This window comes from Castanea sativa, chromosome 11 (assembly GCF_040712315.1).
Source record: "Castanea sativa cultivar Marrone di Chiusa Pesio chromosome 11, ASM4071231v1".
Taxonomy (NCBI): domain Eukaryota; kingdom Viridiplantae; phylum Streptophyta; class Magnoliopsida; order Fagales; family Fagaceae; genus Castanea; species Castanea sativa.
The window spans coordinates 34,805,216-34,877,304 of record NC_134023.1 but is presented as its reverse complement, the minus strand read 5'-3'; the positions used below and the strand labels follow the sequence as shown (position 1 = coordinate 34,877,304).

The 72,089-nt window shown below is 34.3% G+C and overlaps 1 protein-coding gene and 1 pseudogene across 1 annotated transcript; one reads left to right on the top strand and one right to left on the bottom strand.

Annotated features, from left to right (window-relative positions):
• The first annotated feature begins 28,198 nt into the window (after window positions 1-28,198).
• On the top strand, window positions 28,199-44,908 carry LOC142617143 (TMV resistance protein N-like; annotated as a pseudogene).
• Window positions 44,909-46,936: 2,028 nt separating this feature from the next.
• LOC142616638 (SUN domain-containing protein 1) lies at window positions 46,937-55,502 on the bottom strand. Its single transcript, XM_075789450.1, has 3 exons — window positions 54,155-55,502; window positions 47,751-48,046; window positions 46,937-47,361 (listed from the first exon to the last, which is right to left on the bottom strand). The coding sequence occupies exons 1-3, from the start codon at window positions 55,247-55,249 to the stop codon at window positions 47,358-47,360; spliced, it is 1,395 nt and encodes a 464-aa protein (XP_075645565.1). The 5' UTR covers window positions 55,250-55,502; the 3' UTR covers window positions 46,937-47,357.
• Window positions 55,503-72,089: the final 16,587 nt, after the last annotated feature.

The following is a 72,089-nucleotide window of genomic DNA, read 5'->3' as shown; positions in this document are numbered from 1 at the left end:
TCTATATTATATGATTTCATTTGTACAATTTGAAAAATAAATAATAAAAAACAATATTTTTCAGGGTGAAAGGTAGAAAAAGTTTATTGAAAATTTACAAACGTGAAGAAGAATTGAGGCCACTTGGAACATGACATCAACAATCGTCTCCCCGTTAACAATTCCTATGGAATAAAATAAAAGTACAGTACGTAAAACAGTGAAAGTGTTAGAGCATCCACATCAGCGGATGCAAAATCATGTAAAATAGAAAAAGACATCACTTTTACACATTCTACCTCAAAAATGCTCAAATATATACTTTTGGGCCTCTTATCCTTGCAATTACCTTTTCAAAATTCAAATATAATTTTTTTTTTAAGTGCAAGGTAGAAAAACTTCATTAAAATCTATAATAAGTTGTACAAACACGATGAAGCTACTTGGAACATGGCTCCACCAACTATCTCCCAACAAAAACAGAGCATTGACCCCTCACGTTGAATGTAAATTTTTTTTATTTTTTTCAATGTGAACAATAGAAAAACTTTATTGAAATCTAGAAGAAATTGTATAAACATGAAGAAGAATTGAACCAACTTGGAACATTACTCCAACAATTGTATCCACGTTAACAATTCCTCCGATATAAAATAAAAGTAAAGTGTGTGAATCGGTGAAAGTGTTAGAACTTTTTAAACAGGTGTTGTAGTTGAAAAACACTCTATATTATATGATTTCATTTGTACAATTTGAAAAATAAATAATAAAAAACAATATTTTTCAGGGTGAAAGGTAGAAAAAGTTTATTGAAAATTTACAAACGTGAAGAAGAATTGAGGCCACTTGGAACATGACATCAACAATCGTCTCCCCGTTAACAATTCCTATGGAATAAAATAAAAGTACAGTACGTAAAACAGTGAAAGTGTTAGAGCATCCACATCAGCGGATGCAAAATCATGTAAAATAGAAAAAGACATCACTTTTACACATTCTACCTCAAAAATGCTCAAATATATACTTTTGGGCCTCTTATCCTTGCAATTACCTTTTCAAAATTCAAATATAATTTTTTTTTTAAGTGCAAGGTAGAAAAACTTCATTAAAATCTATAATAAGTTGTACAAACACGATGAAGCTACTTGGAACATGGCTCCACCAACTATCTCCCAACAAAAACAGAGCATTGACCCCTCACGTTGAATGTAAATTTTTTTTATTTTTTTCAATGTGAACAATAGAAAAACTTTATTGAAATCTAGAAGAAATTGTATAAACATGAAGAAGAATTGAACCAACTTGGAACATTACTCCAACAATTGTATCCACGTTAACAATTCCTCCGATATAAAATAAAAGTAAAGTGTGTGAATCGGTGAAAGTGTTAGAACTTTTTAAACAGGTGTTGTAGTTGAAAAACACTCTATATTATATGATTTCATTTGTACAATTTGAAAAATAAATAATAAAAAACAATATTTTTCAGGGTGAAAGGTAGAAAAAGTTTATTGAAAATTTACAAACGTAAAGAAGAATTGAGGCCACTTGGAACATGACATCAACAATCGTCTCCCCGTTAACAATTCCTATGGAATAAAATAAAAGTGCAGTACGTAAAACAGTGAAAGTGTTAGAGCATCCACATCAGCGGATGCAAAATCATGTAAAATAGAAAAAGACATCACTTTTACACATTCTACCTCAAAAATGCTCAAATATATACTTTTGGGCCTCTTATCCTTGCAATTACCTTTTCAAAATTCAAATATAATTTTTTTTTTAAGTGCAAGGTAGAAAAACTTCATTAAAATCTATAATAAGTTGTACAAACACGATGAAGCTACTTGGAACATAGCTCCACCAACTATCTCCCAACAAAAACAGAGCATTGACCCCGCACGTTGAATGTAAATTTTTTTATTTTTTTCAATGTGAACAATAGAAAAACTTTATTGAAATCTAGAAGAAATTGTATAAACATGAAGAAGAATTGAACCAACTTGGAACATTACTCCAACAATTGTATCCACGTTAACAATTCCTCCGATATAAAATAAAAGTAAAGTGTGTGAATCGGTGAAAGTGTTAGAACTTTTTAAACAGGTGTTGTAGTTGAAAAACACTCTATATTATATGATTTCATTTGTACAATTTGAAAAATAAATAATAAAAAACAATATTTTTCAGGGTGAAACGTAGAAAAAGTTTATTGACAATTTACAAACGTGAAGAAGAATTGAGGCCACTTGGAACATGACATCAACAATCGTCTCCTCGTTGACAATTCCTATGTAATAAAATAATAGTACAGTATGTAAAACAGTGAAAGTGTTAGAGCATCCACACCAGCGGATGCAAAATCATGTAAAATAGAAAAAGACACCACTTTTACACATTTTACCTAAAAAATGCTCAAATATATACTTTTGGGCCCCTTATACTTGCAATTACCTCCCACCAACTATATCCCACCAACTATCTCCCAACAAAAACTGAGTATTGACCCCTCACGTTGAATGTAATTTTTTTTATTTTTTTCGAAATGAACAGTAGAAAAACTTTATTGAAATCTATAAGAAATTGTATAAACATGAAGAAAAATTTAACTAACTTGGAACATTACTCCAACTATTGTCTCCACGTTAACAATTCCTTCGATATAAAATAAAAGTAAAGTGTGTGAAATGGTGAAAGTATTAGAACTTTTTAAACAGGTGTTGTAGTTGAAAAACACTTTATATTATATGATTTCATTTGTACAATTTGAAAAATAAAAAATAAAATACAATTTTTTTCAGTGTGAAAGGTAGAAAAAGTTTATAGAAAATTAACAAGCGTGAAGAAGAATTAAGGCCACATGGAACGTGACATCAATAATCGTCTCCCCGTTATCAATTCCTATGGAATAAAATAAAAGTAAAGTGTGTGAAACTATGTAAGTGTTAGAACATCCACATCAGTGGATGCAAAATCATGCAAAATAGAAAAAGGAACCACTTTTACACAATTTACCTTAAAAATGCTCCAATATATACTTTTGGGCCCCTTATCCCTACAATTACCTTTTCCAAATTCAAAGTATAACTTTTTTTTTATTGTGAAAGGTAGAAAAACTTCATTAAAATCTATTAGAAATTGTACAAACACGATGAAGCTACTTGGAACATGACTCCACCAACTATCTCCCAACAAAAACTAAGTATTGACCCCTCACGTTAAACGTAAATTTTTTTTATTTTTTTGAATGTGAAAGGTAGAAAAACTTTATTGAAATCTATAAGAAATTGTACAAACATGAAGAAGAATTGAAGCAAGTTGGAACATGACTCCAACAATTGTCTCCCCATTAACAATTCCTCTGAAATAAAATAAAAGTAAATTGTGTGAAACAGTGAAAGTGTTAAAACTTTTTAAACGGGTGTTGTAGTTTAACAACACTTTATATTATATGATTTCATTTGTGCAATTTGGAAAATAAAGAATAAAAAACAATTTTTCTCAGTGTGAATGGTTGAAAAATTTTATTGAAATTGTACAAACGTGAAGAAGAATTGAGGCTACTTGGAACGTGACTCTAACAATTATCTCCCCGTTAACAATTCCTATGAAATAAAATAAATGTAAAGTGTCTGGAACAATGAAAGTGTTAGATCATCCACATCAGTCAATGCAAAATCATGTAAAATATAAAAAGACACCACTTTTACACATTTTACCTCAAAAATGCTCCAATCTACTTTGGGGCCCCATATCCTTACAATTACCTTTTCAAAATTCAAAGTTTAACTTTTTTTTAAATGTGAAAGATAGAAAAACATCATTAAAATCTATAATAAATTGTACAAACACGATAAAGCTACATAGAACATGACTCTACCAACTATCTCCCACCACCAATCTCCCAACAAAAACTGAGTATTGACCCCTCACGTTAAATGTAAATTTTTTTATTTTTTTCAATGTCACCTGTAGAAAAACTTTATTGAAATCTAAAGAAATTGTATAAACATGAAGAAGAATTGAACCAAGTTGGAACATTACTCCAACAATTGTCTCCACGTTAACAATTCCTCTGATATAAAATAAAAGGAAACTGTGTGAAACGGTGAAAGTGTTAGAACTTTTTAAACAGGTGTTGTAGTTGAAAAACACTTTATATTATATGATTTCATTTGTACAATTTGAAAAATAAATAATAAAAAACAATATTTTTCAGTGTGAAAGGTAGAAAAAGTTTATTGAAAATTTACAAGCGTGAAGAAGAATTGAGGCCACTTGGAACATGACATCAACAATCGTCTCCCCGTTAACAATTCCTATGGAATAAAATAAAAGTACAGTACGTAAAACAGTGAAAGTGTTAGAGCATCCACATCAGCGGATGCAAAATCATGTAAAATAGAAAAAGACACCACTTTTACACATTTTACCTCGAACATGCACAAATATATACTTTTGAGCCTCTTATCCTTGTAATTACCTTTTCAAAATTCAAATATAACATTTTTTTAAAAGTGAAAGGTAGAAAAACTTCATTAAAATCTATAAAAAATTGTACAAACACGATGAAGCTACTTGGAACATGACTCCACAAACTATCTCCCAACAAAAACTTAGTATTGACCCCTCACGTTTAATGTAAATTTTTTTATTTTTTTCAAAGTGAACACTAGAAAAAAATTATTGACATCTATAAGAAATTGTATAAACAGAAGAAGAATAGAACCAACTTGCACATTACTCCAACAATTGTCTCCACGTTAACAATTCCTCTGATATAAAATAAAACTAAAGTGTGTGAAACGGTGAAAGTGTTAGAACTTCTTAAACAAGTGTTGTAGTTGAAAAACACTCTATATTATATGATTTCATTTGTCCAATTTGAAAAATAAATAATAAAAAACAATATTTTTCAGGGTGAAAGGTCGAAAAAGTTTATTGAAAATTTACAAACGTGAAAAAGAATTGAGGCCACTTGGAACAAGACATAAACAATCGTCTCCCCGTTAACAATTCCTATGGAATAAAACAAAAGTACAGTACGTAAAACAGTTAAAGTGTTAGAGCATTCACATCAGCGGATGCAAAATCATGTAAAATAGAAAAAGACACCACTTTTACACATTTCACCTCAAACATGCACAAATATATACTTTTGGGCCTCTTATCCTTGCAATTACCTTTTCAAAATTCAAATATAACTTTTTTTTGAAGTGAAAGGTAGAAAAACTTCATTAAAATCTATAATAAATTGTACAAACATGATGAAGCTACTTGGAACATGACTCCACCAACTATCTCCCAACAAAAACTTAGTATTGACCCCTCACGTTTAATGTAAATTTTTTTATTTTTTTCAAAGTGAACAATAGATAAAAATTATTGACATCTATAAGAAATTGTATAAACAGAAGAAGAATTGAACCAACTTGGACTTTACTCCAACAATTGTCTCCACGTTAACAATTCCTCTGATATAAAATAAAAGTAAACTGTGTGAAACGGTGAAAGTGTTAGAACTTTTTAAACAGGTGTGGTAGTTGAGAAATACTTTATATTATATAATTTCATTTGTACAATTTGAAAAATAAATAATAAAAAACAATATTTTTCAGTGTGAAAGGTAGAAAAACTTTATTGAAAATTTACAAACGTGAAGAAGAATTGAGGCCACTTGGAACATGACATCAACAATCGTCTCCCCGTTGACAATTCCTATGTAATAAAATAATAGTACAGTATGTAAAATAGTGAAAGTGTTAGAGCATCCACACCAGCGGATGCAAAATCATGTAAAATAGAAAAAGACACCACTTTTACACATTTTACCTCAAAAATGCTCAAATATATACTTTTGGGCCTCTTATACTTGCAATTACCTTTTCAAAATTCAAATATCATTTTTATTTAAAGCGCAAGGTAGAAAAACTTCATTAAAATCTATAAGAAATTGTACAAACACGATGAAGCTACTTAGAACATGACTCCACCAACTATATCCCAACAAAAACTGAGCATTGACCCCTCACATTAAATGTAAATTTTTTTATTTTTTTCAATGTGAACAATAGAAAAACTCTATTGAAATCTATAAGAAATTGTGTAAACATGAAGAAGAATTGAACCAACTTGGAACATTACTCCAACAATTGTATCCACGTTAACAATTCCTCTGATATAAAATAAACGTAATGTGTGTGAAACAGTAAAAGTGTTAGAACTTTTTAAACAGGTGTTGTAGTTGAAAAACACTCTATATTATATGATTTCATTTGTACAATTTGAAAAATAAATAATAAAAACAATATTTTTCAGGGTGAAACGTAGTAAAAGTTTATTGAAAATTTACAAACGTGAAGAAGAATTGAGGCCACTTGGAACATGACATCAACAATCGTCTCCCCGTTGACAATTCCTATGTAATAAAATAATAGTACAGTATGTAAAACAGTGAAAGTGTTAGAGCATCCACACCAGCGGATGCAAAATCATGTAAAATAGAAAAAGACACCACTTTTACACATTTTACCTCAAAAATGCTCAAATATATACTTTTGGGCCTCTTATACTTGCAATTACCTCCCACCAACTATCTCCCACCAACTATCTCCCAACAAAAACTGAGTATTGACCCCCCACGTTGAATGTAATTTTTTTTATTTTTTTCAATATGAATAGTAGAAAAACTTTATTGAAATCTATAAGAAATTGTATAAACATGAAGAAAAATTTAACTAACTTGGAACATTACCCCAACTATTGTCTCCACGTTAACAATTCGTCCGATATAAAATAAAAGTAAAGTGTGTGAAACGGTGAAAGTGTTAGAACTTTTTTAACTGGTGTTGTAGTTGAAAAACACTTTATATTATATAATTTCAATTGTACAATTTGAAAAATAAATAATAAAAAACAATATTTTTCAGTGTGAAAGGTAGAAAAAGCTTATTGAAAATTTACAAACGTGAAGAATAATTGAGGCAACTTGGAACATGACATCAACAATCGTTTTCCCGTTAAGAATTCCTATGGAATTAAATAAAAGTATAGTATGTAAAACAGTGAAACTGTTAGAGCATCCACATCAGCGGATGCAAAATCGTGTAAAATAGAAAAAGACACCACTTTTACACATTTTACCTCAAAAATGCTCAAATATATACTTTTGGGCCTCTTATCCTTGCAATTACCTTTTCAAAATTCAAATATCATTTTTATTTAAAGCGCAAGGTAGAAAAACTTCATTAAAATCTATAATAAATTGTACAAACACGATGAAGCTACTTAGAACATAACTCCACCAACTATATCCCAACAAAAACTGAGCATTGACCCCTCACGTTAAATGTAAATTTTTTTATTTTTTTCAATGTGAACAAGAGAAAAACTCTATTGAAATCTATAAGAAATTTTATAAACATGAAGAAGAATTGAACCAACTTGGAACATTACTCCAACAATTGTATCCACGTTAACAATTCCTCTGATATAAAATAAAAGTAAAGTGTGTGAAACAGTGAAAGTGTTAGAACTTTTTAAACAGGTGTTGTAGTTGAAAAACACTCTATATTATATGATTTCATTTGTACAATTTAAAAATAAATAATAAAAAACAATATTTTTCAGGGTGAAAGGTCGAAAAAGTTTATTGAAAATTTACAAACGTGAAGAAGAATTGAGGCCACTTGGAACATGACATAAACAATCGTCTCCCCGTTAACAATTCCTATGGAATAAAATAAAAGTACAGTACGTAAAACAGTTAAAGTGTTAGAGCATCCACATCAGCAGATGCAAAATCATGTAAAATAGAAAAAGACACGACTTTTACACATTTTACCTCAAACATGCTCAAATATATACTTTTGGGCCTCTTATCCTTGCAATTACCTTTTCAAAATTCAAATATAACTTTTTTTTTAAAGTGAAAGGTATAAAAACTTCATTAAAATCTATAATAAATTGTACAAACACGATGAAGCTACTTGGAACATGACTCCACCAACTATCTCCCAACAAAAACTTAGTATTGACCCCTCACGTTTAATGCAAATTTTTTTATTTTTTTCAAAGTGAACAGTAGAAAAAACTATTGACATCTATAAGAAATTGTATAAACAGAAGAAGAATTGAACCAACTTGGACATTACTCCAACAATTGTCTCCACGTTAACAATTCCTCTGATATAAAATAAAAGTAAACTGTGTGAAACGGTAAAAGTGTTAGAACTTTTTAAACAGGTGTGGTAGTTGAAAAATACTTTATATTATATGATTTCATTTGTACAATTTGCAAAAATAAATAATAAAAAACAATATTTTTCAGTGTGAAAGGTAGAAAAACTTTATTCAAAATTTACAAACGTAAAGAAGAATTGAGGCCACTTGGAACATGACATCAACATTCGATTCCCCGTTAACAATTCCTATGGAATAAAATAAAAGAACAGTACGTAAAACAGGGAAAGTGTTAGAGCATCCACATCAGCGGATGCAAAATCATGTAAAATTGAAAAGGACACCACTTTTACACATTTTACCTCAAAAATGCTCAAATATATACTTTTGGGCCTCTTATCCTTGCAATTACCTTTTCAAAATTCAAATATAATTTTTATTTAAAGCGCAAGGTAGAAAAACTTCAATAAAATCTATAATAAATTGTACAAACACGATGAAGCTACTTAGAACATGACTCCACCAACTATATCCCAACAAAAACTGAGCATTGACCCCTCACGTTAGATGTAAATTTTTTTATTTTTTTCAATGTGAACAATAGAAAAACTTTATTGAAATCTATAGGAAATTGTATAAACATGTAGAAGAATTGAACCAACTTGGAACATTACTCCAACAATTGTATCCACGTTAACAATTCCTCTGATATAAAATAAAAGTAAAGTGTGTGAAACGGTGAAAGTGTTAGAACTTTTTAAACAGGAGTTGTAGTTGAAAAACACTCTATATTATATGATTTCATTTGTACAAGTTGAAAAATAAATAATAAAAAACAATATTTTTCAGGGTGAAACGTAGTAAAAGTTTATTGAAAATTTACAAACGTGAAGAAGAATTGAGGCCACTTGGAACATGACATCAACAATTGTCTCTCCGTTGACAATTCCTATGTAATAAAATAATAGTACTGTATGTAAAACAGTGAAAGTGTTAGAGCATCCACACCAGCGGATGCAAAATCATGTAAAATAGAAAAAGACACCACTTTTACACATTTTACCTCAAAAATGCTCAAATATATACTTTTGGGCCTCTTATACTTGCAATTACCTCCCACCAACTATCTCCCAACAAAAACTGAGTATTGACCCCTCACGTTGAATATAATTTTTTTTATTTTTTTCAATATGAACAGTAGAAAAACTTTATTGAAATCTATAAGAAATTGTATAAACATGAAGAAAAATTTAACTAACTTGGAACATTACTCCAACTATTGTCTCCACGTTAACAATTCGTCCGATATAAAATAAAAGTAAAGTGTGTGAAACGGTGAAAGTGTTAGAACTTTTTTAACTGGTGTTGTAGTTGAAAAACACTTTATATTATATAATTTCAATTGTGCAATTTGAAAAATAAATAATAAAAAACAATATTTTTCAGTATGAAAGGTAGAAAAAGCTTATTGAAAATTTACAAACGTGAAGAAGAATTGAGGCCACTTGGAACATGACATCAACAATCGTTTTCCCGTTAAGAATTCCTATGGAATTAAATAAAAGTATAGTATGTAAAACAGTGAAACTGTTAGAGCATCCACATCAGCGGATGCAAAATCATGTAAAATAGAAAAAGACACCACCTTTACACATTTTACCTCAAAAATGCTCAAATATATACTTTTGGGCCTCTTATCCTTGCAATTACCTCCCACCAACTATCTCCCAACAAAAACTGAGTATTGACCCCTCACGTTGAATGTAATTTTTTTTTATTTTTTTCAATATGAACAGTAGAAAAAATTTATTGAAATCTATAAGAAATTGTATAAACATGAAGTAAAATTTAACTAACTTGGAATATGACTCCAACAATTGTCTCCATGTTAACAATTCCTCTGATATAAAATAAAAGTAAAGTGTGTGAAACGGTGAAAGTGTTAGAATTTTTTAAACAGGTGTTGTAGTTGAAAAACACTCTATATTATATGATTTCATTTGTAAAATTTAAAAATAAATAATAAAAAACAATATTTTTTAGGGTGAAAGGTCGAAAAAGTTTATTGAAAATTTACAAACGTGAAGAAGAATTGAGGCCACTTGGAACATGACATAAACAATCGTCTCCCCGTTAACAATTCCTATGGAATAAAATAAAAGTACAGTACGTAAAACAGTTAAAGTGTTAGAGCGTCCACATCAGCAGATGCAAAATCATGTAAAATAGAAAAAGACACCACTTTTACACATTTTACCTCAAACATGCTCAAATATATACTTTTGGGCCTCTTATCCTTGAAATTACCTTTTCAAAATTCAAATATAACTTTTTTTTAAAGTGAAAGGTAGAAAAACTTCATTAAAATCTATAATAAATTGTACAAACACGATGAAGCTACTTGGAACAAGACTCCACCAACTATCTCCCAACAAAAACTTAGTATTGACCACTCAAGTTTATTGTAAATTTTTTTATTTTTTTCAATGTGAACAGTAGAAAAAAATTATTGAAATCTATAAGAAATTGTATAAACATAAGAAGAATTTAACCAACTTGGACATTACTCCAACAATTGTCTCCACGTTAACAATTCCTCTGATATAAAATAAAAGTAAAGTGTGTGAAACGGTGAAAGTGTTAGAACTTTTTAAACAGGTGTTGTAGTTGAAAAACACTTTATATTATATAATTTTATTTGTACAATTTGAAAAATAAATAATAAAAAACAATATTTTTTAGTGTGAAAGGTAGAAAAAGTTTACTGAAAATTTACAAACGAGAAGAAGAATTGAGGCCACTTGGAACATGACATCAACAATCGTCTCCCCGTTAAGAATTCCTATGGAATTAAATAAAAGTATAGTATGTAAAACAGTGAAAGTGTTAGAGCATCCACATCAGCGGATGCAAAATCATGTAAAATAGAAAAAGACACCACTTTTACACATTGTACCTCAAAAATGCTCCAATATATACTTTTGGGCCCCTTATCCCTACAATTACCTTTTCAAAATTCAAAGTTTAACTTTTTTTTAAAGTGAAAGGTTGAAAATCTTCAATAAAATCTATAATAAATTGTACAAACACAATGAAACTACTTGGAACATGACTCCACCAATATCTCCCAACAAAAACTGAGTATTAACCCCTCACGTTAAATGTAAATTTTTTTTTATTTTTTTCAATGTGAACAGTAGAAAAACTTTATTGAAATCTATAAGAAATTGTGAAAACATCAAGAAGAATTGAAGCAACTTGGAACATGACTTCAACAATTGTCTCCGTGTTAACAATTCCTCTGATATAAAATAAAAGTAAAGTGTGTGAAACGGTGAAAGTGTTAGAACTTTTTAAACAGGTGTTGTAGTTGAAAAACACTTTATATTATATAATTTCATTTGTACAATTTGAAAAATAAATAATAAAAAAAAATATTTTTCTGGGTGAAAGGTAGAAAAAGTTTATTGAAAATTTATAAACGTGAAGAAGAATTGAGGCCACTTGGAACATGACATCAACAATCGTCTCCCCGTTAACAATTCCTATGGAATAAAACAAAAGTATAGTATGTAAAACAGTGAAAGTGTTAGAGCATCCACATCAGCAGATGCAAAATTATGCAAAAAAGAAAAAGGCACCACTTTTACAGATTTTACCTCAAAAATGCTCCAATATATACTTTTGGGCCCCTTATCCCTACAATTACCTTTTCAAAATTCAAAGTTTAACTTTTTTTTAAAGTAAAAGGTTGAAAAACTTCAATAAAATCTATAATAAATTGTACAAACACGATGAAGCTACTTGGAACATGACTCCACCAACTATCTCCCAACAAAAACTGAGTATTAACCCCTCACGTTAAATGTAACTTTTTTTATTTTTTTCAATGTGAATAGTAGAAAAACTTTATTGAAATCTATAAGAAATTGTATAAACATCAAGAAGAATTTAAGCAACTTGGAACATGACTCCAACAATTGTCTCCGTGTTAACAATTCCTCTGATATAAAATAAAAGTAAAGTGTGTGAAACGGTGAAAGTGTTAGAACTTTTTAAACAGGTGTTGTAGTTGAACAACACTTTATATTATATGATTTCAGTTGTACAATGTGAAAAGTAAATAATACAAAACAATTTTTCTCAGTGTGAAAGGTTGAAAAATTTATTGAAATTGACAAACGTGAAGAAGAATTAAGGCCACTTGGAAAATAACTCTAACAATTGTCTCCCCATTAACAATTCATATGAAATAAAATAAAAGTAAAGTGTGTGAAACGGTAAAAGTGTTAGAGCATCCACATCAATGGATGCAAAATCATGTAAAATAGAAAAAGACACCACTTTTACACATCTTACCTCAAAAATGCTCCAATATATACTTTTGGGCTCCTTATCCCTACAATTACCTTTTCAAAATTCAAAGTATAACTTTTTTCTTAATGTGAAAGGTAGAAAAACTTCATTAAAACCTATAATAAATTGTACAAGCACGATGAAGCTACTTGGAGCATGACTTCACCAACTATCTCCCACCAACTATCTCCCAACAAAACTTGAGTATTGACCCCTCAAGTTAAATGTAAATTTTTTATTTTTTTCAATGTGAAAGGTAGAAAAACTTTATTGAAATTTATAAGAAATTGTACAAACATGAAGAAGAATTGAAGCAAGATGGAACATAACTCCAACAATTGCCTCCCCGTTAAAAATTCCTCTGAAATAATATAAAAGTATAGTGTTTGAAACGGTGAAAGTGTTAGAACTTTTTAAAAGGTGTTCAAGTTGAACAACACTTTATATTATCTGATTTCATTTGTACAATTTCAATAGTAAATAATAAAAAACAATTTTTCTTAATGTGAATGGTTGAAAAACTTTACTGAAATCGTACAAACGTGAAGAAGAATTGAGGCCACTTGGAACATGACTCTAACAATTGTCTCCCCGTTAATAATTCCTATGAAATCAAATAAAAGTAAAGTGTGTGAAACAGTGAAAGTGTTAGAGCATCCACATCAGTGGATGCAAAATCATGCAAAATAGAAAAGGAACCACTTTTACACATTTTACCTAAACAATGCTCTAATATATACTTTTGGGCCCCTTATCCCTACAATTACCTTTTCAAAATTCAAAGTGATGGTGTACTGATTTTGCCTATCTCCAAGTCGTCTAAAAAGGTCGTCCGTTGCCCGTTTGGAATTGTAAACACCCTTCGAAACCCACTTGCAGCTACCTCGTCCAGATAGGAAGAGCTCTGGATGAGGTAGGCACCACCAGAAAATAAACACTCGTCCAAAGCGCGGATAACCTCGTTCTGAAGGAGTGACTGTTAGATGAGGCAGCCTCTGCGCCTGTGCCAAAACATACTCGACTAAGGAATTCTAGGACGAGAGTATCATACTTAGAAAAATCTCCGAATATAACGCGGTAATTCCTTATCCCACGCATAACTGCCAGGTATCCGTTGTGGAGACAAAAGCATAACTTCTAAACGGTTATGCAAGTTACGTTTGATTTCTACCTCTCCTTGAATCTAGGAGAAGTTCCAATTTTGGTAACCGCCTATAAGAACACTATATAAAGGTTGTTTCAGACAAGGCCAAGGTATGTTCATTTATTACTCCAAAAAAGTTGGAACTCAGATAACAAAGAGAGAAAAACTAACTTTGCCATCGGAGGGTTTTTGGCCGGCAACCCCGGTCGCCTTTGATTCGCTTTTCTTTCTTTTTCAGGCCGCAGAGAGAACCAGTAGTCCTTTGAAGTCCGAAGCATCCAGCCTACTGATCTTCTTTGCATCATCAGTTGGCGCCGTCTGTGGGAAGGAGTTATTCTATCCCAGACAAAAGGCTAAATGGTTCGAACAAGATCAAGGGCTACCAGCCCAGGCCACCAAGAGAGTAGGGATGCCTCCAACAATCCCCTTCACGATCGCAGATCAGCACCTGTAATGCAACCGCCTTCTATTCAACATATACAATCCATGGCTGCCGCTATGGCAGAACTGACACGTCAGAACCAGGAGTTGAATAGGGAGATCAACCTCCGGAGGCAGCGTCAAGAAGGACACATGGAGGGAAGGGCCCCAAGTCAAGAAGGAGGAGGGGAAAATGTAGAGTCCGAAGATCAAACAAGGGGTACCGCTTCAAGAAGGGTGCCGCACTTGGAAAAAGAAATGGACCAGATGAGAAAAGCCATGGATGAAATGAGGGAAAACATGAGGCGAGCAAACCCAGTAGATGATATGGTCCACCGAACGGACTCCCCTTTCACAGCCTCCATCAACAGTCACCCTTTACCCCCGAAATTCAAAATGCCTTCTTTAGACTCATACGATGGAAATCGCAACCCTTGCGATCACATTGCAACTTTCAAGACGACCATGCACCTGCAGGGGGTCCCAGACGAGATCATGTGCAGAGCTTTTCCCACCACACTCAAGGGACCAGCGCGAGTGTGGTTCAGTAAGATTCCCTCAAACTCAGTGGGATCATTTGAAGAACTGAGTAAGCTGTTTGTCAACAACTTCATTGGAGGACAGCGTCACAAACGTTCCTCCTCTAGCCTGCTGACTATAGAGCAAGGGGACAATGAGAGTTTGCGATCTTTTATCACCCGGTTTAACAGAGAAGCCTTAACGGTGGACGAGATGGATGACAAGCTATTGCTGGCCGCTTTCCACAATGGGGTCAATTCTGACTTGTTCATTCATAAGCTCTACGAGCAGGAACCACAGACTATGGCCGAGCTTGTCCATTCGGCCCAGAATTTTATGAATGCTGCAGACGCTATCATAGCCAAGAAAAGAAAAAGGGCAGAGCGCTCGGAAGTGGGCCACTATCGCTATCCGGACCAGGGACCTCGTCCAAAGAAAGTTCAGGTAAACGAGAGAAAAGATAAGGATGGTAAGAAGGCCAGTTCCTCCATGAGGAATCAGCAATACACGCCCCTGACTATGCCATTAGAGCAGGTTCTTATGCAGATCAAGGATGATCCGTCCTTGAAATGGCCGGACAAAATGAAGGGAGACCCCAACAAGCGTAATAGGAGAAAGTACTGCCGTTTTCACAAGGACCATGGGCATGATACGGACGAGTGCTTTGACTTGAAGCAGCAGATAGAAAATCTCATTAAACAGGAAAAATTGAGGAACTTCCTTGGACGAGACCAGAGAGATGAGAAAATGAAGGTCAAGGTGGAAGAATCATCACGCCCCCCACTAGGAGAAATAAGGGTAATTATAGGAGGAAGCTCGACGGCGCAGTCGTCCAAGTCAAGGAAGACATACCTGAAGGTAGTGCAGAACATCCAACTGTCTGGACGGCCTCCTAGGACGACGGAGGTAGACCAACAGGCTGTTACGTTCACGGACGAGGAGGCAGGACGAATTCACCACGCACACAATGACGCGATAGTCATCACCCTACTCATCTCTGACTACACGACTAGGAGGGTATTGATAGACAATGGCAGCTCTGCAGACATTCTCTACTACCCCGCATTCCAACAAATGAGGCTAGGACGAGATCAGCTTCGACCAGTGAACTCGCCGTTGGTAGGATTCGGAGGAATGAAGGTGCAACCTATAGGCACCATCACGTTGCCAGTGGTCGTCGGAACGTATCCGCAGTAGATAGCCAAGGAGGTAAATTTCCTTGTTGTTGATTGTGTATCGTCATATAATGCAATTATTGGAAGGCCAACTTTGAATAGTTGGAAAGCGGTAACCTCTACCTACCACCTGTCCATCAAATTCCCGACCGAGCACGGAGTAGGCCAGGTACAAGGAGACCAGCTGGCTGCCAGAGAATGCTACTTAGCTATGCTGGCCATGGACGAGCACATGCAGGCGATGAGTATAGACGGAAGAAGGGTCGTGACTGAGCCCACCAAAGCATTAGAGGACGTCCCTTTGGACGATAACCAGCCCGAGAAGTCTACTAGAGTTGGGGCGAGCATGGAAAAGGGGGCAAAGCACGCTTTGATTCGGTTTCTGAAGAAAAACCTCGATGTCTTTGCATGGAGTCATGAGGACATGCCTGGCATTGATCCGAGCGTCATTACCCATAGCCTGAACGTGTGTCCCTATTCGAAACCAGTGCGTCAGAAGAGAAGAGTTTTTGCTCCCGAGCGAGATAATGCCATTAAGGAAGAGGTGTAGAAGTTGGTCGCCGCGAAGTTTATCCGAGAAGTTCATTACCCAGACTGGTTGGCGAATGTAGTCATGGTCAAAAAAGCCAATGGCAAGTGGCAGATGTGCGTGGACTTCACTGATCTAAACGAAGCTTGCCCCAAGGATAGCTACCCATTGCCGCGCATTGACCAGTTAGTGGACTCGACGGCAGGTCATAGGCTACTTAGCTTCATGGACGCTTTCTCAGGGTATAACTAGATTCAGATGAATGAAGCAGATCAGGAGAAGACCTCATTCGTCACGAGCCAAGGGTTGTATTGCTACAAGGTGATGCCCTTCGGTTTGAAGAACGCGGGGGTGACCTACCAAAGGCTGGTTAACCATATGTTCCGCCCTCAAATCGGGCGAAATGTGGAGGTTTATGTGGACGACATGCTGGTGAAGAGCCAAGACGAGGATAAACATCTTGATGACCTTCAAGAGACTTTTGATACGTTGCGACGGTACCACATGAAATTAAATCCAAGCAAGTGTGCTTTCGGAGTTTCATCGGGTAAATTCTTGGGGTTTATGGTGTCGCACAGGGGAATTGAGGCAAATCCGGATAAAATCCAGGCGATACTGAACATGGAGCCACCGAAAAATATCAAGGAAGTCCAGTCTCTTACTGGACGAGTCGCCGCCCTCAACAGGTTTGTATCGAAAGCTACTAACAAATGTTTACCATTCTTTAAAGTCCTTAAGAAGGCTTTTGAATGGACGGACGAGTGTCAAAAGGCCTTCTAGGACTTAAAGACGTATCTAACGACGGCACCACTGCTGAATCCGTCTGTACCTGGGGAAGAGTTATACTTGTACTTGGCAGTATCCCCACACGCAGTAAGCTCAGCGTTAGAAGCCGGTCTATTACACAAGCCACGCGATGAGAGGGGCAGAAGGACGATATCCGATGATGGAGAAACTAGCCTTCGCATTAATCACGGCTTCCAGGAAGCTGAGACATTATTTTCAAGCACACGTCATCAACGTCCTAACAGACCATCCCATAAAAAAGGCGATAAGCAAGTTGGAAGCTGCTGGACGGTTAGTACAGTGGGTCGTTGAGCTCAGCGAGTTTGATGTCAGGTACCGCCCAAGGAGCACGATAAAGGCGCAGGCGTTGGTAGATTTCATTGCAGAATTCACCCCCAGTCAGGACGACCTGAACAAGGATGAAGGAAATGAAATGTGGGTGGTTAATGTAGACGGATCGTCCACACTGTATGCAGGAGGGATTGGAATTGTACTGAAGTCCCCTGAGGGTGACAAGCTGGAGTATGCGGCCCGTCTGCAGTATCCAACTACCAACAATGAGGCTGAGTACGAGGCTTTGCTCAAGGGATTGGAATTGGCCAAGTCCTTAGGGGCGGAGTCGTTAACAATCAGAGGAGACTCTCAACTGGTCATTAACCAAGTAAATGGGATGTGTGATGTCAAGGAAGATCGAATGAAGAAGTACCTCAACAAAGTGAAACGCCTTGCCCGGAAATTTTCAGCCATAAGTTTTATTCAACTTCCCAGGGAGGAGAATGCGGAAGCAGACGCCCTGGCAAAAGCCGCCTCGGCAGGAGTCATAGACGAGTCCGGCGACATCCAGTACATGCCGAGCATAGACATCCCTGACATACAGCAGATATGAGGAGGAGAAAATTGGATGAGTCCGATAATAATTTACCTCAAAGATGGGAGGCTTTCAGAAGACAAGGATGAAGCGAGAAAGTTAAGGGTCAGGTCGGCCAAGTATGTCCTCATAAATGAGGTGTTGTACAAGCAAGGCTTTTCCCAACCCTACTTAAGATGCCTGGCTCCTGACGAGTCAAACTATGTTCTGAGGGAAGTTCATGAAGGATCGTGTGGAAATCATTCAGGGGCAAGGTCCCTTGTCCATAAGATCGTCCGTGCCGGCTACTATTGGCCGACAATGCAGACAGATGCTAAAGCCTATGTCAAGGTATGTGACCAATGCCAGCGTTATAGCAATGTGCCTAGACAGCCGTCAGAATATCAGACCCCAATGACAGCCCCATGGCCCTTCGCACAGTGGGGACTGGATATCCTGGGTCCTTTTCCCATAGGAATTCGGCAAATGAAGTTTTTGGTGGTAGGAATAGATTACTTTACCAAGTGGGTAGAAGCCGAGCCTCTTGCAGTAATCACTCAGCAGAACGTGAAGAATTTTGTATGGAAGAATATCCTATGTAGGTTCGGAGTACCCAGGGTATTAGTATCTGACAACGGACGTCAATTTGATAACGCACCCTTCAGGGACTTTTGCAATCATTTTGGGATCAAGAATCACTATTCTTCACCCTCCCATCCATAGGCAAATGGGCAGGCAGAAGTAGCAAACCGATCCCTGCTAAAAATCATCAAGACTCGGCTTGAGGGGGCAAAAGGGATATGGCCAGACTGCACGAACTCCGACAGGAGAGACCCCCTTTAAACTAGCCTATGGGAGTGAAGCTGTCATACCAGCGGAGGTCCATATGGCAAGTCACCGAGTGATGGAGTACTAGGAGAAAGACAACGGGGACCAACTTCGCCTTGACCTCGATCTTATTGATAAGGTAAGAATGGATGCGGAGCAAAGGACAGCAAGGTATAAAAATCTCATGGCCAAACAGCATGATGCCATGGTAAAACCCAGACGATTCGGTGTGGGGGACCTTGTCCTCAAAAGGGTCTCCTTGGCAACCAGGAACCCAGCTCACGGAAAACTGGGACCCAATTGGGAAGGACCCTACAGGGTAATCAACTGCAAAAGGCAGGGGTCCTATTACCTGGAAGCCCTAGACGGGCGGAAGTTAGAGCATCCTTGGAACGTGGAACATCTGCGAAGGTACTATCAGTGATGAGCAGGGACGAGGGAAGTCAGTGGCAAAATTACAGTTGTGATTTGCATGTTTGCTTATATTTACTTTTGCTTTTACTACTGTTATGGTGTGTTATGAATAAAAGTGCACTAGTTCTTAAACTTTTGCACTACTTACAGACTAGCTTATGAAAGACGAGGCTATGTACTTGAGTATCTTAATAAGGCACTAGCTTATGAGCATGTGCCAAGTTTGTGAACAATGTTCATGTAATAATATGGTTTGGATTTCTTATGTATTTGAATTCCAGTTTCCCTGATAATACCCACGGACGAGGCGAAAGCCTTAGACAAGTAAAATCTCTGGACGAAGGATAACTCGTCTAAGATTTCCTTTGAATGAGGATAAAGCAAAGAGAAAAATGCTAAGGCATACTCGTCCAAGATTTCTTTTAAAAAAAAAAAGGATAAAGCAAAGAGAAAAATGCTAAAGCATGCTCGTCCAAGCTTTCCTTAGCTAGGGCCTACTCGTCTAAGAAGGAAAGTAGGCATTAACACATGCATCCCAACGACGAGCATATGGTCGAGACGATGGTGAACTCGCGAAAATACTAGTAATCGCCTAAAGAGCAGGCAAAATGATCATCATCGTCCTAAGCTAGTCGTCCATAAGGGCATCATGTAAACAATCACCCAACACTTGGGAACATTGCTTAAAAGGCAATTGAATAAGAAAATAATTCACAAACTCGTCCATGGAACAACAATAATGATAAGCGAAGATAAACATTCATTAGACAATAAAGGGTAGACGACCACCGTCCAAAAACCCTTAAGAAATAAGCCTTGAAAGGCACTGTTTATAAACTCGTCAAAAGTACTCCCGACGAGACAAATGTACTCTTATACATTTCTTAAAAAAAAAAAAAAAAAAGAAGAAAGAAAAAAAAGAGACAGGAAGAAAACACTTGAACAAATAATGAAAGTCTTCAAATATCAGGCATCAGGCATCAGGGTTGTCTTCAGCGGGCTTGGTCGAGGCATCGTCTTCAACATTGACATCTTCAGAGCTAGTCTGAAGAAAAGAACTGGTAGCACCTCCTAGTTGAAGGACGATGGGGCTGAAATCAACTTCTGGAAACTTTTCTTTCGCCTCCATGCGAAAATCTTCAAATCCAGCTGCATAGTTGGCGTCCAGAAGGTCAATGAATTGCTTCGAAGCCTAAACTCCTCCACAACTTCGTCCTTAGCCCCCATAAGGGAGTTGCTCAGCTCGTCGATCTTCCTCTGAAAGTGGTCAAGACGGGAGTCTTTTTCCACTATGTCAGCCTTTAGCTCCTCGACGAGGTTGAGCAAACCCTTAGCCTCGTCCTTAGCCTTAGCAGCAGTCTCAGCCCAGCCCTTGCAATCGTCTTTGACCTCTTGGATCCTCCTCTCCAGTAGTAGCCTCATCCTGTCCAGCTCAGTAGCCTGCCTGGACGCAGCTATAAACTTGGACATGGCCTGCACAAACAAATAAGAGTTTTCGTATTAAGCAAAGTCAACAATCATAAGAGTAAAACCAGTGACGAGAATAAATACATATCACTTACCTTGAAAAGATCGTGGACACCTGAGTGTTCAAAATCTTTCAAGGACATGTTGTAGCATGCAGCCACGTCCTCGTCAGACACTGCTTGTTGAAACCTCTCCTAGGCCAAGCCTTTACTCTCAAGAAGGTTGGGCGCAATGTCGACAGGAGGCTGGGACGAGGTAGGGACGCTGGTTTTGGACGGAGGAGGGTGAACAGGCTTAGACGACTCCACATCGAAAATCTGGACGGACGGTGACTGAGGAGGAGGAACAGGGACAGCAGGAGAGACGACCCCAGGCTTGGACGACCTCCTGTGCTTGGCTCTCCGACTGGGGAGGTTTTCAAGATTGATGGCCTTTGACAGGCTCCTCTTGTCGCCAGCAACAGGACGAGCCCTAGTCTCGGTGTCTTGCTTAGGATGCTCATCTGCGACTCCCTTGCCTTTTTTTTCCTTCATTGTAGCCATCCCTAAAATAAATAATAATAATAAGTGAAAAAAAAAAAAGAAAAAAAAAAAAGAGAGGAAGTGCAAGACGAGAACTCACGTCGACGGATTGTAATTTCGTGGGCTAAGGCTTCTGGAGAGGGCTCGGGGCCAAGTCCCCAAGTCGCAAGACGCTGGAGGGTGACCAAGGTATGGAAGTCCCTCTCTGGGTGAAGACGAGCCTTCTGAACGCGTCCTAGATAGAACTTGCTCAGCGACGGCCTTCTAACACCTGCAACAAGGACGAAGAGATTAGCCCAGAAAGATATGTAATAAAGGTGATGCTACGGTAGTGGTGAGCATACCTTCAGGACGAAGGTTCCTTAACTCTCCTGTATATGGGGGAAATGAATCCCTGCTCACATCAACAGGGCGTCCTGCCCAAAAACCTGAGACGAAGAAGAACTCCGTCTTCCAACTCCTATCTGAGGTAACCAAAGATTTTATTATCCTACAGTCTTTTCTCCTGGCCATGAATTGATAAAAGCCACGAGATTGACTAATTTCAGAGGATTTATAGCAAAAAAGGAATTCGTCCACGGTAAGAGGACAATCCCCTTCGAAAACCTCTCTCCACAAAACTTGCATAGAAACAACTAGTTTCCATGCATTAGGATTTAGCTGACATAAACCTATACCTAACCTAGTAAGTAACTCCCTAGCAAAAGCGTTGAGAGGAAGCCTAAGACCCCCTAGGAGATAGGCTTCGTAAACCCCAATGCCAAAGTGAGGTTGGCAACACCACTCATCACGGACGGCCAATATAGGATTTAGCTCGTCTGGAATTTGGTACCAGCTTCGAAGAGATGCTAATTTTCTCTCGTCCGTCCTGGCCAGGACCCCTACAGCACAGCTGTAAACAGTCTCAACCTCGTCCTTCCGAGTGGACGAGGGCGCACTAGAGGGGCCAGCCTTAGACCCTGACATCACTCTCGTCCTAAACTCCTCCTGGAAAACTTCTAAGGGAACCCCAGGAACCCCAGAAACATACTCATCCGTAGTATTGCCACCGCTACTACTGCTATCACTACTAGAACCACTATAGCTAGTTGTGTTGCGATACTCGTCTATCTCCCTATTAACACTATTGCTAGACGAAGAAAAAACCTCGGACATTGTGGAAATGTAAGGGAAGCCTAAAGACGAGCGTAGAGAAAATACCTGGCTCTAGACGACGGAAACTAGGGACGCTGGAATACTCCTAGACGAGGCAACGGACGAGAGATGTCAAACAAGGAAATTTGAAAAATGGAGAGGGTATGGGAGGAAATCCACTATTTATAGGCGTTGAAAAGTAAGGCCTGAAACGAAATATCCAATCAGGGAGAACCACGTGGCAACTTCCTCAAAAACTCAAATCGACATGACGGTTAACCAAGTAAGTGATGACACGTGGCACAATTTGGTGGCCGCTAAAGCCCCACCCTCTACCTTGAGGCACGTGGGATAATATGTTGAAGCGTGTCCAAAAACCGAAGAGCTTTGGACGACCCTTAAACAAGGGGGCAGCTGATGGGGTACTGATTTTGCCTATCTCCAAGTCGTCCATAAAGGTCGTCCGTGGCCCGTTTGGAATTGTAAACACCCTTCGAAACCCACTTACAGCTACCTCGTCCAGATAGGAAGAGCTCTGGACGAGGTAGGCACCACCAGAAAATAGACACTCGTCCAAAGCACGGATAACCTCATCCTGAAGGAGTGACTGTTAGACGAGGCAGCCTCTGGGCCTGTGCCAAAACATACTCGACTAAGGAATTCTAGGACGAGAGTATCATACTTAGAAAAATCTCCGAATATAACGCAGTAATTCCTTATCCCACGCATAACTGCCAGGTATCCGTTGTGGAGACAAAAGCATAACTTCTAAACGGTTATGCAAGTTACGTTTGATTTCTACCTCTCCTTGAATCTAGGAGAAGTTCCAATTTTGGTAACCGCCTATAAGAACACTATATAAAGGCTGTTTCAGACAAGGCCAAGGTATGTTCATTTATTACTCCAAAAAAGTTGGAACTCAGATAACATAGAGAGAAAAACTAACTTTGCCATCGGAGGGTTTTTGGCCAGCAACCCCGGTCGCCTTTGATTCGCTTTTCTTTCTTTTTCAGGCCGCAGAGAGAACCAATAGTCCTTTGAAGTCCGAAGCATCCAGCCTACTGATCTTCTTTGCATCATCACAAAGTATAACTTTTTTCTTAATGTGAAATGTAGAAAAACTTCATTAAAATCTATAATAAATTGTACAAACACGATGAAGCAACTTGGAACATGACTCTACCAACTATCTCCCACCAGCTATCTCCCAACAAAAACTGAGTATTGACCCCTCACGTTAAATGTAAATTTTTTCTTTTCAATGTTAGAGGTAGAAAAACTTTATTCAAATCTATAAGAAATTGTACAAACATGAAGAATAATTGAAGCAACTTGGAACATGACTCCAACAATTGTCTCCTCGTTAACAATGCCTCTGAAATAAAATAAAAGTAAAGTGTGTGAAACGGTGAAAGTGTTAGAACTTTTTATAAAGGTGTTCAAGTTGAACAACACTTTATATTATATGATTTCATTTGTACATTTTGAAAATTAAATAATAAAAAATAATTTTTTTCAATGTGAAAGGTATAAAAACTTTATTGAAATCGTACAAATGTGAAGAAGAATTGAGGCCACTTGGAACATGACTCTAACAATTGTCTCCCCGTTAACAATTCATATGAAATAAAATAAAAGTAAATTATGCGAAACAATAATAGTGTTAGAGCATCCACATCAGTGGATGCAAAATCATGTAAAATAGAAAAAGACACCACTTTTACACATTTTACCTCAAAAATGCTCCAATATATACTTTTGGCCCCTTATCCCTACAATTACCTTTTCAAAATTGAAAGTATAACCTTTTCGTAATGTGAAAGGTAGAAAAACTTCATTAAAATCTATAATAAATTGTACAAACACGATGAAGCTACTTGGAACATAACTCCACCAACTATGTCCCAACAAAAATTGAGTTTATTGACCCCTCACATTAAATGTAAATTTTTTATTTTTTTCAATGTGAAAGGTAGAAAAATTTTATTGAAATCTGTAAGAAATTGTACAAACTTGAAGAAGAATTGAAGCAACTTGGAACATGACTCCAGCAATTGTCTCCCCATTAACAATTCCTCTGAAATAAAATAAAAGTAAAGTGTGTGAAACGGTGAAAGCTTTAGAACTTTTTAAAAAGGTTTTCAAGTTGAACAACACTTTATATTATATGATTTCATCTATACAATTTGAAAATTAAATAATAAAAAATAATTTTTTTTCAATTTGAAAGGCAGAAAAACTTTATTGAAATTGTACAAACGTGAAGAAGAATTGAGGCCACTTAGAACATGATTCTAACAATTGTCTCCCCGTTAACAATTCCTATGAAATAAAATAAAATTAAAGTGTGTGAAATAGTGAAAGTGTTAGAGCATCCACATCAGTGGATGCAAAATCATGTAAAATAGAATAAGACACCACTTTTACACATTTTACCTAAAAAATGCTCCACATCAGTGCTTCTAAAAGTGTGGAAAAATGTGTATATCCCTCCACGAGCTACAGTAACCGTGTAAATATACACAGTTACTGTAGCTCTTCCATTTATTAATTTCTCATTCGTACCTTTTTTTCTCTCTCTCTTCTCCGTGCTCAACAAACTCAGTAACTTCTCCTCTCCTTATCTTCTTATTTTTCCTCAAATTCATACAAGCACACCCACACACAAACACATCCACGCAAACAAATCAACAGAGAAATACACTTGCTAAAAAAAAAAACATAGAGATACACAAACACAGATCGGTGCTTGACTGGATCGGAGCTCATAGGTCTTGCCTGATCAGAGCTAGAGAGATCTCGGATTTGATTGGTTCTTGTGGATCAGAGCTAGGGAGATCTGGTCGATGCTTGTGAATCAAAACTAGGGAGATCGGTGCTTGTGGATCGGTGCTTGATTAGGTCTTGCCTGATCAGAGCTGTGGATTGGTGCTTGTGATCGAGATGGTGTGGATTAGACCAAGAGGGAGAGTTGATCTGATTAAAAAATGAGTATAGGGATGGGTAGAGAGAGCAACAAATCAGAAAAAATGGGTAGAGAGGGAGAGCGCGCACGTATATAAAGGGGGTAGTTGAGAGAAATGATAATAAAAAAATTGAGAAAATTGATTATTTAAATAAAAGAGGTGATAGAATAGATAAACTGATGTGGGTGTTTTGTAAAAATAAATGTGTAAATTAGAAAAAATAGGTTTTTAGTGTAAAAATAGATGTGTAAAATACACTAACTGATGTGGTTGCTATTAGAAGTTTTTAAAAAGGTGTTCAAGTTCAACAACACTTTATATTATATGATTTCATTTGTAAAATTTGAAAAATAAATAATAAAAAACAATTTTTTCAATATGAAAGGTAGAAAAACTTTATTGAAATTGTACAAATACGAAGAAGAATTGAGACGACTTGGAACATGACTCCAGCAATTGTCCCCCCATTAACAATTCCTATAAAATAAAATAAAATTAAAGTGTATGAAACAGTAAAAGTGTTACAACTTTTTAAAAAGGTGTTCAAGTTGAATAACAGTTTATATTATATGATTTCATTTGCAAAAGTTAAAAAATAAATAATAAAAAATAAGTAACTTTCACTCCTAACCGCTAAATAAAATAAGTGAAAAAAAGTTAATATTAAAAAAATAGTATATTAGATACGAGATAATCCAAATTCCTCTTCTCTGTCGGCCCATTTGTCCTGCCCACCAATCACGTGAATATATATATATATATATATATATATATATATATATATATATATATTGTTTTCAAGATGCTGCTTCTCATCTTCTTTTAAATTTTGAATTTTTTTTTTAATTTTAGTAAAAAAAATGTCAGATTTGTATCACTTTTAAGTTTTGTTCTGGCGTGAAAATTAGGGATATTTTGTAGAGTAGTTTGAGATAAAAATTTTGTAATTTGAAATGAGATTTTTGTAATTTTTTAAAATTTATGTGAATAAAAAATATATATAAAAATATATGTAAAATTATTTAAAATATAAAAATGTGAGTTTGAGTATACTTACCAAACAGCCGTATTTTAAAATCTAGATAAGTCTAAATAAAATAAATAAACTCCTACGCTCCTACCTAACCGAACCCACCACAACTAAAAAAAAAAAAAAAAAAAGCAGCTTATCTTGCCAGCACAACCTGGCATTGCTTTTTCCATTAACCAGTCGGGTGGACCGTGGGGTATGACATATGAGACAACCACACTAATCTGTCATAAGTAAAAAAAAAAATTAAAAATATAGACAGCAAAAAGCCAAAAAGGAAACAATTTTTCTATGAACAAATTTTCATTTTTGAGTTCTTTTATTCATTGGCGTAATTACCAAATATAAATAAATCAAAAAGGAGGGTGTCAAATTTCCACACGGTGTTATCGAGGATGGTCGAAGACTCGAAGGTTCATTTGGACTGAGACCTCGCTCATAGATAGACCCAAAATTTATATCAATTTTACGCAAGGCCCATCATTTCAAAGAAATTGTAATATCCCAATTTATATTCAGTTATATATCAATCTAAACTTTTAGAATATAAGATTATTATTCTAAATTCTAATTAGTGTTTAAGTTTGTACTCTACTATTATTTGGATTGTTAACTTAAACAGAAAAATATTTCATGTGATCTTTGCATACATGACACCACACAAAAATATTGATATGTCACTCTTCATTAAATAAATATTAGGTGGCACCACAAGGGTTAAATTTTGTTAAAACGGTTTTATTTTAAAGGATTGAAGAATGAAAAATTGGTATTTTCATGTAGTATATACAAATTTCATGTGAGCCATACATGACATACGTTTCTATCCAAGTTAATAACTCATTTGACATTAGGATGCAAAGTGAAACACAAATTATAATTTAGCGTGGTAATCTTGTAATTCTGAAAGTTTAGGTGGTAAGTATAAATAGAGCTGTAGTTTAGTGTGATAAAATATAATTTTCATCGATTCGAAAGTAAAAGGGCAAAGAAGACTAGACTCAGTTATAGCTAGATATAGATTTATGGCATTGCGCTCTGCATGCAGCAATGGCTTTCCAACGCACTTCATTACTAACTCTACAATCACATTAATTTTCACACATTATTTTACAATCATAAAGGTGACAAGTTATGGATAGTAGATGATAAAGTGATATCATTTTCACACATTATTAAATGCTTTCCTATTTTGGGGGGTCTATTATTTCTTTTATATCTCATTTTACTCAATAAATTAAAATTTTTAACTAAAAAATATATAAGTTTATATAAATGATAAAGTCTATTAATTATGATTCATATGATTTAAAAGATAATTCGTAGATTACCAAAAAGCTAGATGATACATACATACATGCATATATTTACATAGACTTATGACTTATGTTAGACTTACTTTATCTAATTTTTTTTCTTTAGTTAAATATGATAAAATGGCTTTTTAGAAATCAAATTACAAATATTTTTATGTATATATATAATTAATAGGTTATACTTATAAATTTTATAAAATAAAAATGGCACAGTTGAAAAAAAAAAAAATCTGACTTTGCCTCTAAAGGTCCCTTTATTTTTGCTAAATGAGATAATATAATTGATGTCAAAACGTGTTGGAAGATCGTAGTATTTGAGTATTTTATTACGAAACTATTTAGAAGATTCCTTTTTTTTTTTTATTTGAGAAAAAAAAAAGAAAAAAGAAAACTCAAATTATTGGGGATTGTGAAACTTCGTGGAAGTTTGTATTATTTGACTATTTTATTACTCACAATTATAGCCCACAAAATATCCCAAAACTCAAGTGTATTCTTCCCTCTGATCCCTCTCATCTCTGTTGCTCTCTCCCTCTCAATAAAACCCAGCGCTGATCTGCCATCACCCACATCTCTTTTATATATCTTTTATAATTCTCATTTCATCTTTATCCAAAAAAACCCCCCAAAAAAAAAAAAAAATCCCATTTCATCACATCTTTAATTTTTCTTACCTTCTCCTCCCCTTTCTGCATCTGCTCAATCTTTAGTTAACATATCATACCTATGGCTAACCTCACCAATGAAGAAAACTCCTCTTTTTTTACTCGCAGATGGAAATATGATATCTTCTTGAATTTTAGAGGTGAAGATACCCGCAATAAATTTGTTAGCCATTTATATGAAGCTTTGTGTAACGCAGGCTTTTACACCTTCATTGATAATAACCTTCAAAGAGGAGAAATAGTTTCAGAACAACTTTTCAAAACAATTGAAATGTCCAAGATTTCAATTGTCGTACTTTCTGAAAATTATGTATCTTCTACTTGGTGTTTGGATGAACTTGACCATATTCTCAAATGTAAGAAAGATGGCCAGTTCGTGTTGCCGGTTTTTTACGAAGTGGAACCGTCGGAAGTACGTAAACAAGAGCAAAAGTTTGGAGACAACTTAAGTAAACATGAAGAAAAATTCAAGGATAAGGTGCAAAATTGGAAATCAGCTCTAAATGAAATTGGTAATTTGTCTGGATGCCATTACGACGGGTACGTATTTTATAATAGGCTCATTCTTTAATGAATTTAAGAAAGTATTTTATTTTGATAATGTCTTCTACTACTGGGGTAGTTTAATTCACAAATTAAGGTTAATGTTTGAAATATAAAATTTGACAGTTAAAGAGTTTCTCCCATTGTTTTTATAGAAAATTTTCAAAAGATTTTTTCATCATTTTGGTCAAGTATGCAAAGCCTAAATCTGATTTCCTAGAGAAAAAAAAAAATCTCAAATCTTTTTGTTACTATCGATTACATTTTCACATCACTTTGCTAAAATTTGTCTATTTTATGTTTTTCATACTCCATATTTAATCTTACCCTTGGATGTGTTTTGCACTGTTTGGCACATATCTTTTAGTGTTTTGTTGTTTTGTTTCCCTTTGTTAGACTAATTTTTTTGTTTCCATTTTTATTAAGCTCTGGTATAGTAGGTTTGACTAAAACAAACATACCATCATATATGTCCTTATAATATATAGAGTAAGATCAATAAGTATAAAATGAAGAAAAGAAAAAGAAAAAAAAAAAAAAATCTGTTAGTGTGGCAATGGATTAATTAAAGGAAATTATGCTAGCATGAATTTCTTAAATAATCCAATAGAAATACGAGAAGTACAAAGAGAAGAATATATATCTTGATTGGAATGATTTTTCATTTCCTAGAAGTATATTTATTTTGTTTAATAGTTTTCAATTTGTTTCTATTTTACATTTTACCAATTGTTTTGTTTTGTCAATTGTTTCAATTGTTTTATATTTTATATTCCAAATGTTTTTTTTTGTTTTTGTTGATGATGAATTATAGATATCAATTATTCACCTCTTCCAATTGTAATAGCATAAATGATAATCAAAATTCCTGTAATTGTTGTTTGAAATATTATCTTATGCAACATTTTATTCACCACTTGAGTGTGAATCTAAATTTTGGTTCACAGATGATGCAATTAAAAGAAGGGGAAAAAAATAAATAAAAGAGTGGGATACTAGATAAATCAATGCTATGAAGCTATCTCTGTTTATAAATAAAGTTATAAATAATATGTTTTATTTTGAATTGTGATTTTGTTGGACTTCGGGTTCTGAAAGTCTTTATGGTTTTTTTTTAATAGTTTATTTTTGGTGTTTTGGATATTAGGGAGAGAGAGTTTTCTTTCATTTGAAAATTTATTAAATACATTTTATATGTTTTGGATATTAGGAAGAAAAAATTTTGATTTTGAGAAAGTTTGTTTTGAAAAAGAATTTTGATGATACCAAAAATCGTTAATAAGCCACACGGTCCTCACGTACCGTAAGAGGAGTATCGGTGTGGTACCAGCCAAATACCTTAGAGAAAAACTTTTGTTCACAACTCTAGAGTGCCAGAACTAGAATAAATTATGCGTACCTTGATTTGTGAGGGTTTTGGGGTATTTATAGTAATGTGGGGTTGAGATCTATACCTTGGTCAAGAAGTCTTTTCCTTCTAGGAGAGTAACTCATGGATCTTGCGTATCTTCTAGAATTCTTTTCCTTATAGGAGTCTCCTTAATTAGGATTAAGCGTGTAGCGCAAGAATTCTCTTTATATACGCATGCGTGGAGATCATGTAAGGTTATGGATAGGTTTGGCTGAGGTCCATATGTACCTTCAGCTTATCCCGTCAGCTTACAACCTTCAGCTTGACGCCGTCAGCTTACTGCCTTCAGCTTGAGGTCATTAGTTATGAAGAGTGGACTTCAAGAAGGTATTTTCATGAGTAAAGCTGACGACCTCGTCATACCCGTCGCCTTTCACTTTCTCAGGGGCTAATCACAAAATTATCCTTATCAAATTCCATTTTATAGAATTCTATGATGATGCACAAAATTTTCGGTTTTATTTAAAAAATTGATATTTTTTTAATTTTAGCTTTTGAGATATATATATATATATATATATATATATATATTAATTATTTTATCTTTTATATGAGATTTTTATGTGTATTGTGCAGGTTAACAGCTAGTCAATTCAACCATACAAACAATTTTTGACATATATAATTGACACTCCAAAAAAAAATTGTTTTATTTTTCATATGATTTCACCTTAAATTTTTTCAGTGAAAGTGGAAATTGTTTTTCCTGTTTTGCATCTCATGACTTTTCATATGTATTCATCACCAATAATAAAAAAAGTGCACTTTTACCTAAGGGTTTTGCTTTTTATTTCTTTTTCTTTGTTTCCAAAAAAATAAGTGCAGTATTTATTATGTTTTAACATGCCCTATGGCAATCAACTTTTGCATAAAAGTACTAAATGACAGAAACCGATACTACCCAACCTTAGTATCACTGCCTAAGACTTTAATTAAATATTTAGGGGCCTATTATAAATTAATTTGCTTAAATTAAGTGTCCATTTGGAAACAACTTATTTAGTTAAAATTGAAAACTTTTTGTTGAAAGTACGGTAGATAAAGCTAAAAATTAGCTGAAATAATATAGTGGGACCCATAAATGGTATCAAAAAGTATAATGTGACTTATGAATAATAGCAAAAATAAGCTGAATAGTAAAAAAAAATTTGACTTTTTTAGCCAATACCAAACACAACCTAAGTTTTAAAAACATGAAAAGAAGAAAAAATGTCTATAATAAAAGCAATTATGAAACTACATCCTTCTAGCTATGATAGAGTAATTAATTTCCAAGTACATACTTTAAAGGGGCGTTTGGTTCGCCATGATGTTATATTACACCGTAATATTACATTATTATAATATTATATTAATGTAATCTCAATACAAGAATACAACATTACATTATTTAAGAACGTGATTAGATTAAGGTGATGTGATATATTTTGTAATTTTAGATTATGGTAATATTAGAAAAAAATAAAATAAACAAAAAATATTAATGTCACATCATCATAATGTGCATCACATCAATGGCATATCATAGCGAACTAAACGCCCCCTAAGTACTTCCGGCCTGTTCAGCAAAAATGCATGGATATAGCCCATCTTCTGAAACTTAGCTATGTCTTTTTATTCAACGTAATCATAGGAAAAAAGTATCTCACATTGTAAAATGATGAAACTTGTTCCGGTCTCTCACATCCAAAAAAAAGAACTCTATCGAATACTTCAATATCAGCTTTGTTTGGTAGCCAGATTTTAAGAAAAATCTTGTTTGACAACTTGATATTTTTTTTTAACACAAGGTTAAGATGCAAAAAGATCCTTGTCTTTGAGTTAGTTTTAAACTAATCTTTGTGCTATCAATTTTGTATTATTGATTATTGACATTTAAAAGTTATTCAAAGAGAGAGAGAGAGATAATCCCAAGTCCCCATAGTTCCTCTTTCTATGATGTTAGGTTTTGAAAGTGCTAAATTCCTTGTGAAACATTTTTCCTCGTATATGTAAGCTTAGATAAAAACCGTAATAAAGTTTTTAATTGAGCAAGAGATCTCTAGGGGTCATCGTAAACCTTTAGTCCTTCAAGATCAAATACCACAATCTTACACAATTTAAGATTTTCTAAATGGGAAATGCTAACAAATACCTTTAGGGCATTGGTTAATAATTCATTTAAAGAAAGTTTTCATAGGAAAAAAAAAAAAAAAAAAACAATTAATGTTTTAACAGATGGATTGTTAACTAATGCTCTAATGGAACTCATTAGCATGACCATTTCTAAATTTAGGTGCCACAAGATGCATTTGGATGAAAATAATTTACGAGAGATGGGCCTTAATTCATTAAATGAGTCAATATACTAAAAGTCTGTCATCTCATCCTATAATTCATCACTACCGATCCTTCCAATTAATGATATCGTGAACAATTTTCAACTTTCAAAATAAGAAGCAGTAAATCCAAACCAGAGCTTGGAAATTAAAAAATTGATATATCAATTTAAAAAGCAAAAAAACAAAAAGAGAACACCTTTTAGATATTTTCAATTTTCATTTTCTGATTCCAATGACACTTTTTTAATTGAAAAATCACACTGACCTTCCCTCTTGTTTAGATGCACAAACCTCCCTTATTTTTCCTCTGTTATTCACTATAGAAACAAAAGGAACAAAACTCCTCTGTGAGTTGATTTATAGCTGTGAAGGTTGTGCCATTTGAAATTGATTTGTGGGATTTATTTATTTTTCCATTTGGGTTCCTCTGTGTACATTTGGCATAACTCGGAACGTTTTCAATTTTTTTTCCCCTGGTGTGTTCAAAGTTGGAACAAATAATAAATTTTTTGGCATAGGAAGTCTTGTAGATGTAGGAGTAAAGATTAACATTTAATGTTAAACAAGTGTTATTTAAGTGCTAGCATTATCCATTTGCGTAAAATTAGTTATATCGCTTAATACTTGGCCAGGGTGGAGCTACATGCTTAAGTGGGGGCCAAAATCCTCCTAAAAATTTAAATTTTTTTTTTTTTTTTTTTTATACAAGATAGAATTATACTCTAGCCTAATCTAAGTGTATATGTGTGTGAAGGTCCCTCTTGGGGACTTGAACCCTAATCCTTGCCCCCTATACCCCACAAACACTTATACTTGTGGAGTAACCATCGCACCAAGGGTTTGCGGTGGTAAATATTTTTTTACTATATGACAATATTTAACATTTTAAAAATTAGCCTACAAAAATGTGACTTAGCCTTGCCAAATATTTGAGTAAGTCCAATGATGCTCTTAAAAATATTGTTCAGTTGGTCTAGCAGTTACAGAGATTTTTTTTTTCCTTACATTCTTTTTTGTAAAACGTGCTCTTTTGTCTATTAATGTTTTGGATTATTCATGTCATTGAATACTTCATTAGTTCAATTGAAAATTTTTTACTCACTTTGGTAGACAATTTGGTGACTTATATTAAAAATGGAAATATTAAGGATTTATTATGGAGGATACTAATTTATGTGTGTGTATAGATGTTTGTGTTTATGCATGTGTGTAGAAGTTTGTATAGACTAATAAATTAGTATCACAAGTTGCCCCCCAAAAAAATTTATGGCTACACCCCTGCACTTTTGTGCTAAATGAGGCAGTCTATGAGAGTTATATAATATAGAAATTCTTTTATTATTTCAGAAAAAAGAAAGATATTAGTATATACTAGATTAGATGTGTGAGTTGTAGGTTCCAATTAGCTCAACTAATAAATTCTCTGATGGTTGAATAAGAAATTTGGGATTCAATTCTCACCTACACCCAAAAACTAATTGGTGTTTTGATTTGATAATAAAGAGCATCATCATATTTATATTTCCAACTAGTTGAACTTGTGTCTCTTATGTTGCACCATTGGGAGCGGACGATTAGATGTGTGAGCTGCAGTGCATAAATTAAACATCTTAAATTTAGTATATTTTCATATTTATATTTTCAACTAGTTGAACTTATGTCTCTTATGCTTTGTCAATGGCAGTGGTTTGGAAACTAAATTTATCCAGGAGATTATTGAAGAGATTTCAAAATTCAAAATAAAGGGAACACTCTTATTTGTTGCCAAATACCCTGTTGGAGTAAATTCCCGTGCCAAGGAGGTAGAATCTCTTATAGATATTAAGTCAAATGATGTACGTATGGTAGGAATTCATGGTCTTGGGGGAATAGGTAAGACTACAATTGCAAAAGATGTTTATAACAAAATTGTTGATAATTTTGAAGGAAGCTGCTTTATAGAAAGTGTCAGAGAAAATTCAAGGACAAATGATGGCACAATTAAGCTACAAGAGAAAATTCTTTCTAAAATCTTACAAAACCAACATTTGAAGGTGAACAATGTATCTGAAGGAATTAATGTGATAAAGGAAAGGCTTCGTAGTAAAAGGGTTCTTCTGGTTCTTGATGATGCGAATGAATCAAAACAAATAGAAAATTTTCTTGGAAAACATGATTGGTTGGTATCAGGAAGTAGAGTCATTATAACAACAAGAGATGAACACTTGCTAACTACTCTTGGAAAAGTTTGTACAACTAAATTTTACAAGGTCAAGGAATTAGACAATCATGAAGCTCTTGAACTCTTTAGTCAATATGCTTTCCATAAAGTCGAGCCCGATGAAGAATATTCTGAACTTACAAATCAAGCCTTGTATTATGCCAGAAGTCTTCCATTAGCTCTAAGAATAATAGGTTCTAATTTGTGTGGGAAAACAAAACCTGAATGGGAAGATACACTACGTCAATATGAAAAATATCCGAATAGAGAAATTTATCAAATACTTAAGGTAAGTTATGATGGATTGGAAGAAAACGAAAAGAATATATTTCTTGATATTTCATGTTTCTTCAAGGGAAGGCTTAAAGATTTTGTTGAAAATATATTAGACAAGTGCAATTTATATCCAAAGTCTGGTATTCCAATACTTGTTCATAAATCCCTCATAACTATTAATCAATATGGCACATTGTCATTGCATGACTTGATACAACAAATGGGTATGGAAATTGTTCGGGAGGAATCTCCAAATATCCTCAGAAAACGTAGCAGGTTATGCAATTATGAGGATGCTCGTCAAGTACTACTTGGAAATAAGGTATAATTTCTTTTTCTTCTTCTTCTTTTTCTTTCCCAAGGAAGAAGTAATAATTTTTCCCTTTGATATGGTTTCTTTTTAACATTGCACAAAAAAAAAATTATCCAATTAGTTTTGGTAAATTCTAATGTGATATTTGGGTTTCTTAATGTTTTATCCAATTAGGGTTCTGAGGAAATTCGCGGTATAATGCTGCATTCACCTACTCCAGTACAAGTGCGATTACACCCTGAAGCTTTCAAAATGATGGAAAATCTCATATTTCTTATGGTTGATAATGTTGAAATTTCTGAAGAACTTACGTATTTCCCCAGTGGACTAAGGCTTCTTGAATGGCCTAATTATCCTTTTGACTTTCCATCCGACTTTGGTCCTCAACAACTTGTTGCACTCGAGATGCCGAGAAGTTGCATTACATTGCAGACGATGGTTAAGCAGGTATCAATGTTTGTAATTGTATTTATGAATTTTGATTTCTTCAAATATTAATTTAGAATTTCAGGGAGATAATAATTTTTGTTTTTTCCCCCTTACAGGGGTACCTGTATGAAAATATAAAAAGTATCGATTTGAGGCATTGTCAATTCATTAGAAAATTTCCTGGTTTTCGCGCTCCAAACTTAGAGACATTGTACTTGAGTTATTGTGGAAATTTAACTGAGATCCATGACAACATTGGATTACTTGATAAGCTTAAAGTTTGGACACTTATTGATTGCAAAAAGCTCAAAATTCTTCCCAGCAAGCTCAATTTGAAATCTCTTGAATGGTTAAATCTAACAGGCTGCAAAAGGCTTAAAATGTTCCCCCAGATTCATCCAGAAATGAAATGTTCGAAGGACTTAAATGTGCATTTGGGTGGTACTTGTATTAGGAAATTGCCATCATCACTAAGGTATCTCACCAGTGGGCTCTATGCTTTAACCCTACCTGAAGTTGTTCGAAACCAAGATCTCAGCTTTTTGCAATTTGGGTTTAAGAGCTTGATATAACTAGATCTCAGTCATTTTGATAGAAAAATGGTTGATTTAAATATTTGGTTGAAGCCCGATTACTTCCCGGTATTGGAAACTCTAGATCTATCTAACTCCAATATTGTTACCATACCTGAAAGCATTACCAAATTTACTAGATTACAATCTCTTTGGCTATATAATTGCGAGCAGCTTCAGGAAATTCCAAGGCTTCCACAATCTATAAAAGGACTGGATGCAAGGAATTGCTGTTCGTTGGATCTACAATCATCATGGAGATTATTATATCAGGTCTCTTTCTATCTCTCAATTATTGTTACTTTTCTCAATTACTTATGATGAGATTTTCTAAATTTCAATTTCTTGTATTGTATTTGCCAAATGCAAGCAGTTCGGGGAATTTCTAGGGATTTTACCAAGAAGCAATGTATTCTTTGACCATGATTGTCGAATTATAATACCAGGAGATAAGACTCCAATTTGGTTCAAAACGAACCAACATCAGAGTGTTGGAAATTCCATATCATTCTGGGTGGGACCCGAAATTCCAAACTTTGGTGTCTTTATTGCTTTTCAATCGATGAAGCCATATAGATCCGTATGATGTCAGGTGAGAGTTCTCATCAATGATGAGGAAGTCTTAGAGTATGCAGAATACGGTGTTGAAGAAGCAAGCCAAATGGGTGAGAATCTGTGGTTTCGGGGTGTATCTCTTGGGTTATATTGTAAATCAGATCCATCTGGAGAGAATCACATTGAAGTTGTATGTGAATTTATTGATGGTTATCATTATATACCAAGTGATGATAACACTGACTTCATAAAATGGATGGGGGTCCATGTAGAATGCATTTGTTGTTGTTCAGGGTCGCCCATTACAAAGCAGAGACGGGTCTCTTCTCCAATGGATCTAGCATATTTGGGATTTACAGATGGATTTGATTTGGGTTCATCTTCAATGACCCAGATTTTGGATAGCACTCGTGGGTCTTCCTCAGTTTTGGATGACACTGAACAACTACCTTTGCCACCAGTTTCCCCCACTTCTTATTGTTTAGATTTAGATCATGGGGTTTCCAACAGTGGAGGACATTCTAGGCGTGCCAGAATCCGGCTGCGACGGCAAATAAGAATTCGACTCCGTCGGAAAAGCCTAGCAGAAAGCAGAGCTCTCCTCCAACCCCTTCCATGTGGCAAGACTGGGCTAAAGATGAAGCCTCTCTTAACACTTGCTATCTTCGTCATCCTTATTCAATCTCTTCTTCTTCTTCTTCTTCATTTTGCAAACAACACATAATTATGATTTAAGAGAAGATAATATCCTTGAAGACACACTGCCACCATTCTCTACTAATGTGTGCCTCCTTCAGTTACATATATAGGTGCCTCTCTCTCTCTCTCTCTTCACTCATTGGGAAATCATGAATTTAATTGTAATTATAAATTATAAAATAAGTATTAATTTCTTTTATTCATTTTTTGTAATGCAGTTACCTGGACTTGCTACTATTGAGGTAATTGGAGGCCCCAAGATCCCTTTCCACCTTGTAATGCTATTTGCTTAGCTTAACATCAATCAAGTGCCAAGTAAGGTCACCTTCAATGTTTTGGAATAGCTCAATCCCTTTGTTGTTGATAGTAAGGCCCAATTTCTCCCTTTCTTGGTTTTATGTTTGGGTTATGTACCATATCCTTACATATTCAATTTGGCTTTTGTTTTTCATGTTCCATTTTTTGTTTTTTTTTGTTTTTGGTTGCTTTCGTGAATGCATATACTAATATAGAATGTACTAGAATCTATATGACAGTTTTTATAACATATATTTGCAATGTATGCTGAATCTATATATTATTACTTTTTGACCAAAAAACGAAATGCTTGAGTTCAATTTGAATGAAGATTCAAGATGATATTGAGGTTATGTGTAGAAGTCGGGTGAGCTATAAATCAACTTGAAGGAATAGACTTTATAAGATTCTTATTAATTACAATCTTCAGGTTTTGATATATGAACGTGGAGTGAAGGAATAGAGAATCACTGTATTATGTTGCAAAGAAAGCTATCCTGATTTCATTTACCATGATTATTATTATTATTATTATTATTCTTTTTAACAAGAGTTGGTGACTTAGTGCGTAATTGCTTAATTTCCTTAAATGTTTGATTTCATTTAAGAAATAATTGCATTTTCCCTTCTAATTAAAGAATAATAGATAATTCTTTGAGCCATGTTATGAGTAGTATGTAGTGAGATTAATTCATATTTAGAAGAAAATGCTGAACTTTGCAGTTCTGTTGAAAATCAGCTTGAACTACATTTCCTAAAGTGATGGTTGAAATTGATATTGCATTCATATATTATTCCTAACATTCCCTTATTTTGTTTTCTTGATCAAGGAAACATTCCACATGAGATAGGCTATTTAAATGATTAAGGTGAAATCTTATGTGTCGTATGCAGGAGCTAACTTGTGAGTAGGAATCATTAAGTGGTATATAGCATGCATTAAGTGGTTATGTATGAAGGGTTAAAATGTTTTACAAGTCATATGCAAACTTGCTTGGTCTATTGTGGTTTCTTATGTTTGGCTTCAAAGAAATGCTCCTGTATTCAGTGGCAATGTCAAATCTAAGGAGACTATGCTCCTTATGATTAGAAGAGACATTAAGGCCTAGGTCAAGTTTGTGAAGAGGGAAAATTTTGTTACTAAATATTCTTATGTTAATTGGGGTGAATTTCTCTATTTTTGATGATAGCCACAATTGTGGGGTTCTTGTTTGATTATTTGTAAGTTCAGTTTCAGTTGCTATTTAGTTTGCTGTTTGCTCTATTTCTTATGCTATTTGTATGGTCTGTTACTTAAATACGTTCATTCATTAATAAAAAAATTATGCTCATCTATAATTCTCCTTAACCATTTTTGCTTACTTCCTTTCTAATGCCAAACAAACTACAATGAAAGTGTGCATCCAAACATGAATTGCTTGCAGACAAACTATTAATCTTGTAACTAATTCATATAAATAACATTTTTTATTGATTCCATTGCTCCTATGCTTACTATTCTTCTCCAAATTTTTATCTTTTCTAATTTAGTTTTATTGTTGAGAACTTCTAGATTTGGATAGAAAGCATAAGAAAATGCAACTTTTGAGAAATGTCCTGCAACAATTTAGGGTCATATCCTTTTCAAGTTAAAAGCCAGACATGATTGAGATTTTTATGTTCTGTACAATTTTTTGTTTTTTATTTTTCAATTTGTATCTTTTTTTTTCAATGTATTCAATTTTTATGATATAGAATTTAATGTTAAATAGATTTAGGTGTTTCAGGTTCAATTCTTAGAGACCACAATACCTTAGATCTATAAAAGCAATCTGAATCAAGTAATGCTCACTGTGATAAATTCTTGAAAGGTCCTATCAGTCTAAAGGATTATTTTTGTGTTTCTTTTTTGGTTTTAGTTTGTCTTGTTCAAGGGAGTTTAAAACCTCTTAGGCATCACTGTGCAAAAGTTGTTTTGCAGGTCCCCTGCTTTAGTGATGTTCTGGTGAATATTCAGGAATGGGAGGATCAGCACATAGTACATACTCTACTTCTCTTTTTTGGATGGGAACGTACATACTTTGAAAATCTCTTTAACCAATTTTGCCTTCCATTTGATAGCATCTGATAGCTACAAAATCCATACCTCCTTTCCCTTTTTGGTGCCTAAATCAACTTCAACACTTGAGAAGGAGATATGTTGGATTGTAAGGTGAAAAGTAAGCTCCTCTGCTATGGCATGAACTAAAATTTTATTGTTCAGTCAATTATGATTTAGAAATTTAATTCTATTTATAGAAATTAATTGTTTTAAATCTTTGTTTATTTGTATGTTTGACTAAGAATGCAGAGCAGCTATTACAAAGGACTATAGGCTATAGCTATGTTAAGGTCATCAAGATGTTACACTTCTAGAGCTAAAAAGGTTGGTAACTTATTTGCATTACGTTCTGAAAGGCATCTTTTGAAGTACTAAAAATAAGTTAACCTTTTGAATTCAAATATTAAGACAGTAATTTGATTTTTTTTAACCAAAAAGATATTTGGTCTGCTTGACAAGTGCCAACCAAACATGTTAAGAGATTTTCCGTTGTTCCATTATTTTGGACAAGATAAATGAAATTCTAATAATATACGAACCCTGTCTAGTGAGAAAAAGATATTTAAAACATAAGACTTGTGATATGCATTTTAAGTGTTCTTTACCTTAATTTCTTGGCCAAAAATTGAGATGGATGTTTGTTGAGATTTTTATTTTTCTGGTGATGTTTCATTATTTTTTAACCTGATAAACCCATGCTAGGTCTTACTAGAAAAGAACTGACTTAATAAAGTTTCAATATTAGCTACTCAAGCAGCTAATTGGTGGAAATTTGGGAGAGGTTGCCAAAGGAAGATGATTTCCGGTTGAAATAATTGGGATTACTAAGTTTGTTAATGACTAAATGCATTGGGATCTATTCGTTTAGAAGCTAAATGGATGGTGGGAATTGGGAACTCTATTCCTATCAACCCTAACTTTTGACCTAAAGTAAGATCCCATGTGTTTTGGAGAATAGATATTTCAAGGGTGTGTAATTTTGTTGATCAAGTAGCATCACAATGGAATAGCACATTGGTGGTGATATTATTTGCACCACATGTAACCAAATCTATTGTTAAGAAGCCTCCTAGGTTGGGAGTTGCAAATAAATTGATTGGTCCCATGAATCTATCATTTCTCTTTAGAGTCATGCAAGTCTATTTGCTTCTCCATGGTGAATGCTCAGATGGACGAAGTAGAACTCAGATATAGTTCTCAGATGTGGGTTACCTTGTGAGAGTTAAAACTTCCTTTCAAAGTCCTTACTTTTGTATTAAAGCTATTAAATGATAGTCTTCCTGTGAGAAGGGAGTTTGCTAAGACGAGTTTTATCAATGATGCTTCTTTTCCTTTCTGTGCTACAATAGAGTCGTCCTTGGACTACCTACTTATTACCTGTGAATTACATAGTCAATTCAGAATTGGGTTGCTATTTGGTTGGATAGAGTGTACAAGGCACAAGACGTGTTATCATTTCACTTTCATCTTTGCTAACACTCTCTGGCCTATTGGATCCATAGAAACGAAGTGCTCCATGAAGCAATAACTGTTAATGTTAGTAAAGTCCTGAATCCCCCAGTCCCACTGTTACCCGTTTACTATTTGTAGGAATGCAGCAAACACATGGCAACAGGGATCCTATAAACTGTTTGGTATAATTTACAAGCACTAATCATGACTGAAGGGAGTAAAAGCAATAGAAATCAATTGAGGAGTGCTGCACTTCTTTGTAGAATTAAATTGGGAGACTGTTTTTGAATTGCTTTTACCTATAATGTGCTGCACAATGCCACAGTTGTTTGTTTGGCCATTAGTGAAGCACTACTTTTATAAAAGTAAGGTGAAGGGTGAGATTGTGAGTTTGAGATTATGGGTACATGTAGTGAAGCACTACTCTTTTTTTTTTAATAAAAAAAGGAGTAAAATGGAGGGTGAAGCTGTGGGTTATAAGAACAACCAAGTGCACATGTAAATTACTAATAAAGAAAATTATTTGTAGATGTATTAATCGAATTTTCACCATATATATATATAGGTGTGTGTGTGTGGGGTGAAACTTTCATTTTGGTGTATCAACCGTCTATTAAAGTGTAAAGTTGTGTTGGTAATTAGTACCAAGACACCTTTTAGTGTAAGATGTAAATTTTTTCACTGATATCCCTCTTCTTTATCCTCACTATTCTTATTCAGGACTAGCAGCTATTGATCATTATACTAAGTTTTGTAATCTATATCTTTGTCTTGTAGCTTTTTGCCGCAACAGAAGATTTCTTGGCAGTATGGCATGTGAACAGATGTTGAAGGTGTGAGTCTCTCTCTTTCTCTCTTCATAATATGTCTATACAATGACGTGAAACCTGTAGAGAATTTGGTAAATATAAATTATCATTGGATGCTTCATTGGTCAAATGGGTTGCATCTGCCCTCATGGTTCAATTTTTTGTCATTACAATGCAGATGTTTTTTACAATATATATATATATATATATATATATATATATATATATATATATATATATATATAAGTGAATAAATGGATATAGCCCTATGGCTCCAATTATATATATGTTAATGTCGAAGTACTCTTTGCCACATTTTATTGCAAACTTATATCTTTTAACCACGGTTGAGATAGTAGACTCAACACCTAGCAGATGCATGTGTAACTTACCAATCAAAAAATAAAGAATGTATATTTAAAAGATGCAATATTTTCTTTGTATTATGAGCAACCATCAATTCTCTGAAGTTCTTAATGCAACAATGGGAATCTATTTCTTTTTAATAAATGAACATAACTTTAATTAAAGAAGGTACAAACAATCTATAGAAAGAAATAGAGAAACAACCTTGCCCAAACCAGAAGCCACTTAGGACTACCTAATACTATCAAACACAGAGGAGAGGGCCATGCCTCAAACTACACAAACATCTAATTGGAGTAGTATTCTTGATGCTTTTATGCAAAAACAACCCATCTGGCGTTATGCCTAAAAGCTTGGGATTTAGATGACTTACTGTGAGGTTCTGGAAAAAAGTCTAACTAGTCAAGCTACTTTGGCAACTATGATATGATAGTGTTGAGATGGATGTGGAAAATAGTGATCCAAATATTAACAAGTGTATAAATATTTTAGGGGATTTTATGTGAAAAAATATCTTTCCTTTGATCTATTGAGAAAACCCTTGGTTATCTTCATAAAAGAATTTTTTTTTTTTTTTGGGATAAGCCTATCAAAGATTATTTAGTTGGAATGCTTTTAAACCAATTCATTTGAAGATGTGTTTAAAACTGTTGTTTACCTGTGATTGACAAAATAATATTTTCTTGAATAATCTTGTTCTAATCAAAATTTTGGGGGCAACTTGGCCAAGGGATGGGGCTGTAGTTTAAAGCTTTGCACACCCCAGTATTCTTTTTGTCTGTATAAAAAGCTCAAATAATCCCCAAATGAGTGTTTGTTTACTTGTCACTTGTTATGATATAGGAAAAAACCAAAAGTTGATACCACGAAAATTGAAAAATGGAAACACAATAAAGATCACCTAGGTGTCAGCAACTAGGGTTGTTTGGAGTGAACACCAAGTGAGATAGAAGACCTAGGAGTAAGCAACTAGCATTGGCGGGAGTCAACACTAGACCATTGAAAAATTTCCAAGAGAAATTTTTATTAATCAAGCAAATTTAAATTGTCTCCAAAGACGTAAAATATAGATTACTATGACAAAAACATAATTCTATATGACTTACGAAACCCTAATTCTAATTGATTTGGGAAATCCCAATAAAATTATTTATAAAAATAACCTTGACTCTAGGAAATAAATAAAACCAATTAACTTCTAAGACTTAAATAAAACAAAATTGACTTCCAAAATTAAATAAAACTGAATTAAAATTAATATTTCTTTGTGCTTTATGCACCATGATCTTACCTTGAGATATGGTGCAAATAATTGTTACCAGTACATATACATTAATGATTGCTTTGAAAGCCAATGAAAAGTACATTCATTCACTAGGAATTAACATTTGGCTTTGCAATAGAATTTGTAACCAACACAAGGTTTATAATTTGGACTTCTGCTTATTGTTTTTTTTTTGTATTGCATCTGAACAACTCACAATTTTTTCTTATAGCTTGTTTAGATGATTGACTCTATAATTGATCCTTGTAAATGACCAATTTTATTTTCATTTTTTCTTATAAGCATGCTAATTTGTCTTTTCAAATGCTATTACTAATGGTCATTTATCGCTTTTTGATCCTTTGCGCATTAACCATTTTGAGGGAATATTACATACCTATCAATAATTTAGTGGGATTAAGGTGACTGTATTTAATTGAGAGCATCTATGTGTATATTTGATTTTAATGTTTGAATCTTTCAGGTACCAAGAGGGAAAGTGCAATTGAAGGAACCAATTTTAGTAGTTTGATGAGTTTCTTTGCTGATTTGTAGATGGATGGTGGAGTAGGTCTTTTAGCAGTTCAAAGAATTTCTTTGTTGATTAGTTTCAACATAATTCTAATACAAAACTTTTCACTTCAGATTTCTTTGGTAATCCTATCCATGACCTTCATTTGACATCCTGATGACAGAGTATTGTTTACCATGCCATTTAAATGGTGGTCTTGGTTGATCTTTTTTGGGAGGATTATGATGTATTTATTTTTGATGGATCACTTTTCTTTTGGTGTGTCCATGGGTGGAAGATTATAAAGTATGTAAGTTTTCTTTGTAATGTGTTCTCTCTCTTTTTGTATTTAATATCTTTTCCTTAGGAGGACTTGGCAAGGATCATACGGCATTTAATTTTGGTGTATCATGTTTTTATTTTTAATTTCTTTTCTTCTGTTTTTGGACTTCCCCTCCCATTTGTATATGAAATGACGTAAGTTGAAGGCTGTTGGAGAAAGTTTAATGAGATGATACCTGATTATGGCAAAATTGCATTGTTTATTCTTCTGGTTCAAGAATAAAGTTGATATAATCTTTATTCCATAATATCATGTCCTTGAAAATGGGTATCGTTGATGACTTAGTTGGATGTTTATTATTATCATTATGATTGATGGAAAAACATATCTGATGGAAGAGAGAGTGATTAAACCAATCACAAGGGGTACTTTTACAGTTTTATACTGCCATTCATAGGCAAAAAAAAATTTATTCCCATATTTATATATAGCTATAGATTTCGATGCCTTTCTTCCATGTAGATTTTGAATTTCTATCCAGAACCGAAGGTAAGAGATTCGTGATGTTCAATGTTTAGTGTCATTAGCTTTAGAGCACGGGTCAAATTTACCATCAAAATATATGGCGGGTAGTAGGCTATTTGCAGTGTTGCCCTTTAGGCCTCTATCCCTGTCTGTCTTCTTTGATGACTGGGTTCTTCATTATCTCTCCACATGACTTAGCAGTGCCTTGTGGTGGACGGTAAAAATTTTGAAATGTTGCTTATATGAAGCTATAATATATTTGATAATAATAGAAAATCAAAAGAGCCCACTAGAGATTCTTCCATTCCTGCTTAAAAATTGAATGTTCAGATAATGTAGATAAAAAGGGTCATGAAAAATGTATTTTTCTTCTGTTTTTTTTTTTTAATACATTTTTTTTGTTACTTCATGCTAGGAGCATGAAGCAGGGTGGTCGATACCGTACCGGTACCGGCTGGTACATACCGTACCGGCCAGTGCACCAGTACCGGTACACTTTTATTTTGTACCAGAAAAAATATTAGCCGTACCTGCCATACCGGCCAATTTCGGGCGTACCGGCCGGTACAGGAAAAAAAAAAACTTTTTTTTTTAATTTTGTAATTTTGTAATTTTTGAATTTTTGTAAGGGCATAATGGTAACTTATTTACATTAACTTACTAGTATTATTTATTTTCTTAATATGCAATGAACAACTAAGTTTTCTATTTTTAATATTGTATTTTTTTTTCTTTTTAGTTGATACTAAAGTCTAAAACTATGAATAATTTGTTCTGAATTGAGGTAATGTTTTATGATAAACTTTTATATTTATTATAATATAAGTGAAATATTATATGCTTATAAATATAGTCCTAGAGATTTTGGTGGGATTCAGATCCTCTAGAGTTCCTAGGGTACTCTACCAAGTAGAGTTCATTAAATCCTAACCACTCTTTAATGATTTAATGGTCTAGATTTTGTCATGTCAGCATTTCATTAACAATCATCTTAATTGTTTTGTTTACAACATTATTTTATTATTTCAAGAATATTATTAATGAAATGCTGACATGGCAGAATCTAAACCATTAAATCATTAAATAGTGGTTAGGATTTAATGAACTCTACTGGTAGAGTACCCTAAGAACTCTAGAGGATCTGAATCCATTTTGGTGTGTGTATATAATATATATATATATATAATAGTAAACCCGAAACGGTACACCGGTATTGACCGGTATCCAAAATATATCGTACCGGTGGCCAAACCGGTACAGCCTCCGGTACGGTATTGACTTCCTTGGCATGAAGTAGCCTTGTTTAATAAAATATTTCTTACTTAAAATAGAAAAGAAAAATATTGATCTCTAAAGGATCCTTATTATTTTATAGAACATATTGACATTTTTTTTTTTAAGACAAGGCAGCCAAGTGTAGTTTTAATGTTATATTATTGAGAGAGAGAGAGAGAGACCACTGAACAGAGGAGGTGCTGTTGATGGAGGTTGGAGAGATACCAGTCGTTCAAAGTTCTGTTGAAGACAACTGCTTGATGTTGACGGCAGTGAAATTTAAAGTTCCGCTTTGGGTTGTTTGGTAGTGTATTTTAAACAACAGTTTTCAATGTTTAAACAACATTACACGTCTTTCTACACTTCTTCACTCACATGTATTTCCAAAAAATACAAACAACGTTACTAGAACAATATTACCAAACGGGCCTAATGATTCGAAATCCCATATTCATGGGCCTACATTTGGAATAAGCCATTTACCAAAAATTCATCAACTTCGAACCAAAATGAGGTTACCAATCTTCAATTCCATGTCTCAGTTACACGCTAAAAGCTCCAATTGTATTCAAAACAACAAAATCCTCAAAACAAATTCAGTATAAATCCTTATTTTACAAAACTATTAAATTCAACAAAACCAAAGAAAATTGAGCTTACAATACTTCTAATTATGAAAGATGAAAGTTCTGGTTCTATTTGTCACTGATGGCTATCCCCAAATGACAGAAGGCACCATCCGTAGTAGAGTTCATGATGACCGGGCCTTTTGTATCTTTCCAAAATTGAAAAGTGGAAGTGGCTAGTTTTTCTTCGGAACCTGACCTCTACCATTCGATCACCAATGAGATCAAACCACCATGTGATGGGAAGTGGAAGCCGCTAGTTTTTCATTTCTTTTACCTTTTCAGACAGAAGCAAGCAAGACATTGAGCACTCATTTACTCCATCATATGGGCCCGAGAGAAAATGTTGACACAAATGTAACAAACTTACATTCACTCTACATTTGTCTACAATCAAATTAGATGTTCACTGTCCCATTAAAACGGTTTTTAGTTCACCTTAACATTGTAAAGTCAATTAAGCTCCTTCATAACTAGAAAGCAAGCACAAAATGAAATACACATCTATTTGATGAACACTAACATGATGGAATAATGAACTTTAAACACAGGTGACTAGACGTCTATATCTAGTAACTAGAAAGTTAGAAGTCTCAACGCTAGATCTAAATAAAGAATATAGAAAGAAGAAACAAGTACAAGAAAAGTGACAGAGATGTAGCCTACATTGCCATCATAGAAACAGAGTCAGGCTCCCGACCATGCACCCTGAAGCGATAAATGCATGTATGGGAAGGGCTTCCGTGGTTGGATGTGAAGTCAAGCCTAACTGTGTCAACAATGCCAGAGCCCGCTGAGTCCAACACATTGAAGGTTTGAGCATTGCTCTTTTCAAGGTCATAAGTAAACTCGGTTAAAAGAAACATCTGCTCAGTTTCAACTGCCATGTCCATATTATGCCCTTGCAGCCATCCAGAGACCCTGCAGTCCTTTGGAGCACTGGATCTGTCATATGCAACACTCTGTTCCGAAATAAATTTTCAAGTGAATCAATTGTTAGCACAATTTGAAAAAGGGAAGCAATCAAGAGAAAAAGAGAGAACAAAAATGATACCAAATGATGTTGCAGTTTATTAAGAGTAATGAGGATGCAAAAGAAAAACAAATTGGAAATGCAGGCAAGTAGCAAAATAGCCTCGCACAAAGGCATTCCTCATACAAAGAGTTACTGAAGCAATGCAGTAATCCAGCAAGTACAAACTCAAGAAGAACCGATAATGGGAATAAAACATAACATATGCAATCTTAGTAGTCAATTCTTCTAGTCTTTGTAAGGCAAAAAATAGGTATACAAGAATGAGCACAAATTACAGTGAATATTTTTTTTTTAAATTCATTATAGAAGATGCACTTTTAAACTTCTATTGTATCTTAATCTCTCAGATCTGTAAATCTTAAATATAAATTCAAAAAAATAAAACAGGTCCGTATAGATAAGGCAAGTAACAAAACAGAGAAAAAGGCTCAAATGAATCTCAACACAACAGTTTAATAAATACAACCTGCAAGATAGAACTATACCTTATACGCATGTCCCCTCATCTAGATGGTGCAAAATAATACCATGAAATGCACAAATTCTGATTTTTTTTAGATACTTCAGCCAATATTTCATTGAAAACAAGAGTACACAGAATAATCCCCAAAACAGAGCAGGAAAGGAACCTAAACAGGGGCACATCCCAGTCCAAAGCTTGATGTGTCTTTTGCAGACCCTAATAGGCCATTCACAAGAAGTGATTGACAATCAAAACTGCTAGTTTTTTCCCCTATTGGTAAGCTACACATGCACTCATGGTCTTGAATCCACACACTCATTAATCTAACTAAACCTGAAATAAATCAAATTAGGACAAACCACTTTTTTGGTCAGAGACTTATGTGGAGGCAAAACTATTGAACTATTCTTAACAGGCATCCAGCAAAAGCTCAGAAGTGAGAAAATGGAACAGTCAGCCATAAAGAAAGAAAGGAAAGGAATCCCTCTAGTCAGTGAAACTACAATGTAAAATACTAGTGGCATGTTACCAAAAAACGCTCATGCCAAGCCCAAAGGCTGCTCTCCATTTGACATCTTAAAACATCTGAAGGAATCAAATTAACATCCTCCCAATAGACTGGCAATAAAAAAATTTCTAAAACGGCAGTTTTAAATAACGAATCAAAATTTTCAAACACTTATGAAGATTCAGGAACTAGCAATTATATATATATATAAAAGAAGATATAATCAATCAATGAACAAAACTTGGATGGTAGGATAAAATCAAAACTGCTAGTTTTTTTTTTGTTTTGGAGAGGGGGGCCAGTTCCACCAATGAACAAAACTTTTTTTTGATAAGTAAATAATACTTCATTGAATAAAAACAAAGAGAACACAAGGAACTAGAGCACATAGGCAGTGTGCTAAGGACGTAACAAAAAGAAACCACAATGCATGAAAATTACAACAATCAAGCAAATCAGCCAAAGAAACAAAAGAAAAAACACCCAAAGCATTTGTCCACTCAAATAAGGTCTAGAGGAAAGATAGATTCAAATCATGAATAGATCTCTCACTTCCTTCAAAAGTACGACCATTCCTGTCAAGCAAAATACCCCACATAAGAAAAAAAGACAATGAGGGATCATGGCCCATATCACTGCAGATCTATGCTTGTTGAATTTGTGAAACCAGGTGGCCAAAAGTTCCACCACCCCCCATTGAACCCCGAATAATGGAAACACCAAATTCCACAATTTGCTAGCTATAGAGCAGTGCATAATTAAATGATCAATAGTTTCTTCACCTCTCTTACACATGCAATACAAGTCAACTACAACAACTTGACGACTCCTCAAATTATCAATAGTTAAAATCCTTCCCAAAGCAGCAGTCCAAAGGAAGAAACTAACCTTGGTTGGAACTTTCGACTTCCATATGGTTTTCGAAGGAAAAGGGGGTTGCGTGGTAGACCGTAAGACCCTATAGTAGGATCTAACTTCTAACATGAAAAATCTGCTTGGGAGATGGTTTCTAGCAAAGCTGATCCATTTCATTACTTCTCATTGAACCAGAATGATAAATATAAAAAAGATGCAACTGATTCCAACTCCCAATCTAGTGCTGGTCAAACAAAGCTAATATTCCAGTGATAACTATCCCCTAATAGAGATAACAAATCTGCTACTGACACATCCCTAAAACTAACATACCCATCCCAACTCTTCCTAATACTCTTCTAAAGGCAAAATTCATAAGGCCCCTGTACAGAATTGGAGCACCAACCGCCCCACATACTACCATATTTAGCATCCACCACCGTCCTCCACAAAGCATCCCTCTCCATTGCAAGTCCTCCACAGCCATTTACCAAGCAAGGCTTGATTAATTAGACCCAAGTCACGAATGCCTAGACCCCCATTTTGGATTGGTTCACAGACCCTCCTCCAACTATTTTAAATTGTCTTCATCTCCATTTTCCATTCCGTAAACTATTCCTTCGAACCCATTTGAAATCATTTACATGCTCTTTTTCTCCCATTACATGAATTTGTCCTCCAAAACATCATTTATTTCCAGTAAAATGATTTTATTAAATCCTTCTATATGCCATGCACATGTGAGATGGTGATGCAAACAGTAAAGAGTTCAAGAAAATGCAAGTTTATAAATTTATATATCAAATTATTCAAGAGTTGTGATCTAGTTTAGATGGGGCCCCTTCTTGGCACATTTCATAGGCTAAATAGTAATCACTGCATCTTATAAGATTCCTGATGTTAGAAAGTTTCTGGTTCATTTGTAAGAAACTTTTACTAGAACAGGGATAGTTTGGTAAATTCCTAATTTTCTGGAATGGGTTGCAATGGACTGTACTGGAGGCCCTAGAGACCCATGAGTCTTACTTTATGTTTTTGGTCCTTCTTCTACTTGGTTGTATGTTCTTAAATGTTTTTCTTTGTTATTAAGAGTCCTAGTTTTTTCTAGGAAAAGGTTATCTATGAGCCCAAGTCTACTTAGGAAAGGGTTTGGCAATAGCCTATGATACATAAGGGCTTCTATGCAATCAATAAAATAAATATAAAGAAAGATTAAATTTGATGAAGTTTAACGGCTTGTATTAAGGCTTGATGGTGCAATTGCCTGCTCCTACCCAAGTGTAATTGCCTAGGGAAACCAGGTGTGATTGTTGGGCTTATTGTTCTTTGTGCCTTGTTCTATTTACTGTTCTGGCACCAATCAACCATCAAATTCATTCAAGATCCACTCTTTTAATTCCTTTAGATTACCGAAGATCTTAAACATCAAACCCTATTTAAGAACCCTTCAAGATTTCCAAATAAGAAATCCTAATTAAGCACCGAATTTCTAAAGATCCTACATCAAAACTGGTACCAAAGTCCATTAAGATTTCTGCCCTACATCAGAGGGCTACAATTTTCTTCATTTCAGAGATCCTATATGTCTCTCTCTCTACCATCCTCCCTCAAGTGTCTTTTTTCTTCTCTTTTTTCCCCATTGTCTCTTATGTCTCTCCACTTTCTATTTTCTACCCTCTCACATTTGAATGGGGTTTTCTTAGGTCAAAGACTGACTTAATTTAAATTTTAGCATATATCATTTTGACTAATTACTACTTGAGATTTTTCTTTCCCTATATGGTCATATATTCCAAAAGGTTATTGTCGCACCCTAACTGAGTAGGGAAGATACCAACTTCAACAAACCGACTTAATCATTCAGTTCACCCACTAAATTACTACAGATGAACTCCAAATTATAAACCACCAACGGCCAAAACCATATGCACTATTAAATCAAATTATCAAAAATGTAAAATACTAACCGCACCACATTTAACTATGCAATTGGTGACAATCAACTATACATCAGTTCGCTGTGTTTTCAACGACTGCTAAGCCTCATAAGTCACACCACAAGAAGAACCTCAAAACATATAGCTCTTACCCAAGATTCTTCTTTCTCCAGGCCTTTGCCTTCCCCAACCAAAATTAAACAGAATGATCCAAAATCATCAACTAAAAGATGCTTTCTCATAAATCATCCCCCCACCCCTCTAAAAAAAATCTAGCAAATAGACTTCATGTAAATTCAAAAACTTTCAGGAAATAAAAGCTCACAAGTGCATACTCAACCAGGTGAGCTGGGGCAAAAGTTCACCTGTGCAACATCTCAATCTAAAAATTATTCGCACCTCAAAATATGAACTAATACATCAGCTTCCAACGCTTATATTAAAGCTTCCATGCAATTACAACACTAAAAAGGCTAAAATTCCATGTCTTCTTCCTTAAAAATTACTCCATCCTTCAACTTGGGATTTTTTTTTTTTAATGTAAAAATAATACTATGTAAAAGAAGAAAGAAGATATGGTTCAAATACAGGATGTGGACCAAATCACTCCTAAAAAAATAGTTACAATTTCATATTTAAAAACTAAAAATACAATAATAAAAAAAAGACAATGAGGAAATGTTTCCAATGATGATATCCAACCATACAAGGACCTTTCCAATGATGATATTACACGACTAGAACTTTCACTTCCAACAAGTATTCTCCTATTTCTTTCTTGCCAAATTGTCCACACAACACCCATGGGGACAAACTTTCAAATTATTGAAATTCTAACACTCCAGCATCTCAATTATAGTCTTGAGAATCAGGCAAAATATCCCAAACAATACACACACAAAATACTAGATATCAATAGCCATTTGACATTCCAACAAGCATTCTCCTATTTCTTTCTTGCCAAATTTTCCACAACACCCAAGGGGACAACCTTTCAAATTATTGAAATTCTATGACAACAGAAACTTCCTTGCTAACACTCCAGCATCTAAATTATAGTCTTGAGAATCACACAAAATATCCCAAAAAATACACACAGAAAATACTAGATATCAATAGCCATTTGACAATGGATTAACAAGTGCTCAAATGATTCCACACTGTTCTTGCACATGCAACACCAATTAATAATAATGATATGTCATTTCAGAGATTGTCCACCATCATTATTTTCCCCAATGCTGTTGTCCTTGCAAAAACCTTACTTGGTAACCTTACAACCCAAAATGCTCCACCAAGGAAATGAAGATCCAATAGTGCCCCACATAATATTGTAATAGAAACAAACTTCAAATCATCCACTTTCTGTTGCTCTCCAAGATATCTTCATGTCAGGCTTACAAGCATGTCTTCACTTCCCACCCTGCCTTGGGCATAAGTCATAATAGAATACCCCAAATTCCACCCCAATCCATAGTTAATATTGTTGCTAATTACTAATCTGATTCCAAGTAAACGAAAATATATAGCATAGCACCCACTAAATTGAGGACACGTCCTTCCCAAAAATCAATTTGAGCTTCAAAGGACTACAGTACAGTGTTGCATTTTTTTTTGGGGGGTGGGTGGGGGTTCGTAAATATGAGGACACGTCCTTCCCAAAAATCAATTTGAGCTTCAAAGGACTACAGTACACCGTTGCCAATTTTTTTTTTTTTGGGGGGGGGCGGGGGGGTCGTAAATATGATATTTTTACTAATGAAGATAATAAATCCTTAGTCTCACAGAAAGAGAACCCAAGAACAAACTATGTAACTTCAGACACGATACTTCAGTTTCAGCCAAAAATCTTACTTGCAGGCATACATTGTTCAAAATAAAAGGTGCAAACATGATCTAGCATAATTATAATCTATCCATTTGCTTTTCATGCATAAAAATAATTTTTCACAACCATCCTACCAAATCTTTCAAATGTTAAAACCTATAAATAATTTATCTGGGTATAGCAAAAGCTTACTAAAAGTATAAAACATCCTTATCAAACATTTCAGAACTAAATTTCAATATCCACCACTACTATCCATAAAAGATCAAATCTTCAGCTTCCTAAAGACACAGATAACTACAAGTCCAAACTATCCAATCCATAGGGTCTATTGTCAATTCAACATCATAATACACTCAAATTCAACTAAAACAACACAAATGCACATATTCAAAACCAAATTCAAATAACATCAATAGCAAAAGCAAGAGCATAAGCATCACCTTAGCAACATGCTCCAAAGTAACAGCCTCGGGAACAATAGCCGTCCGCAGCTTAATCTGCACAAAACCACTGGTACCACTCAACGCAAAGCACTGCCCGGGCTCTCCAAAACTCGGTCTCAACATCTTATCCGCATTGTTATGAACCATCCCTCTACCACCTTTCAAGAACCAATTCCCTCCTTTCCCTGCAGTAAAAGGCTCCGAATGCTTCACCACCGCCCCTCCTCCCGTCGCCAGCGCGTAATCCACACGGCCTAACCCGTCCGCCGCGTGTTTCTCCATCTCTCTCTCGATCATTTCCCTTGCATACGCTCTTATCTCATCCAAACTCCCTTCTCGATCGCCTCCATACTCTTTGCTCCTCGCTGTTTCCAATTCCTCATATACCTTCTCGAATTCCTCCTTCGATAACCACTCCACTGATTTCGATTTCAATTCCGATACAGATTTCTCTAAATTCTCACTCTTTGCTTCCAATGCTTTCAAAATTCCGCTTCTGTCTTCGATTTTCTCGGCGATTTCTTTCTTTAACCCTCCGATCTCGTTGTCGATTTTCCGATCAACGACCTCGACTTGAACTTGCATCATCTTCGCCGTCTTTTTGAGAAACGCTTCCACTTCAGCGATCCGTCCCTCGAATTCCACGTGCGTTCCGACGAACGCGTGTCCGTTTCCGCTTTCATCGAGATTCGGCTTCAAGGCGAGTCGGTAAACGAGTTGAGCCAACCCGGCGAGCACGACGAAGAGAACCAAGTTCTTAGCCAAAATCCGAGCAACCGTAACCCATCGCGACTGGACCTGTTCGGGTCGGGTCGCGCCGGGCTTGGTCCGACCCCGACGAACAGCCGCGCTCGGGTTGTTCGGCGCTACGGACGACGATTTCTTCGCCAGGTCCTTCTCGCCGCCGCCGCGAATGGAGTGGTGGCTTAGATCTTTGGAGTGCTTTTCGCCGGCGGTGGCTTGCGGCGGAGTGGCATCATTTGTGGCGACGGCGGTGCCGAGCAATTCGATGTTGGTGGTTTTTTCCGACGCCACCACTGGACGGCGTCGCGCCGCCGGGTTCGCCGTTATAGACACGGTCGAAGCCGACATTTGATTTTTGAAATTTTGGTACTCAAAATTTCAACTTTCCAATAAAATCCAGAAAGAGAGAGAGAGAGAGAGAGAGAGAAATGATGAGTGAGTATTAATTATTATAGTAAGTGAAAACTATATAAATGTAGTTGAAGTAAACTAATAATAGAGAAATGTGAAGATTGATTGATTATTGAATTTGGGAGAGAGGGAACTCAAAAAAGAAAAAGAAAAAAAAGAATGAAAAAACCGACGCGACCTTTGGAGGGCTTTTGCTGATTTTTTAAAAAAGAAAAAAACTCAAAACCTAAAAAGGACAGAGAGAGAGAGAGAGAGAGAGAGAGGTGAGTCACACACTCACTGGAATGGACTTTTTCTGGAAAGTGGATGGGTGCCACGTCAAGCGGGTCGGATCTAATTGTACTTTTTTTTTATTAAGTCAATGATCCAATAGTGATGATATTTAGAATTAATCTTACCTTTTTTTTTTTTAATAAGGCTAATGATTTTAATATTTTATTAATTAAGGATGGAGAAACCAAATTACAAAAAATTAAAAAAAAAATTAAATAACTCTTTAGTTATAAAGGAGAGGAGAATTTGAACTTGATACCTTTTTTTGCCTGAAATGCAGTGCATTTAAAGGTCAAGTTACATTTTCAAATAAATACATGGCTGAGATACAATTAACTCTATTAGTTTAACCATAATTGAATGGAGTAGAATTTCTGTGTGTGTGTATATATATATATACTACTACTACTATTTAAGAGGATTTCTCTATTTGGGATTTTTTTTTTTTTGGTTCAAAAATACCTCTACATTCCTGTGTTTAAGTAGAGATAAAACTAAAGGACAATCCAATAAAAATACAACTCTAATTCCCACTAAAATATTGTCTAAAAAATAGAGTCACTCACCTATTTTCAAATGCTTTATCCACTTATAAATATAAAAATTATATATAAAAAATAAAGACACAAGCTTCTTTTTTTGCTATAAAATAAGACCATTAAACCCAAAAAAACCTCATTGCACCCAAAAAAAACCTCATCACATGCATGAAGCACGTGTAATGAGGCTAGTATATATATATAAAAAGTAAAACTACACTATTGGTCCCTCAAGTTTACTTTGTAAACACAATTAGTCCCTCATGTTTTCATAATGAACAATATAAGTCATTTTTATTAACTTCTGTTAGTGGTATTGCTTACGAGGTTAATGGAATAATGACCGGGCATTTTTTAAAATGACATGACATTTTTTTTATTAAAAAAATTACAAAAGGGAACTTACACATTTTGGTGGACCTTTTTGTACTTCTAGGCTGGACTACTTCCTGCCACGTTATGGCCCAATAGTTCTAAGGTAAGAGAGTCGAGATTGGCTTGACTGAAACTCACCTCAAGCCAGCTTATACGCAAGCTAGGACCCTTTTGCTGGGGCTTTAATCACATGCCCACCGCAGAAGGTGTTGTTACAAAAAATGTTATAGCAAGAGAGTAATATGATAAAATAAGAAGGATATGTTTGTTGTCAGCCAAAGACAATGATTAAACCACTTTCTTGGTAAAAACACAGTGATATGAGTACGACAGAAACAGGTTAATAACAACAATAAAAGAAAATGAAATAATATTAATGCTTTATCAATTAAAAGAAAGAATGGTTAGTCTATCGTGCTTGATTTCTTAAAAGATTTAAGTCCAAGAAAGGAACCACTCTTCAATGTGGGCAATCTCGTGGGGGAAATCCTGTCACGAAAAATTGCTCACTTTGAAAGAATGGGCCTAGATGGCTTACCATCGAATTCTTACTAGAGAGTAGGTCATTGAGAGGAAGAGAAGGGAGTAGTCTATTAGTGCATGCCCCTACCACACTTTTTGCTTTCTCACTCTCTATTTTTCTTTACACTCTCCATTTTCTTTCTGATTTTTATGTTACCTCTTTTCTTTCTTATCTTTCACTTCTTTTCTTTCTCGCTCTTTCCCACTTGCTTTTCTCTGTTATCTCTCGTGCTTGCCTCTCCTTTTACTGTGCATAGCCAAGACCTTTTTATACTGTCTACCATGATGGTTTTACTGTTTTACCCTTCAACTACTTTTTTCCTAGTATGGGTGTCCTTCCCAGACCACCCACTGGTTTGTCGGCTGCCTAGCCATCACAACTTCCATGTGCTAGTCGTGCCACGTTCCATTCCCAGACAAAATAGTTTTGTTTTGTTTTCTTACTCTCCATGGCATTCCCATCCGGATAAGGGTTGGACATTCTCTTTTACTAACTCCTATGGCATGCATCTAGTGATTCCAGCTCATCTTTCTATCTTTTGGGTGGTATGTCATCCCAGCAAGACATTTCCCCCAAAAAAGCTTGAGCGGGAACTCTAGAATAGACTTCTCCCTTCTCCCCACTGCTAGACCATACCTTGTCTTACCTCTTACACATGACCCTACTGCTCCTGTATTGGCTGAGTACAAGTGAGTGGTGCCTGAGCCTTGTGCGTACTCCACTTCCATGTGAGTCCATGGCTGGTCTGTTGTTCATGCGTTTGCCATGGCCTGAGGGCTTGTCTTGTCTTTGCTGCACGTTCTGCTACTCATTCTTAACCTCTTATGGCGTGGATGAGTCACTAGATCTTCATTCTTTGTATCTTGCTTCCTCCTTGGGCTGAGTTTTGCTTGGGCTTGGGCATGGGCCTTTACTTCTTCAATCCATCCCTTGCCTTCTTCGTGGGTCAGCTGACACTTTTGCTATGTTGCCCCATTACCTCAGCCATGTTGCATTTTGGCTTGTACTCGCTAGGTCTCCTTTGGGTCTACTGTACACTTTCCTTTTACTTAGTTCATGTAACCCAGTACTACTGTTGGGCTTGTTCTTTTACCATTTTAGGCTTCCCTGGCCCATTTCATCCCTTTGGGGCTTCCTCGGCCCGCTTCATTCCTTTGGGCATCCATGGCCCATTCCAATCCTTCATTCCCATGGGCTTTTGCTAAATCTTTAAGGCTTTCCCAGCCCAATTACCATATTCTTTGCTTTTGGGGTTTATTGGCCTTTCTAAATCTATTTACTAATTTCTTCCTTTGGGCTCCTTCAGCCCATTTTTGCTTACTTTCTATTTCTCATAATTCTCATGGGTTTACTATTTCTTTCTTTGGGCTTCTCTAGGCCTGCTTGCTTTCTTTGGGACCTCTTTACTATTTTACAAGGCCATGGACCATTATACCTACCATTCAGGCTTAATGGTTTTCTTCTCACTTTGCTAATTCTTCTTCCTTACTCTCTCCCATATTGTTGGGCTTTTTCTTGTTATTGGGCTTTCTTGCCAAAGTAGGCATCAACACACATAAGTAACAAACTAACTCATTCCAAATTCTAATTCTAATCCTAACTCGGTTCTAAATCAAAACTCCATTTACAAACCCATGAGAAAGAGAAGAGGCGGAAGTGATTGAACAGACTTGGAATTAGAATCATGCAATAACTGCCATACGGGATGAACTTACTTTCTTTCTTTCTTTATAGAAAAATTGTTTTTGCATTTGCATTGAAACCCTTTATTCTACCTCCAAGATCAGCAGCACCAACTAATTAAATAATTTGCCTCCAATTGAATTTTACTTTTACTACTTTTAGGAGTAGGATGATGATGAACACGACTTGAAAATGAAAAAACCATCCATCTCTAATAATACTAAATTCATCTCCCCTCTCTCAAACTCCACTTAACTTAACTGAAAAACTTAATAAAAAAAAAACAAAATACATACCATATCTTAACCAAACTTCTTAATGATAATTAAAATTAGTAAAAACCGAAAGAGTTTTTTGGTTTTATAATCGGGTTTACATGGATCCAATTACACCCAGAAAAAACAAAACAAAGAGAAGGAAATTTACAGAACTACCCCTACAACAAACAAGCTGCTGCGACTTAAATAATGCTCCCAAGTGCAAGATTGTCGTGAAGTAATAATTCGGTAAGTCCGAGGTCGAATCCATATGGAAAAGGGAATTGATTAACAAACCTCAAGAGAATAAAAATCAAATAATAAATTTTAATTGAAGATATTTTTGATGGTTTAGTAAATGTAATTTAAATTGAGAGAAAATAACAATATATTAAGGTGCAAAGGTTTAGAATTTCACACACAACACATCTATTGGTAGTTTTAACAATATTTATTTTATAAATTCATACGAAGGATGATCTTAGTCCGATGATTTAACAATAAAAATTCAAGAATTAATTTTCTAAGGTAGTTTCATGAAATTGATTGATTTTAAGCAAAACAAGACTAGTGAATTAATTCGCAGGGAACACTAAACATTTAACGTGCTCGGAGTCTATGATAAATCAAAGAATTATACAGAACTAAACACTTTTCAAGATGAGTAAAAAAATCAACAATATAAAAATATAAGCATTAAAACCAATAAATAATTGTTAAGAGCATACCAATAAACGGTTGAATTTCACTCGTTGCCTTAGCAAGGCTTCTAGCAAGCCATAACACAAATAAAATTCTAAAAACTGTAAAGAAACTTTAAGAAAACCTAAATTATGTTTTATAGCAGCTTCCCCCCTGAATTTTGCCCTAAAAAGCCTTTAAATAGGTCAAGGAATCTTATTACAAGTTATATTCCTGTTTGGAGAAAATCTCAGGTTTTTAGGCTTTACTTAACCGACGTTTTTGGCCCAGTTAACTTCAAAATTCGGCCTTTTGGTAAACTACACAGCTGTATCCCTTTAAGTTAGCTTTTCAGCTCAACTTGAATCATCTCAATTGGACATTTGAGCTGAAAGTTATGCTCTAAATACTAACTGGTGCGCAGGCTGGAATCCTAATCCTAATTGGACTTGGATTTGGTGCAAATTTCATTTGATTTCTTGCTCCAATTGGACTTGAATTTAATTGGATTGGCCTTTTTTGACTTCATCATGGCCCTTGTAAAATTAAAGTCCATTAGATTTCTTCTTTGCACAAATCCGCTTATTTAATTTCATCATCCTACAAAAAAAAAAATCACGCATTAAAATTCAATCAAGCACAAAATTGATAATTTATCCCTATTCCAAAACCATCTATAAAATGCATGAATTAACTCAAAGTAAGTATGAAAATGTTTTCTAATAATGATATAAATATGCAAAATTAAGCTATTATCACACTCCCGAACCAGCTTATTGCTAGTCCCTAGCAATTTAAGCGACTTGAACAAAGACACAAAATAACAAAAATTTATTACTTTAGTAGAAATAGTTAATCAAAGATAAAAACACTAATAATCACCAAAGATATTCCACATACCATCAATACTCATTGTGTGAATAGTTTAGCCAATACAAACACAACATTAGTCTTAAGATAAAATATGGCCTGAATTTCTATCCAAAGTTATGCTTTAACTCAAATCTCACAGTTGTTAACATTCAACAAATAAAATCACTTCGAAAAGGGTGTAACACTCTCAAACATTTGTGAGTAGAATAATGGAGAACAAAGACTAATATCTCACATATAAATAAGATGAAGATCGGTTAAGCAAAATAAATGACATTTATAGTCTCATGAAAGGATGTCAAACACTAAGAATATTACACTACACACATTGATTAGTCATGTCAAGATCCAAACCATACCTTCCTTAAGATCAAATAGGACTTTTATTGGGATGTAATGTAGGGTAAAGAAGGGGAATTTATAAAGGGTATAGGTAAAAATAAAAAGTGTTCCCAAGAATAATTAGAGAGACAACTTCTTTTAAGTATATAACAATTAATTTATCCTCTCAAATTTCTTGAATATTGCACTTTCACTTTCTTTCTTTTTTCTCTTTTCTTCAAAATTTCATCAACAAATTCATTCTCTATTTCTTCCTCTTTCACATTCCTTTTTTTTTTCAACATTTTTCCTTTCCAGTTTATGACTTTTTTTTTGGTTGAGTGAGTCCTCCTTTTCTTCCAACTATCTCACCACAAATTACTGCAATAGGACAATTTGATTGCATTCATTCTTTGAACACTTTAGGAAAACGTTTGAGAAAGAATGGTTAAAATAATAGGCTCAAATGGGTGTCTAGCGGTAATGTATCAAGAAAGAAAATAATAAAAGCTCAAAATTAACAAAAATGGCCTATAATCATCTCTTAAGGATTGTGATAGTTCTTCAAAATCCATGACTTTAATATATTCAAGTGTGGTATGAAATTGATGAATTCTTAGCATTCAACCAAATCTAAGAATAATGAGACTAAGTAACAACAAAGTTATGTGCTTCCAAATGAAAAAAAAAAGAAAAAAAAGAAGATATCAAAAGAAAATAACCCTCTAAAAAAATGAATGGCTCAATAACTTACTTGGGTTATAGTCTCTACATTTTATTTTCAAGATTTTCAAAGTCATCTCTATCTATCAACCAAGAAATATGTTCATGTAGCTAAAGTGCATGTGCATAATAGTTGAGCATGAAAAACAGCGAAATTCTTTAGAAATAAGTAGCATAAAGAACTTTGACTTAAAACTCTAGCTAAAGCAACAATTTTTTTTTTTTTTTTTTGAAAATTGGACTAAAAACAAAAACAAAAATCACTAAAAACAACCAAAAAAAATTAATATAAAATAAAACCAAATGCAAATCATCTCAAGTTCCTCCCCCCAACCTAAAACTTACATTGTCCTCAATGTTAACAAGGAAAAACAATAAAGAGTAGAGATTATAGAGACTACCTTGAAGAGATGAATTTAAATGAACAAAAAAAACTTTAACACCTACAAAAGGAGATAGAAAATAAAATAACAAAAAGAAAAAAAAATCTAAAATACGACACAAACACTAATGCTAATTGCTTGGCAAGTCTTGATAAATGGGATCCTCCAAATAAATGGACTCCTCCTCTTGTAAAAAATTCTTAAGAAATGGCTTAAGACGTTATCCGTTCACTTTAAATATGTCATCATTCTTAAAATTTTCAATTTTTATGGCACCATGAGGGAAAACATTTTTAACAATGAAAGGTCTAGTCCATCTAGATTTCAATTTTTCGGGGAACAAATGTAACCTAGAATTATACAAAAGAACCTTTTGAGATGGTTCAAAAGATTTCCTTAGAATTTATTTGTCATGAAAAACCTTTATTATTTCTTTAGAAATCCTAAAATTCTCATATGCATCACACTGAATTTCTTCCAACTCATTCAATTTCAATTTTCTCAATGAACTACCCTTTTCTAAGTTAAAACATCTGTATTGCTCAATATACTTTATGTTCCAATTCCACAGGCAAGTGACAAGCTTTACCATAAACAAGTCTATAGGAAGACATACCAAGAATATTTCTATAGGCAGTGCGGTATGCCTAAAGTGCATCATTCAACCTCAAAGACCAATCTTTACGATTTGGGTTAACCATCTTTTCCAAAATTTGTTTAGTCTCCCTAGATGGTTTGTTATTATCTTTTAAATAAATATTATGAGTACAAACCAATGGACTAAGTCCATTTATGTTAGCCATGTTTCTTCCTATAACACCCTTATGTTTACTCAAAACATTTAGTAACTTACATTATTGCAAGGAGTTAAGTTTTGAAGATATTATCATAGGAAAAGTCTCATTGGTTCCTAGAAAAGCAAACTTGAGATTATTTGGCTAGGGCTTCAACTCCCATTTAGGTACTTGCTCACTAAATGGCAACAATTTTATCGCACAAGGTGGCAACTCCTCATATTTCAATTTCCAATTTATCGCTTCCAAATCCTGTGCAGATTCCAAGAGACAATGAATGTATGCAATTTTGGAATTCTCATCAAAGTTAAAATCACATGAATTTACTAAACAAGTTTCTAATGTTTGGTTTTGAACAATTGTTTCAATCAAGTTAACTTCATGCACATCCTCTTCACCCCTAGTTTGCTTACAATTATTAAAAATATTAAGCTCAAGGGTCATATTCCTAAAAGATAATTTTAAGACTCCACTTCTACAATTTATCAATGCATTAGAGGTTGCAAAAAATGGGCGTCCTAAAATCACAAATATTTGAGAATTAGCATTAGGAACTGGATGCATGTCCAAAATAATAAAGTCAACAGGAAAATAAAATTTGTCCACTTGAACCAAAACATCCTCAACAACAACCTCAGGAAAAATCACAGATCAATTGGCAAGTTTCTGAAACCTTAGCTACGTAGGTAGGAATGTGCCTACGTATGCATGCTTTGGCTTACGTACACAGGCCGCGACCCACATATGCTAGCTAAGGGCTACTTTGGTCATTTTATTTCCAAAAATATATATATATTTTTTTTTTGTTGATTTAAAAGGTTATGTTTTCAATTTTAACACTCCTCAAGTCAATTTAATATCTGATTGGGCTCTAAATTAACCTTAGGCCTTAGAGTTCGAGCATCATTAGGGAACCGGGGTCTAAGTTGTAAGGGATACAAAAATGTCTACAAGTATATTTGTTTCATGTTTATTTGTTTAAATTGATGTTTCTTTTATATTCTTTATATTAGTTTAGTGTATAGGGTTCTAACATGCTTGTTTGATCTCACATGTTGTATCTTTGTTTGATTAAATTTCTAAAAATGTAATTTTTCGAATTTGTGTTAAAGGATGTGTGCACATCCATCGAGTATGCGTGCGCATGGTCCAACAATGCTTATGCATACTTGAGTATGTGTACGCACCTTGAACTTGGATTAGGGCAAAATTCTTATTCTTGTTTATTTAGTTATTTTTTCACATGTTATTTGATTTGGTTAAGTATGTGTACGCACCTCGAACTCAAATTAAGGCAAAATTATCTTTTTGCCACATTTAGTTTATTTAATATCTTTTCCTTGCGTGTTTATATTTAATTCTCAATTGCCATGTTTAATTTATTTTGTTTGATTAAGTTTTATTTGTTTCTTTTTTATATTATGATCTTTAATATGTTGTGTGTTATTTCCTTAAGTGCATGATGTATGTTTAGGTTAAGGATGATGTATTTTCTTAAGTACATAATGGAGGCCAGCCCACAAGCCGGCCGATCTTGGGTGCCTAACACCTTTCCAAGCCATACCAAAACTTCAAACCATAATTTGGTATATAGACCCATATATGTAATTGATTTGCCCAAAAGGCCCAATATGGTTTCTAGACCTAATCTAGGTGGTGACTCCACTTTTCTCCGCCATAGTCCACTTGGCCAGGTTGTACTTTCCTTTGCACCCACAAATATATCTTAGCCTTTAAATGGACACAATAAAATGGAGGGAATTCAAATCCACCTAGACACTCTAATGATCTATTTAGATTGAGGGGGAGGGAAATAAAATGGGGGTGGATGGAGACCACCATTTTTCTTTTCTTCCCAAATTCAAATAGAAAAAAAAAAATCAAATCAAAATGAGAAGGTGAATCATTTTTCGATGTAAATTGTGTGTTTTTGTTTCCAAGCAAAACGACTAAGGAAAAAAAACAAAGAAAAGAATATATGGAAAATAGGTTTTAAAAGGAAAAAAAAAAGTGTTTGATGGGTAATTAAAACATCCATGTCCAACATTGCCATCCAGAAAGGAAAGAGGAAAGAAGTAACACCAAAAAGGAGGAATGTTGTCTAGGATAAAAGACAAGTCATCTACAGACAAATGACCATGGACGACTAATACTAAGTAAATTCTAAGATGTTTTTTGCAAACGAAGAACAGTTGCACCACCATCCACTATTCCGAGATGTGGTGTGAATTCTCCAAAATTTGCTCCACTCTCCCCATTAAGTCCACATATCTCCCACGATGTTAGTGAAACCAAAAAAGTAGACCCACTCCAAAATTTCTATAAAAGGAACCAAGCCTCACCAAACCAAGGTATGTGCAATTATTCATCCACTTCACCTACTTGAGTCTTTGAGAGAAGTACCAACTTAACTGTCGGAGGCTCCTCGGCCAGTTCCACCCCGATCACTTTCGATAGTCTTTTTCTCCTTTTCAAGTTGGTGAACCACCATTGAGTTTGGAGCATACGGCCTGCTGATTTCATACTTCATCAGTGTTAAATATTTTTTTTTTACTAACATGGATAAAATGACGTAATCTTTTTTTTCTTTGGTAAAAAAATAGAGAATTAATCTTGAATACATTAAAACTATGTAATTTGAAATGAACTGGCATTTAACAAATGGCTTATTAACAGTAATGGCAAGAAGGTGTGGCTTTTTTTTTTTCAACGTTTAGTAACATTAGGGGTATGAATCAAAATTTTAATACTTTAGGAGCAAAATCAAAATTACCAAAAGTTTAATGGTGTAATCTACAATTCCACCATTTCCTAATTAATATTGGCAAAGCTTAATTTTTTCTTTAGTGAATGCAAACATTGTCAACCAATGTTTCTTGGACATGTGTTGTTTGCTCAAATATTGACTATCTTTAAGAAAAATTATCCAATAATTTATTCAAAAATAATAATTAATTAATTTCAACACTTTAAAGATTATAATTTCAATTTTTTTTAAAAAAAAATTAACAATCTAACATGAATTTTATACTAACTTATAAAACCTATCAATAATATGACATTAATTTAATTTATAAGAGTTATACTTATATCCTAACTAAAATTATGATGTTTAACACATTTTAAAGAAAACACTTTTACTTAACTCTAAATCATGATCAATAAAATTTCTCTTAAGAAATAGGCAAACTAGGATGAAGCTAGATAATTTTAAGCTTGAAAAATTGTTTAAAACCTTACGGTACTAAAGATTAGACCTTAAAAAACCCTACACATCCACCATGGATATGCTTAATATTGTTTTTATTTTTATAAATAATCTTATAAATGCCAACTTGCTTGTTTATTTTTTTATACATAATTTAAAAAATCTAAAAGTGCCACAAATACATTAATTAAGATTTTTTTTAATATAACACTTAAACAAAAATATCATAAAATAAACATAAACATGAAAATAAATAAATTTACTTTATTTGAACAAACAAACATATGTTTTTATTTTTTCAAATCAAGATCTTTGAGGTATGTGGCTATAATTCTACATACATTGCAAAGCAAGGTGAAAAGACATAGGAAGCAAATATTAAAATATACATACACATCATTTCTTTTCAATTCAGTAAAAAATAAAAAATAAAAATAAAAAAGGCAAATTGTTCAATTATATTAGATGTATAATTTTTTATATTTTTATTCTCACCCACAAGGCACATTCAAAGGAAAGACAATCAAGGATAGTTTATGAATCTTTCAAAGAAGTAGGATCTAAGAAAGACTTCTAAAGGAAAATATAGTCCAAATTAGTCAAAATCTATGGGATGCAAGCTCATATCATATGTAACTACTAAATTAGTGTATTACTTCATGATACTATCAAGAATCACACCGATGAGTTCATTTATGAGTATTTTTGTAATGCATAAGTGTAAAAGGGGAAAAAAACACTTCAATCCAATATTATTGATGATTGTAGATTTAGGATTGTTAGCTATGATATCCCATAAATATGTTATTAAAGAGTTTAACGTGATTATATTATTTTAATTTTTTTTTTCACTTACATCGCCGACATGTCTATCGTATTTACCTTTGAGTCTTTCCATCTTACATTTTTTATGAATAGTCCTTCAATATACTCATCGTTCTCGGCATGTCTCCTACATGATACTCTCTCAATGCCAAATGATATTGTTACAAATGCAGTCAAAGCAATTCTAGGGTGTAATTTTACATTATAATCTAAAATAAATTATTAGATTTTATAATATAATTTAATTTTAGTAAAACAATCATAATTTATTTACTTTACTTTAGATGTTTATTGGTTTGCATTGCATGTAATTGTGTTATTTGACCTCATTTTATGCACACCCTTAAAAAGGAAAACTTTCATAACAACCAACCAACTACATTTGTTTAGCTAAACAAAGAACACCGAAGAGAAAAAGATATAGGATAAACTCAAAGATTAGGATTTAAAAAAATTTACACATCTATTATGGGTTTGCATAATATTTTTTTAATTTTTATAAATAACTTGATAATGCCAATTTACTTGTCTATTTTTTATACCTAATTTTCAAAAAAAAAATATCAAAGGACTACGAATATAATAATTAAGAATTTTTTTTTTCAATATAACACTTAAACAAAAACATCATACAAATAAACATAAACACGAAAATAAATATTTTTTTTATTTGAAATCATAAACATATGTTAGTTTTTATTCAAAAAATAGAAGCTATAGGAATGGAAAATTTGCAACCAATTACAATATTCCATACGCTATTTAGTGGGTCCAATTGTAATTATTAAGAGACCAATAGAAATATGCCAAGTGGCATTGAATAGAAATTACAAAAAAAAAAATACCCAAGAGCCAATCACACATCGACATGTGTTAATGTTTAATTTAAATGACATAAGCAACTTATTAAATATTGCCACATTTTATTTTAAATTAATACACTTTGGCTAATCAAATATGCTGAAATTCTGATAGATGAAGCAAGGCTAGAAATTGTACAATGTAATATTAAATTTGACCACAGATGGGTGGTACCAAGAGAAGACAGAGGAAGTAGTTTGGTTTTATTTTGGAAATCATCAATAAACCTGAAGATTGAGGGTTCCCACAAATATTACATTGACGCCTCTATAGATAAGAACACAGAAAATGAGTGGCAATTGGCTGGTTTTTATGGTGAACTGTTTTTTATTTTTTTGAGAAACACACACACACACACACACATATTATAGGGGAAGAGAGATGAGATAAGGAAATACACTCACACACCAACACCAAAACTGCATGCGGCAGTTAGTGTCGCGGAGCAAGTGACAAACCCTTTCTCAATATTATACCTTACCTATGTGAGACGACTCAACAATACTGAGTATCATCTCTAATCCCTACAATCAGATTTTTCTTGTATCTCTTTGTAGCATAGCTATGAAAATATCTTGTATTTCTGTCACCCTGGCTTGCCCAAAGAAGTCTTGATCGTTGATGACTAGGGCTAGAAATTTTACAACGTAATATTGAATTTGACCACAGATGGGTGGTACCAAGAGAAGGCAGAGGAGGTGGCTTGGTTTATTTTGAAAATCATCAATAAACCTAAAGATTGAGGGTTCCCACAAATATTACATTGACTCCTCCGTAGATAAGAACATAAAAAATGAGTGGCAATTAATAGGTTTTTATGGTGAACCTGATACAACTAAAAGATGTGAGAACGGAGTAAACTCAAGTACCTGAACTCTTAACTAGAAATTATGTGGTTATGTATGAGTGATTTCAATGAGATTACCAAACAAGAGGAAAAAATGGGAGGAGCAATTTGGCCTCACAACCAGATGCAATTATTTCGGGTTGCTCCTCCTATTTATTTCCTCTTGTTTGCTAATCTCATTGAAATCACCCTTCCATAACCGCATCATTTCCGGTTGAGAGTTCTAGTACTTGAGTTTACTCCATGCTTCACATCTTCTAGCTGTATCAAGTTCACCATAAAAACCTATTAATTGCCACTCATTTTCTATGTTCTTATCTACGGAGGCGTCAATGTAATATTTGTGGGAACCCTCAATCTTTAGGTTTATTGATGACTTTCAAAATAAAACCAAGCCACCTCCTCTGCCTTCTCTTGGTACCACCCATCTGTGGTCACTTTCAATATTACGCTGTACAATTTCTAGCCTTGGTCATCAATGGTCGAGACTTCTTGGGCAAGTCAGGGTGATAGAAACACAAGATATTTCCATAGCTGTGCTACAAAGAGATACAAGAAAAATCTGATTGTGGGGATTAGAGATGACCAGGATGTGTAGAGAGTTCAACCTGAGGAGATATCTTTAGTGCTGATAAATTATTATCAAAAATCTTTTCTCCTCTTCTAGGCCAGATATTACAACCAATGTTCTGGCATATGTTTCTCAAGTTATAACGGAAGAGATGGACTTATCCCTTACCCATGAGTTCATGGAGAGTGAGGTCTCTACTGCCCTACAATAAATGGCTCCACTAGAAGCCCCATGATGTTACTTTTTCTATCTTGTCATGGTTGAATATAGGTATCCTCCCTCACCCTTTGAATCACACCTTTATTACACTCATCCCAAAGACTAATAACCTTGAATATGTGCACCAATTTCATCCTATTAGTCTTTGTAATGTGCTATAAAAAAATCTTCTCAAAAGTTCTAGCAAATTGCTTAAAAACATTCCCCCCTACTATTGTCACTGAACACCAATAAGCTTTTACTAAAGATAGGTTGATCTCTGATAACATTTTAGTTGCCTTTGAAACCTTACACTGCATGCACAAACTTAATTCTAGTACTTTGGGATTTATGGCCCTCAAACTGGATATGAGTAAGGCCTATGATTAGGTAAAGTGGATTTTTCTGGAAAATTTGATTAGGAAAATTGGTTTCAATGAAAGATGGAATAATTTGATTATGATTTGTGTGAAATTAGTTGCTTACTCCATTTTGGTTAATGCTGAACCTCATGGTGTTATCCACCCTTCTAGAGGTATTAGACAGGGTGATCTGCTATCCCTCTTTCTATTCTTGCTATGGAACGAAGGGTTAAATGGTTTGATCAAGCATGCAAAAATGAATTGAGATATTCATGGTTTCTCTCTTTGTAGGAAGGGTCCAAAACTAGAACATCTGCTATTTGCAGATAACAGTCATCTCTTTTGCAAGGCAACATTAGAGGAATGTGGTAATGTAATGAATATCTTGGAAGCTTATGAAGAGGCTTCAGTCCCGAAAGTGAATAGAGGTAAACAACCCTATTTTTTAGTAGATGCACCTCTGATGATATTAGATCCAACATAAAATTCACTTTGGGGGTTTAGAAAATTATGCAATATGAAAAGTACTTGGGCCTTCCATCCCTAGTAGGGAAGGGAAAGAAAGCGAGTTTCAACTATATCAAAGAAAGAGTGTGGCGAAAACTACAAGGTTGGGAAGAGAAATTACTCTCTCAAGCAAGAAGATTCCTTTGGATCTGCGTCATGATATTGTGGCTTTAATTAAAAAAATTTGGTGGGGCAAAAGAGATGACTGTAGGAAAATTCATTGGCTAAGATGGGATGAACTAACAAAATAAAAAATGGGGAATGGGCTTTAGAGATTTGACCCTTTTTAATGACTCTTTTTTGGCAAAGCAAGCTTGGCGTCTGATACACAACAAAACCACTCTTTTCTACAAGTTATTCAAAGCCCGGTTTTTCTCAAATAGCTCTATTATGGAGGCTACTGATTCTAGACCCAATTCATATGCTTGTAATGTAAAATAAATAATTTGATGTTGGTGCTTTTGAAAAGTGGTTGTTAAAAAAAAATTCTTATTATGCTAAAATAGACAAAGTTTTATATGAACCAATGTGAATGCTCTAATGGTTGAGTCATTTACTAGTTACGACCTTACGATCAACTAACATTGGAGTTAGATATTCTGAATGTAGAGAACCTGAAGATTTCCTTATCATTGAATGCATGCATGCAGTAGGTATTCTCTCATCAAAGGTTCATATATTACCACTGTAATCCTAATAACTTACTAAATTGGGATATTCTCTTGAATGTTGAACAAATACTTCGATTGAGTGGGGAAGCAAGACTGCTATTTCTAGATATGTGTATTCAGTACATCAAACGTGAAAAGAATCACTCAGTAGTTATGTTCGTACTGCATTTCTTTTTCCCTTTTTTTTTGGGGGGTTATATTACGTGTCGGGTGATGTTTGGATTATAATTAGTGTTTAAATTAAATCCAAAGTTAGTGTTAACCCCTTTGTTTACACCTTTCAATAACACGAAGTCACACCTTTGTCTTCACATTCCCTCCTTCTCCATTTCCTATGTCTTTTGTCTATATTATCTCAAAAAAAAAAAAAATGAAGTCATATTAATATTTCACAACTTAATGAATAAACCCTATTATACACAACACTTCCTCATTATTACCCTAAAATTAGAAGATCAATTCCCATTAAAATAATCACCCCTCCTAAGAACCACCACCTCCACCCTGAAGATGATGGAGCCACCTTTTCGTGGTGGTCATGACCATCAAAGTCATCCCTTCTTCACCGCTTGGCATAAACTCTTGCACTATAGTAACTCAATGCCTGCTAAAGAATGGGGAAGTATAGATTGAATAGCTAGGAGGCATCTAAGAGACCTACTCCACTTGGGAGCAGGATACAAATTATATCGAATTGGTAACATCGATCTCTTGTTCAAATACCATTTGAGTAACTTCTATGCTTATGTTTGGTTGCTAAATCAATCTCCATTTCTTGAACATTTTTTTTTCTATATTTTTTTAAATATTTTTTTATAAGTAATGAAAGTTTTACTTGAAAATAATAGGTACTACGTGATGTGTACATCTCAACCTTTCAAGTGTATACAACCGAGTTTTAAAAATCAATAAAATAAAAAAGGTATATCACATTGGACGTGACCCAAGGCACACACAAATAGCCAAATAGAGGTTGTGGAATGATGGTTTTAAGAGAATTTCTATTAAGCTCTACGTTATTAAAAGTTGGGTTATTCCTCTTCCTCTAAATTGTCCACAAAAAACGAAAGGACTGTCCATAGATCACTCCAGTATCTTATCTACTAAGTTTCCCTCTCGAACCTGTAAATACCTCTTTCACAGATTGAGATATTACCTATTGCACCCTAAATAGAGAATAAGGCTAAATGATTACAAAATTTTAGGGCCTGTTTGGTAGTGCAGTTTGAGTAATGTTATTTGTAATTTTTTGAAATACGTGTGGGTGAAAAAGTATATCAAAATACGTGTCAAAATGCGTGT

Bases quoted from the DNA above. Each gene is read 5' to 3' on its own strand.
- LOC142616638 (XM_075789450.1), bottom strand. From the start codon at position 55,249: ATGTCGGCTTCGACCGTGTCTATAACGGCGAACCCGGCGGCGCGACGC. The intron at 48,047-54,154 runs GTGATGCTTATG...ATTTCGGAACAG, and splicing joins CTTTGGAGCATGTTGCTAAG to AGTGTTGCATATGACAGATC.